The sequence below is a fragment of the Coloeus monedula genome (genome assembly GCF_965178545.1).
Source record: "Coloeus monedula genome assembly, chromosome: 3".
NCBI classification, from domain to species: domain Eukaryota; kingdom Metazoa; phylum Chordata; class Aves; order Passeriformes; family Corvidae; genus Coloeus; species Coloeus monedula.
Window position 1 is genome coordinate 43,721,981 of NC_138783.1, and position 64,949 is coordinate 43,786,929.

Genomic DNA, 64,949 nt, shown 5'->3' on the forward strand with positions numbered 1-64,949 from the left:
AAATATTAACTATTTCTTTGATAATGTTTGATTTTTAAAGAGTAAAGAGCAGTTTCCTCTGTATATATATATCACACTTATTCAGCATGCCGGACCACAGCATATGTTTTGAGGAAGAAAAAGTAGTTTCTTTGATTGCTTATCCAGGAAAATCTTCAACATTAATTGTCATACTCTAAATGTTAAGATGTGAGTTTTGCCAAATCAGTAATAGACTCAGAGGGCACCCATGGAAACATTACACATATGTAGATGTTACATGATTGTTTTATGGCATAGGTATATTTTAAGAACTGTGAGGATGTTGGATGTACTCCAAAGATTTTTCTCTAATTTCTCAGGTTAGCTAAATTTCAAAATTCTGTTTCTGCACTTCCCCATTGTAAATAAAACTTGTGAACTGAAGCTTCAGCACTTTTCTGCTGCAAGGCATTCATAGTGACCTTTTGTTGGTGGATTAAATGGCTGTTGCATATGCAATACAGACACTCTAGCATTAGAGTGGTGTACTTTTCGCAGAACCACTTATCTGCAAATGCTGGAGCTTCTTTCTGTGCTGTGAGAGAAACCTTTTGGCTTGAGGAGTGCCGAAGCTGGCTGGCAAGGCTGCCACAGCTCCCTGTTGCCAGATGCAGTCAGTACTGAGGTGGGCTATTGCCTGTATTCCCAATAGTCCCACAGAGTGTGTGTGTATATATATATATACATAGCTGATCACACAACCAGAGACACAAACATCCTAATCCTGCCTCCTCTTTGACAGTTAAAGGGCTTTTTTTTATTGTGAAATAGTTTTTTTTAATATGGCCATGGAATGAGTACAATTCAGGCACTCAGTCTGTCCAGTAACTGACCCTGGACCCTCAGCCTTCCACTTTACTTTGCATGACCCTACACAAACCAACATCTACATATGCGCACTATGGATCTTCCCAGTAACTGTCCCTGGGTCCTCCTGTCTCCCTCTGACTCATGCTCAGAGACGTAAACTTGCAGATGGGTCTCAGGTTGACTACTGACCTCACAGCCCCTCCAGTGGTTGGTTTGGACCTCTTGGTCCCTCCAGGAGCCAACTGTCAGACCACTCTGGTCTCCCTGGTATCTAGCCGAGACCTATGGCTTCTCCATTTTATGGCTTCCTAGCCTCTTATCCTTCTCACCAACTAATCCATCTTGATATTTGCAGGTGTGCACACACTGATATGCATCCCCTCACAGCACACAGTGTTCTCCAGAAAGGTAGCATCCTCTCTTGATACAAATTTGTTTCATCTGCACGTGCTCAAATCACACCTCTCAAGTGGGCTTTACAAAGTGCGCTAGGAGTTGCCTTTTGCTTACAGCATCAAGTAGTGGTTTCTTTCCTTGTCACTTCATACTCCTTACACATTTCAATTGCTGCAGTTTGGATTCCTCCCCAGACTGTAGTCCCCCTCAGTGTAGTACCTGCTCCTGCAGGGATGCTTTCATGGACTGCAGTCATCTCAAGATGTTTCTGCACCTATGTCTTCTTGTGTGTCATCACTTGTACCCTCACAAATCTCCCAGCAGCTGCTTCTCTTTATTAAATGTATTTCACAGAGATGCTGTATGCTTCTGTAATTGGTTCGGGTTTTGGCATATGGTGGGTTGGTGGTATCTGTTGCCAAGCGAGCTGGAACCAGCTGTGACTGAAGGGCAGACCTTCTCCTACACAGCTCACTCCTGTAGCCCCACTGCTACCAAAACTCTGCCAGCTATGCACACTGTAGCATTTTCTTTCAGTTTGAGGCAACTCACGATCTTTCGAGTTAGGAGCTGTGTTTAGGTAGGAGCATTCTCAGCCTCATCTCAGGTTTCCCCAGCCTTTCACTGCCCTCCAGTGGATAGCGCTGCTTGTCAGCTTTGTCTGCCTTGGCATATAAGGCAGCTTTAAGGTGTTTCCTTTCCTTCCACATGACATCTTTTAGCAAATAAGAAAAGAACAACATGCATGTGAGTGGCAGTGTTCAGATCTGAGCACTGAGAATCCCTAAAGGTCTTTGATTGATTCCTGCAAAATCAGAGAGCTTTTCTTCTGAATTCAGACACATTCTGGGGCATTTTACAAATTATGTGACTTCCCTATGCCATGGGACAGATGGTACAATGAAGTGGAACAGTTGAGTAGGCTGGCATTGTGGTTTCAATCACAAGATCCTCATTCTGCAATCCTGAAGGGAGCATGGGTGGGTCAGTGTGGTTGTTCCCGGTATGCTCTGTCATTCTAGCACAGGCACATGGGTGGATCTCACTCTTTTCTGCTCTCTGAACTCAGAGGCTACAGAAATAGTCCTGCATCCTGGAGCAGAATCATAGGGCTTCCCTCTTCAGGGTCTTTTTTCAGTCCCCTCCAGTTACCCCAGTACCGTTCCATGTCCTTAGTTACAGGACTGGTTAGACAGTACCTCATTGATGATTACACCACTTGTTTTCTGATTTGTTGTTGTTTTCCAATTCTTGCTTCAGTTACCTCTGGATGCTTTTCCATTTCTTGATGATCATTGGCACAGATTGGCTATCTGTGTCCTTGAGCACACCAAAGCCATCCCCCAGCAGGAATGGAGTCCTGGCTGGTGAAGGCCCTAGCACAAGAACACTGACCAGTAACCTATTTACACAGGTACACCTCCTTTTGTCTCCTTTCTTCTCTATTTTTTCACACTCATTCCTCCCAGGTCCAATTTGATCTTTCCCTCCCCTGTCTTTGTTCCTTCCCCTAAACATCCCATAGTAAGTCTTGTACAACCCCAAAATGTTCTTTCCAACTTCCTGTGGTGAGTCCTATGGTCCTGTAAACAGTGTCCTGCCATTGTGTCTCTGCTCCTTTGTGTTCATGGGAATGAGCCTTCAGTCACATAACCTAATCTTTGCCTAGTCCATAAATGCTGTCCTCATTTAGGTTTACTTCTTGAAGTTCTTTGGGGTAAAAAGTCCCTACATGGCTCTGTGACAGTAGTCTTTTAAGTCTAACCCCTTCTGATGATTGCCCTTACTGTGAAAATTTTGTCCACTAATGTCTGCTAATTCCTTTCTACAAACTTGTTGTTCTAAATATCCTCATGTGATGCGTGCTTTTTGAGCAGAGACACAGTCTCTTAAATTTATAAGAAATTTTATTCACTTTTAAAAGGCTTTAAGTTCCCATGGACAGAGGGAAGGCTTCCTGTCCTAAAGGCACTCAGACTACCTCCAGTGTAAACAAGGTGGGGCTTCAACTGGAAGCATAGGGGATGGTGTTCTGGGAGAAAGACCGTGGGGCCTACTTCCAGTTGCAAAACCTAAGACAAGCCTTTACACCAGAAGTAGGAGTGGAGGGCAGCTGTCACTGCTTTTTTGTCTCTGATCTACACCATGCATGCCATGGTCATGAGGAGATGAGGTGGTGTGATACTCCACTGAGTGATACAGTTTGCCTGAGCGGATGGGTAAGCAGGTAATGATGATTCCTGATCTGCAGACACATCCCACAGCGATCAGAGCTTCAGCCCCGCCAGGCCCATACTGGTAATCCCAGAGGAACGGGTCGCTCATTCTGACTGGTTGACGTGCTGGGTCTATGGACAACAGTTTAGCTTCCATGCATTGCAGTTCTTGGGCTTCAGCTCCTACATGGTATCAGATGACTACATGTGGTGTTGCTCCCAAAGGACTATCACTTTAACAATTTAATACCTTTCATATTAAATCATTGATATAAGGTGGCAATGGCTCTGCTAATCACACAGCCTGAGGCCAAATATCTTTGATTTCTTCCATCCCAAAGGCAAGTTAATAATTCCCACCAGGGTTTCTATAACCCTTCATCCCTCCATCCAAGTAATGTACAAGAGAAGAAACATTACCTGTGCTACCAGCTCATACTGGATTAATCTAGTCAGTTCAAACTTGGCAGATGTTATCACAGCTTATTTGTCTGGGGAATTCTTCCACATAGGCTAAACTCAGCAGAATTTACCATACAGGGAAGTTCTTTGTTTAGCATTTGCTAACAGTGCAGGGAGACTTGTTTGCCTGTCCTAAATTATCTCAGCAATTACATTTATGAAGGCAATTAAAAATAATACACCTTTTAAGAAACCATTATAGATTGCATCTGACCAAAAGTGGGAATCTGTGAAAAACAGATGACCGTGATGGTGGGCCATGACTTGTAGGATTCCTTCAGAAATGCAGTGCTTACAGAAAAATGTACCTCTTTGATCAACGTGCCCAAAGGGTCCATGGCACAAATCTCAGACAAAGACCATTCTTTGTTCGTGGAAATCTATATTGTTTCATACACCAGCATTTCCCAAACAGAAAGGAAATGTAGGAGACAGATTTTATCAGAGCAAAAGATGCACAGAATCCTAGAAGGAGTCATTCCAAGTGACAAATGGAAGAGTGAGGTGTGAGAACAAATATTTTACCTGTTTTGTGTAGCAGAATAAATTTCCATTTGGGGTTTGGTTCTTAATCTCACCTAAAGGCAATCTAATCCTGCCTAAAGGCAGGTTCTTGGGCAATTTAGGCGTTATCTCTGAAATGTCAATGAGCATGAATTTACTTTAGTATTTTAGTGGAGCAGGTTGCATGTTCCTGTATTTTCCTGGCACTTTCCTGAGTTAGATGTGTTTCTGTAACTGTAGCTGTCTAAGATGCCATCTTAGATGTCTAAAATGGCAAGATTCTCAGAGCTATATACCTTCTATTGCTCCACGAATACATGGATGTTTGGGAGGGAAATACACTTCTTGTAGTACATCTTATCTAGGCACAGCAAAGATCAAGCTGTGAGTCATTGCTCTAAGTATAATATAATATTACTAACATTTTGAGGGAGGACATAGTTGGCCAAGTGGGGTGAGACAATGATGGGCCTATAGTTCAGTTACACACTGTTAACCAGTGTGTAATACAGATGGCTTAAGAGTTGATGAGATGTGAGGAAAAGTATAAAAATATCTAATGATTGTAAAGCATTTGTTGAGTAAATACCCAGTCCTTGATTTTTAATACTCTGTTAAGTTGGGATTTTTTTTTTCCCAGGCTTATCTTTGACATTATGTTGGAGGTACTTCAGGAAGATCAGGTCTGAACAGTTAGGAGAAGTTTTTCTTGTCCCAGATGGGTGTTTCTCTTCTTCACTGACTGCCTGTGTGAGTTCATTCAGCTGTGGAGTAGTTTCGCTTGCATCATGTCTACAGAGCCATTTTAATGCCTCGCAAAATGAACCTGTATGTAGATCCTGATTTATTTATTTAGATATTTATTTAGATATTTATTTTTCTATAAGTCCATTCATGGATTCTGATCACTCAGTTGGGCAAGTTGTTTTTTTCCTGAGGTTTGTACAATATTTTTCCATACACATATTTATCTCAACAACATAAGGAACACCATCATCAATCAAGGACATCTTCTAAGATGTTGTCATTTAAGAAATATCCTTCCTGCCATCATGTGAAACCTAGCTGGCCTGGTGACATCTTAGAGGAAGGAAAGTCACTGCTCATTAGCAGGGAGTATCCCACCTCCAGTACTACTCTATGAAAAAAAAAAGAGTTTGCAGAAAAAAAATCAATAGTTTGCATCTATTGAAACTTGCTCTGTGAAAAAATGAACAGCTGTATCAGCCTCCAGGCCAATAGCCTAGGCAATTAAAACAGGCATGGATGGCATCTTGCTTCCAGACTGATCCCTCAGTTCTCTTAGGTCCTTGGGTGGCAGCAGAAGGCATAGTTTCTCAGTCATAGGCTGTCTGGGGTTGAGAATCAATTGGTTTCATCTGTGTTTGTCAAAACTTCTATGTCAGCACGTGTTCATATTCTTCAGAGGTGCTGTGATCTATGTAGTCACCCACCCACTTACCAACGTTGGAGAAAAATCCATTTCAGGTCAAAAATGTAATAGGAATTGAGGAATTTTTAGATTGAAACATCTTGGATTTGCAGCTTAGTGCAGTTATCTAGGTGATAATGGAGAAGATTTGGAAGTTTGAGGTTGTTTGGCTCTTTTATTATTTCCCAGAATTTAGGTTTGATTCACCTTCCCTGGGAAGAGTAGATTGAAGCTGCCCATGCAAAAGTGGTAGAAACTGCCTGAAGGAAAGTCAGGTTCGTGTTGCTACTTTAACCACTCTGCTCTAACCATCCTAGCTCCTCAAAACATAGCAGTTTTTGATTGCTTCTTCTGACTGCTAGTCTGAGATTTTTGTGAGAACTGTGTGTTGTCAGGGCCTCTGTACTCACTGGTAAATGAAAAAAACTGAATGACTTGGACATAAAATTCACCCACCATGTTCACTTCAGAATAGACAATATAAATGCAGGTTCTTTAGGTAACATTTATCTTATGACACTGAAAAAGATCACAAATGAAGGTGTAAGTTTTTGCTTTAGGTAGGTATATAACACAGTCTTTCTACAATGACAAGCTTAGCTAGACAGACCATACTGTGGTAGCTTGATAATATTTGGAGACATATTTAGCTCAACTGTAAATGCCCTAGGCAAATTGACTTTGCTCACCTGTTAGGAATTAAATGAGCTGTGTAGCTCATTAGTGTGGGGTTCTTCCAGCCCAGATGTGCAAAGGATAGCAATCTGCTGTGCATCTGATCTTCTAGGTATTATACAATGAACAAAGCCCACTTAAAATTTTTCAGTATTCACATTTGGCAAGTATCAGAGCTACTGATAGCATGTACCTCGAACCTCTGTTTCACATGTGAATACTTCTTGTATATAAGTGCTACTTTTTTCAGAACACTTTTGGAAAGAGTCCCAGGAATCACCTGTAATCATGACCCATGCAGAACTGCAAGAAATTGACTGATTTTAGCCTTACAAGGGTTCATTTATCATTATCATTGTTAACACAGTTTTATTTTAAAACAGATGACCGTGATGGTTACTTAAACCATTGTTACTTAAAGGAGCAACTAGTCAAGTACAAGGTGTGTTCAATTTATTTTAAGAAGAGCTGGTGAAAGTAAAAGGGAGAAATGTACAGGATTCAGGAGGGAACACTCTCAGAGATACATGCAGACACAGAATCACTATGTCCCAGGGACTGACTGGCCAGCCCGCAAGGTCCCTGGAGAGAATGGATTCTTGGAGCAGGTGGCATCTTGCAGCTTCAGCTCAGCATGCGTAGAAAGATAAATCCCTCTGGCAGCTCCTGGCTATGCCTTTTACAGCTTCTGGACTTGCTGGCCAAGTCTTTGCTGGAAGGTTCTGGGGTCATCTGGATCTGTTCCCCAGGGCCAGACACCCATTCATATCCCAGACAAACTCATTTTGGGGCTAGGAGACATGATCTCCCAAGCAGTGCATGCAACCCCTCTTTCAACTTCACCCTGCCCTCGGTCTCACTCATCCCCACTGTGGAGCTGCAAGATCTACCCAAGCCTACAAGGGAAATCTACCAGTCTCACACTGATGACCAAGTAACACGTTGCAGTAACAATACCAGACTCAGGCAATGAGAACTGTCATCACAGCAAATTGCCCCAAAGAGTTACAGAAGAAATGTGGTTTCAGATATGCCTCTAACCAGCCACAGGTACTTAGGCATTTAGCTGCATTTGTGCCCGACATGAATAGAGGAATACAGGCTGTGTGAAAAAAAATGTCACCCATCTCTTCTCCCTGTCCTTTTCACTGTCAAAGTGCCTATTCATATCAGTATCCACTTGCTGCTGACCTTCTGCCAGCAACAACCTACTTCCCAGCTCTCCCAGCCTACTCAGCTGGGTTTTCAGGCTGTCTGCCCATGGCTCCCTCACCCCAGCCCGAACTACAGAAGAAGCTGCTGCAATTCTGTTTACCAGAAGTCCAACGATTTCCTTTTATTTGGCTCTAGTGCCCTTACCAGCCATCTGGGGACTGTTAGTGTTTGTTATCCCATGTGATTCTGAGACTTTAAAAGAAATCTGAGGAATCTATTGCTCAGCAGACTTATCGTAACATTATAGTCAGCTGAAGATCTCAGGAGGGCAAAAAAATTTCTCTGATGCGGGAATCTCTTTTGACACAATTCTTCTGTTACCGTGGGTAAAGGCACTTTCACCAAGGCCAAATACATGCAGTTTGTTCCACTGGGAAATGAAGAGTGTATGTCCCTATCATTTCCAGTATTATGTCCTTTCTCTAGGCTGTTTGTATGGTTCTCTCTGGGGATACCTAGATTGCTAACTGTCCTTTTCCCTTTTGCCACTTTCCCAGCACATCATTACAATCTGGCATTTGTTCCTCTCTATCTGTTGGCCTGCCCAGCTCCCACCCCACCGGGCACCTTCCTTTCCAGGTCCATGCCCCTTTTGCACCTGCCGATCTGGTTCCCCCACACCTCCCCCAGTATTTCCTTTCTGCTCCCAATTTCTTTGGAAAAGTCATGCTTTTAACAGTCTCCCACGATTTTCCATGCCGGCCTGGTGCCCTGCCCCGGCATCCCTCTTCTCCTGGCGCAACCCTACACTTGTTGCCCGCGGGGGGAGCTGGACGCTGGGCACGGGCTGTAGCCCCAGGGCAGCATTCCCTCGGCGCGGGTAGCCGCGCTGCGCTCCGTGGGCTCCCTGCGCTCGGCGCGGCGGAAGAGGGCCCGTCTGGCCGCGCACATGACGGCGCGGTGGGAGGGCGGCCCCGGCGGGCGGCTCGGCCGCGCCACCGCCCAGCGGGCGGCAGAGGCGGCCCCAGCGCGCACCGGCGGCGGCGGCGGCAGGGCCGGGGCAGCGGGAGCAGCCGGGACAGCGGGGGCGCGGAGCCGCGGCCGGAGCCGAGCAGCGCGGTGCTGAAGGGACAGCGCCCGCCCCGCCCCGCCCCGCCCCGCTCGGGCAGCCGGCGGAGACCACGGCGCGGCGCCCCGGGAGCGGGGCGGGGGGAGCCGGCACCCGGGCCCCGCCCGGAGCGGCGGGCGCAGGGGCCCCGTCCTGCCCCCGCGGGAGCGGCGCCGCGGGCCCCGCGCAGCGCCCGCCGCCGCCCGCCCGCCGCGCCGATGCCGGGCGTGGGGGCGATCGGGGCGCGGTGCAGGCACCGGCCGCGCAGGAGCCCCAAGAAAAGCCCCAAGGCGGAGCCGGGCCAGGCCGGGGCCGCCATGGACGCGGCGATTTGGATCTACCAGTTCCGGCTGATCGTGCTGGGCGACTCCACCGTGGGCAAATCCTGCCTCTTGCACCGCTTCACCGAGGGCCGCTTCCCGGGGCCGCTGCATTCCGACCCCACCGTGGGGGTGGACTTCTTCTCCCGGCTGGTGGAGATCGAGCCCGGCAAGAGGGTCAAGCTGCAGCTCTGGGACACGGCGGGGCAGGAGCGGTTCAGGTACAGGACCTGGGATCTTACCCACACCCCCTCCCGCCCGCTCCCCAAACCTGCCGGCTGCCGGGCACACCCTGCTGCCCTCCCGGCCCTGTACCCTCCTCATCCGACACATCTCTGGCCCCAAGGACTTTACCTTGCCCCCCAGCACATTCCCATTCACCCAACTGGTTGCTGTGCCCCAAACAGTCCTCCACCCCATTGCCTGCCAGTGGTCCTAGCCCTGTGGCCCACCATCTCTCTTGCCCCACTGTCCACCAGTTCCTTTCCAAGAGTTTCCTTCCTCACCCTTTCCCCTCAGACACACCAAAGAACAGCTACCCTTCTCCTCCCAGCTCTCACTGTGGGGTAACAAGTGGCCTTGTCCTGTTTCTTCTTCCCTCCCTCATCTTGTCCCTGAAGTCCTGGACCTAACATAGAAATTCCTCCTCCACATTCTTTTCTTTCTTTGCTGCAAGAGCCCTCTGCCTAACTCTGCATTTCTTACTTTGTCATCCCCTCCGAACTCATCCTCCCCTGCAGTATTTCCCTCTGCCATTAACTCTCCCATGCAATCTGGAGACCAGGCCACCTCCCAGCTCTTCCTCCTTCCAGCACAGCAGCACCGTGTGCACCAGTGCAGCCGCGGCAGTGTGGAAGCCATTGGGCAGCCAGCTTCAGTCCCTTATTAGTGTTTTATCTGCCTTCTGCACCTGCTGTGATCTGATGATTGCTTCACTACTACCTCTACCATTTATAATGTAGCTAAACTAGCTCAAATGCTGCACTGAGTATTAAATACTCTCCTTTCTCCCCTTTGTTACAAACAGGTAGCAAAACTACCCTCTTTTCCTTCCCCAGAAGTCTCAGTCATTTCCCAGTTTACAAGCTGGTACTGTCACTCATTCACTCTTGTATCTCCGTTGTGTCTGTAGTACTTGCCACTTCAGGCAACTTCTGTATGGATTTTAGTTTGGACTTGGGGTTCAATAGATGTGAATTCATGGCATGGGCAAATGCGTAGCCCATCTCCATGCACCTGAACCGTGCACCTGTTGTTACTGGAATCCTAGCAGGAGGATTGAAACGGGCCTTTTCACTGGCCAAAATCAATTCCTCTGTACTCCCTGTCTTCCATCGCAACAGTTGTGCAGATTCCCACACCCAGCTGAAGAGGTGGGATTGCATTGTTTTAGTGGGGGACAACAACTTTTTTTTTCTCTATGATAAGCCTTAGAGTGAAACAACAAACAAGGTTCCTGGGCTTGCATGAGTCACAACTTCAGATGTATTTTTGTAGGTAGGCTTCTGAAGGGTTAGCAAAGAAATTAACAATGTTAATGGAAAGCTCTTAGCATTTTTCACCCTCTTTGTGCTCTCCAGACAGAATGCAGAATACTTGTAAATGAGTGACTAAGAGTGTACAGTCTCTTTATTTTGAATGTGCTGACATATAGCCAGGATGGCCAATGACAAGACACTCAACTGAAAGAAATGCAAATGCACAGAATCTTGCATACATTTAAAATCAAATTATAGCCATCCTTTAACCCCAGAGTGCTCAGGGAATATACACTGATGAGTCATGCAGTCAGCTGCTCTTAAATTTACCTCTGTGTTTTTTCTAAGACTCAGAAGATACAACCTGAAGAAAGTCGTTTTAAATATTTGCATTTGTTTTTCTGCTAAGAGTTTCTTGTCAGTTGGTGTACTAAATATCATGGTGTTTAATGTATAGTCTGTTTTACATTTAGTCAAATAAATTATAAATATTTTATTAAGTTACACCACAGGTTTAAATGTTGCACATTCCCTTCTCTGCTAATGGAGAACACTACAGATCACAAGCAAAGACGATCTTAGGGAAGAGCTAATTACTCCAAGAAGTTATCTAATTCTGGGGAACACCAAGCAGTTTGCAGTTCTGATTTCCAATTCTGCTCTGGCTCACTTGCATTGGGATTTTAGAGGAGGTAAAACCTGTCTTTAAAGCTCCCTAGGGAGTTCCCTGGATGCAGGGCAAACTACTGGCTGCATAATAATCCCCTTCTTTTGGTCCCAGGCATTAGGGACATTCCCAGGGGAAAAGTAAGGTGTGACACACCTGCCATTACAATCTCTTAAAAAATGTCATGTACTTTCTTGGAGGAATTATTTGGAAAAAATTCTCACGTCTCTAGTTCATTGATTATTCCATATTTGAACTGGATTTCATGCATTGGCTTAGAAATCATCTTTAACACGCCCTGACAGGGCAGTTATTGAATATATTTATTTTGACATCAGTAAGGCATCACTAAGCAGCATCTCCCATTGTTTGAGGTGCCACATGGACAACAACAACAACATAATCACTAACACCTTTAACACCTTACTAGAACAAGAACCTACAGACGTGCAGTATAGACTCAGGTCTGTAATGCAGATTAACGAAAATGAAGGGTAGACCCTCAGTTTCTTTCTATGTTCAGATCAGTCATTTAGAGAAATCTGCTACTTTGGCTGTGTTTTACATCATCTACTTTGCTATGATTTTTGTTTGCTTGTTTGATTTTCCCGTATTTAAATCCAATAATATATTAAATCATGAAACTGCCAATGCTATAAAATGCTCGGTAGTGGTGCTAAGACTGAGAGCTCATTTAAGTAGAGGCAAAATATTGTGGGGGTGATTCCACTGACCCACTTTTTAGTAGACCAGAATATTAGATACATTCTGCTTCTAGCACGTCTTGAAAATAAAACTCTATCCTATTCTTTTTCAGTAAACAATATGTATTTTCAAAAGTAAGACCATTAAAATGTAGTCTTTAGTCATAGTATAAAAACAACTCTTCAAAATTAGATAAAGCTTCTAGTGAAAGTTTGGTTCATCTGGTAAAGATCAGTAAGATCATAATGAAAAAGAAACACCGTGACTGCCTTAGAGCCTCCCTAAACCATAGTCTGATGTGATTATACAAAGACTTAGAGAATCATAGAACATCCTGAGTTGGAAGGGACCCACAAGGATCATCAAGTCCAACTCCTGGCCCTGCACAGGACAACCCCAAGAATCACACCATGTGCCTGAGAACATAGTCCTAGTGCTTCTTTAACTCTGTCAGGCTTCCCTGGGGAGCCTATTCCAGTGCCCAACCACCCTCTGGGTGAAGAACCTTTTTCTAATACCCAACCTAAACCTCCCCTGACACAGCTTCAGGCCATTCCCTCGGGTCCTGTCACTGGGCACCACAGACGAGATCAGCGCCTGCCCCTCCTCTTCCCCTCACAAGGAAGTTGTAACTGCACTGAGGTCTCTCCTCAGCCTCCTCTTCTCCAGGCTGAACACACCAAGTGACCTCAGCCACTCCTTGTATGGCTTCCCCTCAAGGCCCTTCCCCATCTTCGTTGCCCTCCTTTGGATGCTCTCCAATAGTTTAATGTCTGTCTTCCATTGTGGCACCCAAAACTGCCCCCAGCACTCGAGGTGAGGCCGCTCCAGTGCAGAGCAGGGTGGGACAATCCCCTCCCTTGCCTGGCTGGTGATGCTGTGCCTGGTGCCCCCAGGACAGGGTTGGCCCTCCTGGCTGCCAGGGCACTGCTGACTCATGAAGTGTAAAAGCACTGGGACAGGTTGTGTGGGGCGTGGTGGCATCACCATCCCTGGAGTTATTTAAGACATGTAGGTGTGTCGACTCAAGGAAGTGGTTCAGTGGTGAACTGTGCAGCACTGAATTAACAATCATAGTCAATGATCGTAAAGATTTTTCCCAGCGTAAATGATTCTGTGGTTCTATGATCCTTTTCTCAGATTTTAGAAAACCACATAACATGATACTGTATGCATCGATGTGTCTTTAAAAATTTTGTATTGCTTTTTTTCTTGAGTTACTGTTTTCTAAAGCCTCTCTGTTATATGAATCTCCTTTTTGGTAATGAGAAAACTAGTTTCAAATTATACGTACCAGAAGTACAGAAAAAATGACTGTTGTGCCTCCAATATATTTACCCAGTTTTTGTGATGTACAGTACAAAGTTACAGAATACTTTTTAGTCATCAGCATTAAATAATTAATTAAATAATTAATACATTATGTGTATGCAATACATATACATAATTCAATATAATGACTTAGATCATCAGCTACTGTAAATTAGCACATCTCTGCAGAAGGGACTTAAACAGATGAGGGTACTGACTGCTGTGTATAAGCATCCAAAAACACAGAGGGCTGTTTCAGTACTCCAGTTCATAGATATATGATATAACATCTTCTTATATAGAAATGCTTGGCAGATGAGGCATTGCATTTTCAATACTAACCTACTTTCTTTCCTGGCTAATGCATTTCTTTGTTTTCAAGGTTTGGAGCAGGGGGAGGGTTGTTTCAGTTTTTTGTTTGGGTTTTCTTTTTTATGAAAGTACGTTGTATTAGCTTTCACTTCTCCAAATCAAATCCCATTTTTGTCACCCACATTTGCTCTGACTAGAACTACATAAATTATTTTATGCCTTCATTTGTGTTTGCAGACACTCTAAAGGGAAAAAAATGGTTACGAAAGCCAGAAGCAGATCCTTATGGCACCTATATTTAATACTTCACAAAATGTGATACCCCTTATTTATGGTCTTGAGTAATTTTGGGGAACAGTGTGCCATTTTTCATATCCAGGCTATTTGAATTAATCTGAGGTTAAGATCCTGTTGTCTTCACATTCAGAGAGACACTGCATGAAGTCTATTGCTGGGAACATAGAAAAGATCTTTCTAAGCATTAGGAGAAACAGTCCCTCCCTCTTATCTAAATAAAACCATTTCAAATGCTCTTTGCTGTGGCTAAATGAATTTAGATATGCCAAGAAATCGAAGCCTTATTTATCTCTGCACTTACCTATCTGTAGTAGGACTATTGCTGCTAATTATACCTCTGTGTTCAAATTGTTATCAAAAACTCTGTGAAATGTGATGAGCTGAGAATCAGAGGGAGCTACTGTTATAGAAAGATGTGCTACTGTGAACAGTTCATCCTCCTTCCTAAAGTTTCGAGGCTGCATCCTCTTCATAACCGTGAGATAAAATGGAATTCATTCTTAGCTTACATTATGATTTCAAATAATGACTGTTTAGATATTGTGCATCTCATTTCATTTGCAGAATATTTCTGTATACACTAGCTCTATATTTATGCCAGCAACAAGTGCTTGTGTCCACTCTTTGGTAGGCTGTCACTTCCTTTAAAATGTCTCTTCTCACCTTCTTTCTCCCCTACTGCTCATGATTAGAGAATTTAAATAATTTTTTAGTTCCTGTATCTTTCTCTCTCTCTCCCCTTTTTTTTTTTTTTTTTTAATTTTAGAGCACATGAAAAAATTTTTCAACCAAAATAAGAGTTTCTGTCTTCCAGAATTCCTTCCAGTGAATGTTCTGGAGCTTAGAGGGCTCAAAATTAGAAAGGATCTCTTGCCAGCCCTCATGCTAAAAAAATGTAAATGTATAAAATAGAAAGAGCTTTTGAACCTCTGTGAGAGAGATGCTGGAGGCAGATGTGTCCCTTGCCTGTAATAAGTGTGTGTTTGCCCAGCTCACTCAAAACTTTTGGACAGTTTTTTTCAGGGAGTTTCCTTTCTCTGCCTGTTACCTGTTGACTTCTGCAAGCACAAAAAGTTACGGTTATCTATATAACCTTTCTTTTAAAGAATGTCTCTGCAAGGAATGCAAAAGGATGTGCCTGTATATTGGCAAGTTTAGGCTCCAGGTTTCTTGACATATGTGTACATATTTCAGTTTGAAATAATTGACTATAACAAAGTGAAGTGCATGTTTATATGAAGCTGAAGGACTCAGACTTGACACCAAAAGTATATATCTTTTCTGCTCTGAACATGTCCCACAGTTTGCTAATAAAGACCACTTTGCAGAATAATTCAGCATTCAATATTTGCCCTAGAGGTGTCGGGTTCAGGAATGTTTAGAAAGTGAATTTTGAATGTAAGAAAAAAATAGTAGTCTAGTAGATAAATTAATAAATTTCAGTCAGCTTTTAAAAAGTAAAGTTATTTAATAAAACTTGTAAAAGATAAAAACATATTGTCATATGGAAAAGTAATCACCTTTGAATAAAGTGAAAATGCATTTTAATTTTCCTTTTTCCTTTTATTTCCCCTTCATAGATCAATAACACGCTCTTATTATCGCAATTCTGTGGGTGGCTTACTAGTGTTTGACATCACAAATCGACGATCTTTTGAACATGTGAAGGACTGGCTAGAGGAAGCAAAAATGCACGTGCAGCCCTTTCAGATTGTGTTCCTGTTAGTAGGACACAAATGTGACTTAGTGTCGCAGCGTGAGGTTACAAGAGAAGAAGCTGAAAAACTGTCATCTGACTGTGGTATGAAATACATAGAAACTTCAGCAAAAGATGCCACAAATGTTGAAGAGTCCTTTACAATTCTTACACGAGACATCTATGAACTTGTAAAAAACGGAGAAATCTCAATACAAGATGGATGGGAAGGTGTCAAGAGTGGCTTTGTTCCGAATGTTGTACATTCATCAGAAGAAGCTGTAAAGCCCAGAAGACAGTGCATCTGCTGAGTTTGTAGCATGCCAAAGAGCCCATGGGGTGTTTAGAAGATGATGCCAATCTAAATGACAGAAAAATAATTTTGAAACAATATTAGATCATGACATAGCTGAATCATAGAACAGTAATTTGGTTTTGTATCCTTCTGTCTAGGTTATAATCCATAACACTTTAAGTGCTTTTTTTCTTTACAGCGTACAATAACTTTGTGTGGTCTTCAGGAAAAGAAATTATATATTGCTAAAGGGAAAACTAATTCTATAGCAAGACATTGAGAAAGCGCAATAATCATCGTGACAACATCCTCTCTTGGGCTTTGTATTTTGAATACTGTTTAAAATCAACGTCTCGTTAGGTGAGGATCAGATGAGCTCATTACTATTGTTCATCCTGCCTTAGCTTTGGACAAGAAGACATTATACCTTATACTTCTTTTATGGGATTCTTTACTCAAGTGCAGGGTTGCTAATAACCATTAAAGTTTAGAATGCTGTAGAATTTGGTAATAAAGATAACTAAGGAAAGCAAACTGAAAGATTGCTCCAATAGTAAACACTTTTGATATGACAATGAATACAAGCTTTACTAAAAAAAGAATGTTTAAGAAAAGATGATTTATTTGTATACAAAAATAGGGAATAGAAACAGTGGAATTTATTACTAAATATTTTCTGAATTGCCAATGAAACTAAACATAACATCACATATGATCCAGCTGTTATTTGACTTGTATACAAAACAGTTTTTCCAACCACTGGAGTTAATTTCAGTGACCAGATCCTCAGCTGGGTAATCATTGTCACACTGATGCCTATGGAATTACGTTAATTTACACAAACAAATTCCATATTAGCTTTAAAAAATAAACCTACTTCTACCTAGAAGTGAAAAAAGTTTAAAAGTGCTGCAACCCATGGGAACCCAGGCCTTAAATTTGAATAGAGCAAGGACAGTTTTATTCTTAGCCAGCAAATGTTAAACTGTTATCTAAAAATTGAAGATTTTAAACAAAAACTGTTAGGAATAGAGCATTTGGAGAGAAAAGAATTTCTAAAATAATGCTTGGCTATGGAGAGCAAAGTTAGAGAACTCCTATTCCAAGAAAGAAACCCATAATAGCTTTTAATAACAACAATAGGAGAAATCTGTGATCATGTAGCATTTTACTGATCTTGGAGTCATCTTCCTATTCCTCTGAATATAACACACTCTAGCTTTATGCCAACTAGGTCTAGCACTTAAATACCAAATAAATGTATTTCTATTTTATTGTAGTAGTATAAAAGATGACTTGATCTCCAGAGTTGATAAACATCTACAATTTATCTGGCATACTCATAACCACCAAACATCGAGCCAGTTATCTTCATATAAAGTTGTGTTATCATGTACAATTCTCCTTTTTCAAGACCAGGCAACAAGTCTATCTAATCTAATTTTCTTCTTTAACAAGCATATGTTGGTTTTCTCTCAGGTTACTTTTATGTTCTTTTACAATCCTTTTTCAAATATTTTATAGTATGGAGACAGGTTGCTTGGTTCCACTTACTTTATACATTTAGGGCAACTAAAATCATTAACTTTGAAGGGAAATAAAAGTTTAAGTTTTTCTAAAGCCTAAGACTTACTTGCACTGAGGTACAGTTACACTATCATGGAAGGATACAGAGGCCTTAATATAAACAGGAATCAGCCTTAATTCATTAGCAAATAAAACAGTTAATTCTAGTCTCAGCATGCAACAGAGTAATTGCTGTGAGCCTGATTCTCTATTAAACTACATGTATTGACACCAAATCAACTTTGTTTGGAGGGTATTTTAGGCCCTCTTTATGAAGTAAACATGACTACAGACGCCAAAAAGTAGCGCAGAATCAGGCTGTGTGCATTTGACACTGATTCCCCTATGATAGGAGGCCTGTGTGGTGCATCTCAGAAGATCTTCTCTTCGTTGTTTAAGAGGCCAACAAATAAATGTGACTGGGGAGTCAACAGACCCAAGGTCTACCACTGGTTCGCTGTGTGTTTCTGAGCAAGGCATTTGTGTTTTCTGTGCCTCACCTTCTGTATCTCAAATACAGAGATGATTGTTCTTCCTCAAATTCACAACGACTGCTGAGACCAAATCAGTCTCTATGATCTCCAGTCCTGGACTCTACCCTCTGTGTGCTACCTGGTTTTGAGTGTTTAGCACCATGGGATGTGGATACTGGTTTCTTCTGACATACCCAAATAACAATAATAATAATAATAATAATTTAAAAATTAAAACAGCTTTATAAGTGCCAGGTATTGCTGTGAATCTATAATTCATTGCACATTTCATTACTTTTAGACTAAAATCTTGTATCTTAAATTTTTTTCCTGAATACTCTGGAGCCAATGAGATTTTCATTCTGTATGAAAAAAAAAGGGTTGTACTGGGGGGAAAAGGGCTGGGAGAAGAGGGGAGTGGAGGGGAGGTATGCACAGAGAAATAAACAATCATCAGAACAGAGCCTTAATCTCTGTTGTCAATGTTGTACCTGTGGTGTCACATTTATTACACTCGGAATAGAGCTTTTAACCAGATTCAACTGTGTAAGGAACTGGTATTGTCAATGCAACTAGAAGAGAAGTTCACTGCATTTTAAACTACTGTGCACATAGTTGTCTTATTTGTAATTCCTAAAAATGTAGATTAACATGTACTTTCAAACATTGTCTGTCTTTATGATATATTAAAACACTAATGTACTGCCTCACTACACACTTGCAGTTGATAGAAATGTCTGATAAATAGATAATTTGTTGAAATGCATTGTTTTCTTTTCAGATGCTTTGCAATATGGTATGTAAGTAACAGCTTGAATAAGCTGTAGAACAGGTTATAGTTCAGTGCATGTATATTCGTTTTCCCCCCCAAGGAAGCATGAATATTGATAACAGAACTAAATTCCCAGAAATTACAGACGTTAGATAAATCTTACTTGGTAGTCAAATTAAAAACTATAAAATACTTAATAAGAAAACACAAACCTTGCAAATTAAGGTTTGGTCAATCCCAGTTAGGAAGTGGAAAATGTTGAAAAACCTTGACAAAGGTTTTATTTGGATTCATAGGCCTGGAAAATGAATGGATAAAAAGTATTGTTTTGGACTCCTAAAATGTTTAGACTTACATTGCTTTTATTTGAGTTTTGATAACGAAGAGTAAATATCTTCCTCTACTCATTAAAATACTTTACACATGAATCCTTCAGATATTTTGGCTTGCTTATAACTGGATCTGTCCCATGTAAGAAGCAGAAACTAGCCTCATTCATACGTTAGGAATCAGCCAAGGAAAAGATTTTGAGGTAGCAAATGTTCCTATTGCTCATTTATGCCTTCAATATGGAATAGACTTACTGATCTAACTTCAAACTGGTGACTGTCCTGTGCTCACAGATAATAGTGCAGGCTTGACTGAGGCCCCAGGCCCTGTGCTGAGATCCCTTCTGCCTCAGATGAACACACTGGTACCCAAGTCGCCTGTCTGAAAGCGAAGGTGGGTGGATGCACCATGATCTCAGATATTTCAGTCTCAGCATTTCAGCTCACTTAGGGACTACACGCTTCATTGCCCTCTTTTTACGTAATTAACATCCAGGAAGAGTGCTTTTCCTTCACTGTAGACCCTGGCACAATGTGAGCTCCTCCAAATCTCCACCTTTGCTTTTTATGCAGAGCTGGCACAGCAATTTCAGCAACCTTTATTCAGTCTTGAAGAAAAAGAAGGAAGGCTGAGGGTTTATTCTCTACATGGACATGGAACCTTACCACAAACATGCTGGACTGTTAAGAAATCATTACTTATCAAAAAACAATTGTCAATAGCAAAAATTTGCATTGCTCATTTCTCAGAGTCTGTACATTATCTTCCAAATAAGTGAATGAAATTAAAATTCTAAAAGAGGAATCTGTAAAATTTAACTCTCCCTAAAAGAGCCTAATGGATAGGACTACGCAACAAAATAAACAGATCAAAAAAATAATAAATAAGTCAAGCCTTTGTGCAATGATCCTCTCCTCTAGTACTTAACTGTGTGGTACCACAAACGTTGCCTAATTTCTCTAAGGGCAATAATGGTATAATTGAATGTATTTAAAACTAGAAGAATTCAACCAAAAAGTCATCTGCCTGTCCTCAGAGAAAAAATATTACTATCTCATGAATGCATGTAAACTTACTTCCCAGCTCATTTCTAGTAGTAATTCAATGTCTGGGTCTAGTGCTACATCCCAGGATGCTCTCCTCTGAAAACTGACTACCTACATTTGCTGTTTTACTCATCGACATTTCCCCTTCTGTGAAGTGAATACAGCTGTGGAAAAGCTGAATTTTTCTTTTAAGCATGGCAGAATTGTTTATTGCATGTCAACAAATGCGCAAATCTGATAAAAATAATGCAACCAAAGATGTGCCAGTTGAGCTTAATACAAAGACTACAAAGGCACGGGTTCCTGAATACAATTTACCTTACATAATACTTAATCAGCAGCAGTGTGAAGAAAACGAAGTTGGTTCTGCAAATCTAAAAGCCTTTTCCCAAACAGGACTTTTAATGTGGAAGAGCCGGATATATAGGCAGCAGATTCTAAAGTGCAATCGGTTTTCTTCATGGAGTTGCTGCTCCCACAGGCAACCAGTGGAACAGCAAACGCATGACTAAAATGAGCCCAGGAAAAGAGCTTCATAGCACCAATCCACAAAAATATACACAATGTGGACTTCTTACCCTGGGGAGTCAGGGAACAGTCATTTGGCCACAAATGACACTTGCATTGCTTCTTCTCCCATGAACACCCATCACCCACAGAGGCTAGACAGGAATGGAGAGTAGCAGGCTCTTTATGGAGGAGTTTAAATAAATCTTCATTTAAACTCAAACAGAGGAATTCAAAATCCCAATCCTAAAATTCTAGAGTGGATCACTGTCTTTGAAAGTATTTAATTCATTTACTTCTCAGAGAAAGTAATGTTTACTTCTCAGAGAAAGTAATGCATCCCCTATGCAGGGATGGATGCTCACTGTGTAACCAGCAGAGAGATGACTACTCCCTGACAGCAGTACGGGGAGCCAGCTGACAACACCCTCCAGCAGCCTCACAGGCTACAAGGGCAGCTCAGATTAAGATTAACCTGATCACAAGCTGCTAAAGGCTCACCTTGCAGCTGAAGAGCTTCTACGGAAAGGTAAAAATAGAAGTAGCAAACCCAAAATCTATGCATTGTAAATAAAAGCAATGTCTAGGTAAAGAAACTGACATTTCAGCTACAGTTCAGTTACTGCCATTCCTCACTGCTGTGGCTTCAAATCTGTGCAGTCTATGCAAACGGAGTTTTCCTACTCCATGAAAATTGTGGAAGGACAAACAGCATCCTGTAGCAATAAAGCCAATCACCAGGGAGAAGGCTGCACAAGATAGGGGTGGAAGGAGGACGCAGATAATTTCTTCCATCCCTGCACAACCCTGGGGGAGCAATGAGACTCCGCTTCCAGAGCCCTTAAGACCCTGTAGAAATATCCATCACTGTTGTTGGACTTGTGGGATGAAAGAACACGCCAAGGGCCTGGAGTTGGCACAGAGATGCAGGCTATTGGCTCCCTAGCTCCCGTGCTCCCTAAGGGTAGGTTACCTCTGTGGCAGAGCTGCAGGAACGGTTGGGTATAACTCTATGCTGGCACTATGCCTACATTGCATAAAAGCAAATGTCCACATTGCAGGCTTTTTCCCCTTTCACCTTCTCCCCCATGTGGTTTCTTTACAGGAAGGGACTGTCAGAAGACATATCTGGCACCAAGGTCTGACAGTGAGGAGGGCAATGGTTGAAAATTTTAGTGGTAGTTGCTAAGTATTAAGGTACTAAAACTGAAGGGAGGAATTGTGGAAAATATTCCAGTCATAATCTTAGTAATAAAAACCTTTCAGGGCTGGCACTGCTCTGCAGCACTTTCGAGAATTGTCCATTTTGGTTAAGTTTTCAATGCCAAGGAAATAGTTCAGCTATTTAGTAATAATTTATATTAGTTTGTCATTTAAAAATAATTACTGATTATTATTCAGGGAGAAAAGTCTTCTCTGTGCAGATAGTTTTAGTAATTTTGCTGACATACAGCTTGTGTTATATGTTTTAAAAGAGCAAGCTATGCCAAGACGTAACTTTTAAATACACAAGTCTCAAATCCCATCAAGCAGGCCATTGAAATGGACAGTTCATTTTATTGGGATTTTTCTCTGCCCAATTCTCTGTAGAAAAGAGAGTCTGATTCTCAGAAAAGCTTTTAAAACAAAAGAGAGACAAAGCTTACTGAGCACTAAAAAAAAGATGCACATGTGAACAAGTGTCAGAAAAGTAGAACATGTTTCTTCATGTTGTATCTTCTTTCACTCTACCATGCTTTACAGCCCAACTGTAGCTCCCCAAGAACATAGTGAATGGAACAGTAAATTTCTAGCTGTCCAAAAAACACTAGGAGATCACATGTTATTCCCCGCAGCAATTCTCCACAACTCTGAGCTTGGGTGAAGAACAATGGCTACATTCTGCCTAACACATGCCATGTGCTTCTCTGTGTCCCAGGAGGAATTTGGCCTCAACAAAAATCCTCCCGCAGGTTCTGCCTGCAAACAGTCACTATGCACCACCCCGCACCATCCTCGGTGACACTCAGGATAAAAAGTGTAAGGTTTTCCAGCAAGGAAACTATGATTGAATAGCACTGTGGTCTAAAAAATACATCAGAGAAAAACAAACATCAGGGAGAGAGGTTATTTAAGCTAAAGAACAATGTTGGCATGAGAACAAAGGGGTCATACTGAGATGCACAGGATAGGTGGTTCTGGTGACGCTAAGATAGCAAAGCCTTGGGCCACTGTAAGTGAAAGCAACAGTAATCTTTACTGCCACATGCAGGCAATTTCTCCAGGATGCCATTGTCATTAACTGAAAAGGTGATGCAAAGCCCAGATAGTAAACACCAAAAGTGTTTGCTTTCTTGTTGAAATGGAAACAAACGTAGGAGAAGTTTGGTCACTGACAGTGCTTCTTTTTTCAGCTACAGGTAGATATCTGAGTGTTCTTGCCCTTTTAAAAGGACTGTCTTTGGTGACTCACGGCACAGTTTGTGCGTGAGGTCATTGTGATAGTCCACAGCAGTGATAAACAAGAATTTCCCATTGAAAGAAAAACTGTGAGTTTTAGTATCCCTACTGAATATAACTAGTTTGATGGGAGAAGAGTTTAAAATGGACTAATCAAGCATCACATGCTTTTTCTCCTTCACGGACTAAGTGAAGATTAGAAGAAACTATGTTCATCTTAGTGGTACATGTGTTTCAAGGCATTAGAACAGATCATAGAAATACATATTCCTCTCTGATGCAACTCATTTAAAGCCTGGAATCAGTTCACTCCAACACATCCAGAATATTATCATGGTATTAATTTCACTGATCATCCAAATCGTAATGTGCGGTTCCTTGCAAATCACTTTGAAGCCATGGACATGTCCGGGATTGTCATTCACTCTGCCTTTTACAATCCATGCAAAGGATATAAAACTGTAGGCCAATGTAGTACCAATCAATAATTAATATCTTCATTACCAGCAGAATTTAATAACAATCCATTTGTAATAGAATTAAAGCAAATAAAACAATATTATGTAACACCGAGTACTGTCAAAGCACCCTGAAGTGGTACTAAAATAATATAAAACCTTAAGACTCGTAGATGTCTTTACTTCCCAGAAAATTCATGCACAGATCTTCAGGGAAAAAAAACCCAAAGAATTAAGTCATTGTGTAAACCATGCAAAATGAGATGCACATTATTTTTAATATCAGTAAAAAGTACCAGTGTTTCCTTGTCTCCCTGCTTCTCAAATGTTCAAGTTCTCTTTATTCCTTGGCTAGCCTACTCAGAACTATTGCACAAGACCATATTTGGGCAGGACGCACAAACTCTCATAATCAGTACAGTCACTGATGACCCATTCACGGCAGCAGCATAAATGTTATGTAATGGCTACCATGTGCCTAAGGGGACTTAGAAAACACCAGACCATGAAAGGTACTCAGGTCCTACTGCATCCTGTGTACTCCTACATTTTTGTGGCAATGTTTGGTAAGTTTGGGTGAAAAATGCAAATATAGAGAATTCCGTAATTTTCAAACATAGCATTTTAAAACACTGCCCAACTTCATTCAGCTTCAATGTTGGGTAAGCAAAATTTGCTGTTGCAATAGATTTGTGTTGTGGTTTTGTACTCCAAGCTTGGCATCAAAGGGACCTGAGAGAAGTTCTCTATAGTAGTTCATTTTCTGGCTCTATGTATCAAAAGCAGTTTATAAACATCACTGAATGGTGGCATTAATAGCAAATATATATTTTAAAAGAAACGAATGGAAAATGAAAAGAGCAAAAAATATCAAATAATTGGAAATGCTCATATTTTTAAAGGGTTTGGGAAAAAGAGAATAAATCAGTTCATAGAGTAGTGGCTCATAGAAATGGCTGCCTCCATGTCACATTCTGCAGAATATGTGCTTCAGCTTTTCTGGTACTTACCTACCTGTAACATAATACACAGACTGGGCACTGGAAAGGCTGATGCACAGATACACAGTGCACACATTTTACTGCCCCTACTCCTAACTTCAGCACTGTTGTAGAATATATGTGCAATGGAAAGTGCATAATACAATTAGACCTATATTGCATAATTATATATTGTACGAATGAATACAGTATACTTAGATATTTATAGTACAGAATATATGATAGCAGCAGAGAAAAAAAATCGTAAACTAAGTGGAGCATTTGGAAGCTGGAAAACTTGTCAAAATAGATTATTCAATACCTTCTTTTCACTTCTCAATTGAATGAAGGCCTTAATATGACTATCGTAATTTATTCAGTTAATAAGGCTGCAGGCCACATTTGGTCAGCATTATGGAAACTTCCACAACAGTATACACATTTCTTAAATATTTTGTTACAGCTTTTCTTACACTTCAGGGTCCCTATCCTCTGCAATATGAATTTATCTTCAAATCCTGTGCCCCAGGAGAGGCGAAGGGAGGGCTGCCGTCCCTGGTGGCCAGTGGTGTGGCTGTCCATGCTAATGATTTGTGGCAGGACAGATTGAGCAGGCAGCATCAGCTCTCAGGGCTCTGAGGCTGTACGAAAAACTTGGTGAATTTTTCTTCAAGGTGCAGTTTTAGGCAAAGGCTGAATATTTTAGTAGAAAAGTGAGATTCTGTTTTACATAAATAAACCCTGAAATTTTCTAAATCCTTCTCAAAAGGTGCCTAAATGCAAACTTTTCCTACTAAATATTCCCTTGTCTCACTGCCAAGAGCTGGACTTTGATGAACCTTATGTGTCCGTTCCAGCTCTGAATATGCTGTGATCACAGAATCACAGAATGGGTCAGATTGGAAAGGACCGCAGTGGGTCATCAGGTCCAACCTCCCTGTTCCAGCAGGGCCATCCTAGAGCACTTGGCACAGGATTGTATCCAAACAGCTCTTGAACATCTCCATTGAGAGAGATTCCACAACTTCTCTGGGCAACCTGTTCCAGTGCTTGGTTACCCACACAGCAAAAAAGTTCTTCCCTATGTTCAGGTGGAAGTTCTGTGCCCGTTGCCCCTTGTCCCAATTGCTTGGCACCACTGAGAAGAGCCTGGTCCATCCTCCTGACACCCTTCCTTCAGATACTTACACACTTGCCCATTCTGTAAATAGAACTTGTGACAAGTGGTACGAAGCGTGACGGCTTACCCGGAGATTGGGAGTAGGGCAGCGACTTGACTTCGCAGCACACGGGTTGGTGCGGGAGGCCGTGCGGGGCTGTGCCCGCGGTGCTCTCCGCTCCCTCCGGCCGGGCGTGCGGGGGGCCGGTGCCGCGGCACCCGCGGGGGCAGGACGGTGGGACGGGCCGGGGTTAGTTAGTTACTTAGTTAGAAGTCAACTCATTTCTGTGCTTACAAACCACGGCGCCTCGGCACGGTGAACCCGCGGCTCCGTGCCGAGCCCCGTCCCCGCGGGGCCGTGAGGGCAGCAGCGGCGGGGCCGGGCGCGGCGGCGGGCCGGCAGGGGGCGCTGCAGGCGGGGCCCGCAGCCGCGCTGGGCGGCGGGGCCGCTCCCGGCGCCGCATCATGTGGGCCCGGCCCCTTCCATGGAGCCGCGGCCGCCGAGCGCTGCCCGGGTGGACGCCGCCATGAGGCTCTGAGGGGCGGCTGCGTGCGGAGCACTCGGCCGGTTCCAGCGCTGCCGAGCCCCCGAGCCTCGCCGCGGGACAGGGAAGCCCAACGCTGAGGCCGCCGTCGCCGCTGCTGCTGCTGCTGCTGCTGCCGCCGCCGCCGCCGCCGCGGGTCCGGCCGGGCGGGCGGGCGGCCCGGGGCCATGTAAAGCGGCAGCGGCCGGTGGGAGCCGAACCGAGCTCGAACAGAGAAGCCGCCGCTACCGGCCGCGGAGGCCCCGCAGTGGGGATCATGGCGACGTCTAATCTCTTAAAGGTGAGAGCGGGGCCCGGCCGAGTCCTGCGGGAGGAGGGGGGAGGCGGGGGGCCGGGCGGCCGTGCGGGTGGCCGGACCGGGCAGGGCGGTGGGGACGGGGGCAGGGCCAGGGTCGGGCCGCGGGTGCCGCTGCCCGGAGTTGCCGCTCCCAGGGCCCTCCCGCAGGTGAGCGGCCTTGGGCCGCCGGGCTCGGCTCGGCCCGGCCCGGCCCGGCCGCTGCTGCCTGCTGCCAGCACCGCTCTCCTTCCCCTCGGCTCTCCCTTCCCAAACACGCCTCGTTGGGAAACAGCGTTGCGTCGTGCCGGCAGACAGGGAACGGTGTCTTCTCTTTGTTTATTTAGGAAAACCCGGGTGTACGGAAAATGAGTTTTAAGTTAAACAAAGAGTTGGAAAATGTCTTCGCTGAGGGCAGGTGCTGTTTTTGGGGTGGCCACGGTGTTCCAGTTTTCATGTTAATTGCAGTTCTCCTGCAAAGGAAAACTCCCGGAGGCCTTTCGCTTACGTTAAGCAGCTTTGTTTTTGTAGTCATATGTTTTCAAGCACTTTCCCCGCGTTTGATGGCAGATGTCAGTCACCCCAAGCTGCCGCAGGTTGGAAGAGAAGATTTCAGTGGGACAGTCCAGTGTTTGAGCTCAGGACTGCCTGTCCTGATATTTGCGGTATGTATGAGGAGAAGACTACGTGTGGCCTTTGAGGCCGTGCTAGCACAGGGAAGATGGGCCTACTTGAAACCACTATTATTAATGCCTCCAGTAAGTGTTTCTACAACACAGTTAACTACAGTGGTAAGATAGGCCTAGGGAAGGCTGTCTGCTTAACTTGAGGAATTAGCAGTTGAAGATATGTATAAATATAGGCATAAACTTGTGTTCAGCACTATGTATTATAGTTCAGTGTGGTCCTGAAGAAGTGCTGCTTGCATTTTAGTAACCTGACCTAATTTGGATGTATAGATCTAGCCTGAATCTGCTGGGTTTTTTTATTGCTCTGAGACATTCAGTGTGAAGAAATGAGAAATAATTTATCTGCTCGTTTCTTCCCGATAATCAAAAAAAATCTCCATGTTAAAAAGATGTGCTTAAAAAAATCTTTTCTCGAAATTGAAATGTAATTGAAATTAATTTTAATTAATTCCTGTATATTTTTATGCCAGTAAGAGGTTAGTTAGATATTTAAGCAGAAAATACTCAAAATACTTAAAAATCTAAAATTGAGGAATCCAAGAACATGGGTGAAAAAAATAATGTCCCATGAGAAGAAATGTCCTTTTTGTGGAAAAGCCTGTGTTCAGAGCAGGGCTCAGACAGCTTTATCCACTTGTTAATGTTTTAGACCATCTCGTTGCTGTATGTTTGAGGATTTCTAGAAAGTCCAACACATGCTTTGATGATACACGGGGTGGGATAGCCCACAGTAGATAGGAGAAACATAGGCCTGTAAGATTTGTCAACATTCCACTTCAGCTATTTTGAAAGAGCAATAAGTACATAAAAAGAGTCAAAAGGCCTTGACTTGGTGACATGGCTCTTGCCAACCTGAAGTCTTTGTGTTAACTAGTCATGTTTTTGCCACTGGCGTTTGAGTCACCAATATTCTATATTGACAATAAGATATATATGCACAGCGTGTTTTAGGAAAAATGCTCAGAGATATTCCTTCTAAAATAGGCCTTTCTGGTCACCCAGGTGTTATTAAGCACTGTAACTTACTAATTAGTGAGTTTTTCAATGACAAAATGTACAAGTCCCACATTACAGAAAGAAAGATTATACAGTGATTTGACTTTGTTTATAATGGCAAAAGAAACCAGTGCGAGAATTAGAACTAGGTAAGGTCCTTTGTTCCCCAGTTCCAGTCATCAGAGTGCTGTCAGAGAAGCAAACTGTTGATTCCAGATCAGTGTTGCCTGGCAGTGCCTTGTGCCATCTGAGTCTGTCCAACCTACTTCTGCTTTCATCTTTAAGAGGAAAAAGAGCAATGCCTGGGCACAGTAAAAATCCCAGGATAAGAAAGGAAATGTGTTAAAATCTGCAAGATTTTTCCATATCTTTTCCAAATAAGCCTGCATAATCAAATCTAAGTTGGGTATAGACAGGTCTTAGTTTTGCCAGCATGAACAGGAACTGAGGTTTTTGTTTGTTGTCCCCCATCCTGGTTCAGCTTTCTGCATAGTTGAGAAAATAAAGTGAAATATTGCTTTCTTATTCTGTTAAGAGATACTAGCTGAATCCAAATCTGACTGGCTGTCATAATTTTAAAGGGCATCATTTAAACTCCACTAGTGCATAATTTTCCTAATTGTAAATTCAATTTTTTAGTGAGAAGCATATTCTTGGAGAGCCTTCTTTAAATGCAAGATTAGCATGACCGGTCATGTTGAATCCTGGTGAGACAGAACAAACTGTAATGTGGTGGAAATACTGCAGTACTTAGCAAGAGCCATTACAGGGTCAGCTGGAGCCCACCCTACCTGTAGCAGAGCTGCTCTCCCTCGTTGAGGCAGTGGCTTTCTGGTAGATGACGAAGCCATTTCCAGCAGAGTTCCGTAGAGTTTTTTGTCTCAACACACATGTGACGCTTTCAAGTGGGGTACTTCATTTCAGGGGCCCTGTTGGACTTGTAACTTGTTCTCTTTGCAGTGATGATACAGTCTAAACCAGTTCACCCACGTGATATGAAGACACTTGAGTTTCTTTGCAGTTTCTGGAGCAGAAAGCACTTCAGCTTACTGTAGCACAAAGAAAACCTGTAGCTGTATCCATGCTGGCAGATCTTGACACTATTGTAGAGTCTTACTGGAGCTGCCAGCAAATGCAGGAGTCTATCCTTGCAAGATGAACTCCAGCACGAGCCTGATATTAGGAAAGAAGCAGCAAAGGAAGCAACAGTTTTTCCATGGACTTAAATGAAATGAGAATCATTACTTACCTTTGCATCAGTTTCAACTGCTTGTCACTGACAACTAGAAACATGTTTGAAGTTTTTGAATTTTTCGATTTGAAGTACATGTTTCCAGATCATACTGTATTTTGTCTGTTTCTTCCTGGCTGTTTCCATTTAGGGTATCCTTAAAAAGCTAGGGAGTATTGCATGCTAGTTAGTTACATACAAAAGCTTTTCCTGTGGCTACTTTTCTGCTTTGAGTAGAAACTTGCTACAAGCATTACACTGATTTTTAGAGCTGCTTGTAGCAGAGATTAATCAGACAGTGCTTGTTTCCGTCTAGGACATTATATTTCCTACTTCATCCCTCTGTGAACTGGCTTTAGTATAAATACTGTCTGAAAACAATGAAGTAGTAAAGGTGAAGATATTACTCATATGTAGATCAGATGTACACTAAGACCTAGAGGATGTTGCTTTTCTGCAATATTGTTTAGAGCATCTGGCAGAGATGAGGGCTGAATTTCTATGTGGCATGAAATAAAGAGTATGCAGCAAAGAGAGTTCCAAACAGACATTTCGAGGGTCAAAGGGAGAGCAGCGTGAAGTCTTGGTGTGTTGCCTTCTTGTTATATCTAAGTGCTTATGTATAGAATTGAAGAACAGGGAAAAGTATAATGTGTAAAGTAGTATGTATTTCAAGTAGAGTTTAGTGTTAAAATGTAACTTGAAATCTTTAGGAACAAATGTAATGAAGTGACTTTTAAAACAAAATATTTCATAAGTGGAGTTATTATTCAAAGCATTAAAATTTAAACTCTAGAATGGCTCCTTAGCTTTCTCTTTTCAGAGAAGATAAGTGGAGTAACTTTACTTCATCAAAGGTATGCCTTACTGTCCTGCTTACCTTTCCTTTGGAACTGTGCTCGGAAGCAAGCTAGGAAAGAAAAAATGCCCAGTAAATACTGCTCAGAAATTGCATGTGTGACTTTGGTAACAACTAAGAATTGCCAGTGTTTGACCTCCTCTTCTACTATAAAATCTGTTTTCTCTCGTGCACTAATAGGGATGGAATTAATGAATGTGAATGATACACAGCAGGTGGTATTTATTGCACCCTTTCTTCCTGTAATTACTGTATAAAACTGTATATTATGGAAGCCTAAATCTACCTAGATGATGTTGATGTAATCTTCTTTTATTTCAGTAAAGCTTTCCATACTGTCTGTCAGAATATCCTTCTGGAAAAAATGTCCAGCCCACAGCTGGATAAACACATCATGTGATGGGTGAGCAACTAGTTCATTTTAGGGAACTGAGTGATGTCAGATTGGAGAGTTGTCGCAAGTGGGGTTCCACAGGGCTCCATCTTAGGACCTGTGCTCTTCAACGTCTTCATAAATGACTTGGACACAGGACTGGAAGGGACACTAAGCAGGTGTGCAGATGGTACAAAACTGGGAGGAGCTGCTGACTACTTTGAAGGCAGGGAGGCCGTGCAGAGAGACCTGGACAAATTGGAGGACTGGGCAATCACCAACCAGATGAAGTTCAAGAAGGGAAAGTGCTGAATTCTTCATGTGGGGTGGGGCAACCCTGGGTGTGTGGACAGATGGGGAATGAGATGCTGGAGAGCAGAGCTGTGGAAAGGCACCTGGGGGTCCTGGTCAGTGGCAAGTTGGACATGAGTCAGCAGTGCCCTGGCAGCCAGGAAGGCCAACCCTGTCCTGGGGGCACCAGGCACAGCATCACCAGCCATGCAAGGGAGGGGATTGTCCCACTCTGCTCTGCACTGGAGCGGCCTCACCTCGAGTGCTGGGGGCAGATTTGGGTGCCACAATGTAAGACAGACATTAAACTATTGGAGAGTGTCCAAAGGAGGGCAACGAAGATGGGGAAGGGCCTTGAGGGGAAGCCATACAAGGAGTGGCTGAGGTCACTTGGTGTGTTCAGCCTGGAGAAGAGGAGGCTGAGGAGAGACCTCATTGCAGTTACAACTTCCTTGTGAGGGGAAGAGGAGGGGCAGGCGCTGATCTCGTCTGTGGTGCCCAGTGACAGGACCTGAGGGAATGGCCTGAAGCTGTGTCAGGGGAGGTTTAGGTTGGGTATTAGAAAAAGGTTCTTCACCCAGAGGGTGGTTGGGCACTGGAACAGGCTCCCCAGGGAAGTGGTCACTGCACCAGCCTGACAGAGTTCAAGAAGCATATTTGGACAGTGTTCTCAGGCACATGGTGTGACTCTTGAGGATGGTCCTATGCAGAGCCAGGAACTGGGCTTGATCCTCGTGGGTCCCTTCCAACTCAGGATGTCCTATATTTCTGTGAATTGTTTATTGAACTTAAAGAATAGTTTAGTTGAGTAGGATTTTTCATCCATTAATTTCATTTCATCTTCAGCTTAATTAAAGAAGGAAATGTGGAAAAAAAAATTTACTCCTATGTATAGGAAGCAAAGTTCTAAACTTCTCTAATGGGATTTCAGGACAAGCTTTATGTGAGGAATTCTTTTTAAATAGGCAGATGTTGGTTACAAGTGGACACAGGGTTTTTACAACTGAAGTTGAGTTTTATTTGTGCTTCTTAGGATTAAGTAGGTAATCACAATCTAAATCATATAAACAGTTGTGTTTGCAGTCCTCCTCCTCCCCATGTTTTACAGTGAAACTAATCTTATTCAAAAAGATAGAGCATTCATTTTATCTTCAGCTGTTTTTGGTGAAGGGCTGAATTGCACTTCTCAAGAATTGCAGAAGAGATTTTTTTGCCTGTTCAAAAAAACTTAAGGGGTCTTCTCTGAAGTTTCATTCAAAAGGAAAACTTTTGAGGAAGTTGCTTTTACTTTCTTTATAATGCCTTTTCTGGAACTTCTAACTGTTCAGTAGCTGACATTTTAAATTCATTATCCTTCGAAGAGTGACTTGGAACAGAAGTATCTGCAAGGAGAAGCTAACAATTTTCACAGGACAAGGAAAGATTAGAGTAGTGCATCAAACATTAGGAAATAATTGTAAAGCTAGCTCTATATAGGGGAAGCATTTAGTTGGTGATTTTCAAAGATGATGCATTCAAATTGCTTTTTTTTTTTTTTTTCTTTTTTTTTCAGTTGGAAAGAATAGGTAAAACTCTCTGAATATGCAAACAATTTGTTGTTTTATGTTTTTATGTTGAAAGATTTATAGACTTTATCAACAGGGGCTGATTCTACGAAAGCTGTACTCAGTACCTACCACAATGCTGTGTGGCCTCCAGGTGCTGTGCTGTGGCTGTCAAAGTAGTTACTATGGTGCCTGTTGCATCTTCATAGCTTGAAAAATGAGGTATCTTTGCACTTGAGAACACCAGGGGATATAGTTGCCAAACTGTGCTTATTCTGAATACTAAATAACAGATTTAATTGTAAATTTCCATGTAGAAATTAATCAAAAGGAGGTGATTGAGGGAACGTGGTGTGCTGCTTGTGCTTGTTTATCTGAAGAGATGTTAGTTGCAGAACAGTGCATTTGTTAGAATTTCAAGTAGTTAGACTGTATTAGTTGCTGTATTTAAAGTGAATTGTGTCAAATGTATTATTTCTAGCCAAGACAGTGATCTGTTCAAAAGTAAACAGTTCACTGAACATAACCCTGCAGATAACTCAACCAGTAGTCTTTCTGCTACAGAACTCTCAATCAGTGTATTCTTTTAATTGCAAGGTTTGGGGTTTTTTTTAATGTGCAGCTTTAAGCAAATAGAATCACAACATACATGGTAGAACTGCTGTTTTTCTCTCCAAGTTGTTGTGTTGTTTGGGTTTTTTTAAATAATGGAAGTTAGCCTGTATACTGTGGTGAGATTTTTCAGAATAATCAGAATTATATGGAAGCACTTAATTTCTTTAGCTTTCCTCTTAATTTGTATTGTAAATTTGAAAAATCCACCTTGGATTATGTTTTTCAGCATGGTGTAAATAATTTTTATCTGCATCAGCTGTAGTCTTGGCCTCATGGCCAGTTAACCCACAGGAAGGGAGTCTGCGCTACAGCAGCTCCTACGTTACTCTGCTTCCTTCCTCCCTCTTTGCTGCTGATGCCAAATGCACAGTGAGAGAAAAAAGGTACATGGTAGCATCCACAATACGATTCCTGATTCATGGCTGCCATTTTGGTCAGGATAATTTATTCAAGACAGGTTCACAACTGCCTCCTGACTTCCATTGCGTGTATCTTGGTTGGGACAGTGAAGCTGACCTATGTTGTCTGTGTATAACTCCACTAACAGCTGAAGAACACTTGCTCGAACTTGTTGCATTGTAGCTAATGCAGTGATTAAATGAAGAAGTTGGCAGTCTCTTTGAAACAAATAATAGCCCGTCACTTCTTAAAATAATACTTAGAGTGAAAAGTGTTCAGCTGTGGTGGCATAGCTTAAATGCTAGTTTATGACGGACACCTGAGAAAGTATTTTTCTGTTAACTGTAGAAACTGCAATCCTCAGTGATAACTTAAGATACTGGTTTATTAACAATATTTTTTTGTTGTTCCTTTTAGAATAAAGGTTCTCTTCAGTTTGAAGACAAATGGGATTTCATGCGCCCAATTGTTCTGAAACTTCTTCGTCAGGAGTCTGTCACAAAACAGCAATGGTTTGATCTGTTTTCGTAAGTAATTTTTTTGTATCTTACATCCTTCTACATGATGGGAGTACAGTTACTGAACTATTCCTAATACAGAAGTTAAGTGTGACACAGATTGTGTGGAAACACAGAGCAAAAATACGAGTTAAAGTTTTGTTAAGTGGTAAGCGTGTCAACATCATTGTAAATGTTCAAAAGTAGAACTTCGCTGAGATTCAGGTCTATGCAAGTAGGATGGAGAAAGAACAGCAGAGCTTTTGACTTCAGCTGACCATAGTAAATAAGTTTTGTACCTGCCCGCAAACTTTTTTGTTAGAATTAGAGAGAAAATATTTACTGCTGTGTCAGTAAATTCATTTAAAGGCAGTTTGCTGAATGGTACATTATTCTGATTTGAATGACTGCTAAAATAACTGAAGGAACAGGGTAATGCAGTTTAACTGGTATAATTTGCATAGTTTTGTACCCTGAGAATGAAATGTAATAGTTTTCAGACAATGTTTGCAATAATGTGCTTTCTATAAACCCTGCCATTTTCTTCCTTCCAAAAAGCTAGAAGTTGCTTTTCCAGAAGTTTAGGTGATGATTTTTTTGTGGCATACATTGTGTGATTTTTGCAAACATGATATGGAAGTGAGTTATAAAAGATATATCAAAAGTATATCTAAAATAATCTTTGTCTCAATGGAGTTATTTTCCCTCAAATATAAATTTAATTAATCTCGTAATTTAAATCTGCAGACACTCCTTTTGCTTCTTAAAATCTGTCACAACAGTAGTTTTTTTTCAAATGCAGTCTTGTTGCACACTGTCTTTATTGCTCTTTTTGATGAGGACAGTGTAGTGACTCTTTTTGCACCCAGTTTAATGCACCTGTCAAGCTTTTCTGCCAGCCAAGAGGAAAGGTAATCTAACGTGTAATGGGGTTTAATATCTAATTATGTCTCTGCTGTAGTAGTTGCCAGAAACATGGTATAGTTAAGGTACAAATTGAGTTCTGAGTCATTGCTTTAATTTTTAATAACTAGTTCAGTAATTCTGCATTGGAATTGAAACTTTATATTTATTGCTTTTCTTGTAGCTGAGTTATTGAATAGAACTTAAGTAACTTCACGGCTAAATTAAGGTTATTGAGGGAAAGGATCCCTCTTCCCTAGGTTTATATTTTTGGACAGTGTTCTTTGTTAAGCTTCTTAATAAAAATGCAAAATCTGTAGGTGTCTTCTACATGCCCTTTGAGTATAATTATCCAGTACTGCTTTTTTTCACTGCTGTCAGGAAACAGTGACGTTCTAAATACAGCAACACCTTTTCTGCCTGCAGATGTTGTGTAAGTCTCACCAGTTGGGTTAGACCTCTGTAAGCCTTGGGCCAGCCCCTTTAATCTGTACCAAAGCAACTTGCAAGTTTTGTATTTTCAGTTAAACTAAAAAAGCTGCTTTTGTATTGAAATAAGTGTTTTGATTTAATAGGAACAAAGTAATAGCTTTAGACTATATGGGCGTTTTTCTGCAAAGATGTGGCCTTGTTACTGAAAGGTGGAAGAAGAACCAGAGGATAATAATGAGTGAAAAAAAAAGGCTTGTTGTATGTGATGTATGGTTAGGAGTGTGACTTGCTTTATTTAGTCTTCAGTATGGAAAGAGTAGGAGTTAAGTTACCCTTGCTGGACCGTCAGGTAGGAAAAATTTCATTTGCATGTTGATTAAAACTCAGTAATAGAATTTTGCTTTGCAGTGCTGTTTAGTAACTTTTCTCCAGTAATGTTTCACTTGAAAATGCTACCATTGCCATGAAATGTTTGAGTGATCTTACTAAACTAATTAAATCGTCTTTTAAATTACCTGATCCCTCAGGGTTCAAATTTCTCACGAGGAAGGTCTATTTTCTTTGTAGGATGTTGTAGTGCTTGGATTGTGAAACTGTCAGAAGGCTGCATGTTAATGATAGCATTTTAGAATAGCATGGGCTGAGTAGTAATGCTGCTACTGGCAAGTGATTTCTGTCTTTGTCAAAGAAAAGCTTTAAAAATTATCCTTAATTCAATAATGATTACTGAAGGGGTACTGAAAACAGAATTGTCTTACACATCTTCTTGACCACAGCCTTTTCCTAGATAGGTTGCAGTTACTTGCTTCCAGGACTTTCTTAAAGCTTCAGTCTCCTCCCCAAACATGCTTTTTCCCATGTGTCACTGGGATCTAGTTGTGTGTTGTTAAGAATGGCAGATTAAAAGTGTATTAATTTCTTAGACATGCTGAAATTATGACCTTTTGAATTTGTTAACGCCTCATACATTACGGCATTAAAATTTGAGTAGCTGTTACTAAAAGGTGCATAAATTGTTTTCTAGAGATGTACATGCAGTTTGCTTGTGGGATGATAAAGGTCCAGCAAAAATCCATCAAGCTCTGAAGGAAGACATCCTTGATTTTATTAAACAGGCACAAGCAGTAAGTTCTTAATGTTTCATAACTTCTATTCACATTCCTAGAAAAATAGCCAAATAATTCTGACTTTTGTTGGATCTAAATGCATTGCTTTTTTGTTTGAAATTTTATGATGTTCTGGAGATCCTAATTACCCTGCAAACTTCTATTTACAAAAAGAAGAGCCTTGAGCATTTGCCTGGCTCATTGTTTTCTCACAGTGCTTGAAGCTGGGATGGGCAGTGATTTTTTGTGTTATATTAAAAAAAAATACAAAATGCACCATTATTTTTGTTTATCCAACAGTACTTATGGAATTTTCTTCCACTTGAAAACTTCTAAAGGCAGAAATTTTCCAGTAGTAAGAAATTACTGTCCGAAAAAAAAAAATGTTTGTATAGCTTCAGTGCTATTTTGACATGTTCATGGATGGCTTTAAAATAAGCCGTATGTGCAGTGTACTACAAATACCTGTGCTATCAACTCAGCAAGCTTAGCTGTCCAGTTTTATGGGCTTCCTTCCAAACGAGTGAAACTGTCAGTAGACTCAAAGGACATTCTTGTGTTTGTAACACATACTACAGAAAACATCTTTTGCTATGGGGGATTTAAAAGAGGGAGTTGTTGTGAAATTAAAAAAAAAATTCTAAAGCATCCCATGACAAAGGTTTAGAAAGATTGTGTACTTTTATTTTTTCCTTTCTTTAACGAAGTGATTTATACCACTAAGGCTTTGCTTCAAGGAAAACAGTTTTTTATAGAGGCCTTTGTATAACCAGGCACATAAGTGGTGATTTTTAAGTTCTACAGCTTACCTGCTTACATGCATAAATGCTATGCTGAGCTGAGGCCTTTTGATGCGGTCTGTGTTGGCTGTCATTTGATAGACAGGTTTTTTGGCATTATGATAGCCAGTGTACACTGTAGCTAAGTTTTCAGGCTTTAATGAAATGTGCGTGTTAACTGTCTGGGTCTAATGAAAGGTTAGTAGATGCCATTGAATCAAGACTTGTCACTGTATAGAGTATTACATAGTCATTACAGGTTATGTTAATTTGAATTATTTTATATGGTTGTTACACCACATGCCTTTAGACCAAAGATTTTAATTTTTTACTTGCAGATTACTTAAAAGGAGGAAAAAAAAGGTTAATTTGGAAAATTTGAACTTACTGAGTACTTTTTTGCTGCTATCTTTCTTTGCCCTTTAGAAATGACCCATATGACATGGGTAAATAACTACTTCAAGAAACTAAGTGGCACTTCAGTATGTAGACTTTCTTAGTCTGATATATATGTATATTTGAGTTTTATATGGGGAGTTACTTTCAGCATAAACAAAACCCATAAATTTTGTGCATAAATTGATTTATAAGTTACCTCCTCTGCTTCCCCCACCTGCAGAGAGTGCTGAGTCACCAGGATGATACAGCTCTACTCAAAGCCTACATCGTGGAGTGGCGCAAGTTCTTCACCCAGTGCGACATTCTGCCCAAGCCCTTCTGTCAGTTAGAGATCACTTTGATGGGCAAGCAGGGCAGCAACAAGAAGTCCAACGTGGAAGACAGCATTGTTCGAAAGGTGAGTGAGCAGTACTGCCAGAGAGCTTTGTTGCACAGCTGGCCTCAGTAACAGCACTGAGGGGATTCAAGATGGAATTGCACCAATCCTGTAACCTGATGTATCACTTTGCTTTGGGAGAATGACCCCACAATGTTTTTGTTTTTCCCTCTCCACAATAGTTTGACTTTGTTTCCCCAGTTTGCTTTGGTTATTAGCAGTTTTGTTCATGTGATTAATGCTGGGGAAGGAGGGGGAGCTTTGGGTTTGTTTGGGTTTTGAGGTTGTTTTTTTTTTAATTATGACTTGAACCCTGGAATGGCAAATAGTTGCAAATTCATGTATTTTTTCTATATCTGTGAGTAGTGAGTGTACCTGTACAGATAAATGAATAGTTCTTCTGCTCCTGGTTTATATCCCTGGGCCAGAATCTTAACTTGGGCATATCTCTGCATTTTATAAATGACCAGTTAAATGCATTTTGAGTTAAATATAGCTATTGATCTCCTAATTCCTCCTTTTTTTTTCCAAGCAGTCATAGCAGTGTCAGTCATATCAATGACAAGATGGGACATACAGAATCTTGTGGATATGATCATTTTACTGTTTCATATCAAAGACATAAAGAAGGTTTAGGGCTCTGAGTCTGGAGTGCTCAGTATTGAGTCCAGTGAATAATGGTCCTGTAAATTGCTTTAGTCTTTTATTACAAGAAGAACAAAGCATACCAGCTGTAAAGTGTTGTCCTTTAACATTATTCATTTTCCCTTTTCATTGCAGAAAATACCTGTAGAGAAATGAAATTTCTCTAGCAGTCTTTCATTTGGTACTGAAGATCATTTTAATTGTTCTTCTGTCTCCAGGATGGAAAGAGCAAAATAGCTTGAATTCCTTACTTTGGGCAAAGTTCTATTCTTTGCCCTTCGTTATGTCCCAGGCTTGCTCAGCAAGTGTTTTAAAGGGTTTTAGTACCTTGATACTCCCAGGCAGAGCACAGGAGAAGACAACAAACTTCTCAGGACATTGAACAGCAAACTTTTATGAGAGGGAGAAAGATAAAGATCAATAAAGGTCAATAGTTACCACCTGGGATCCAGCACGATCTTAGCTGCTGTAAGATCCGGGCGCAGTGGGACACCTTTATCTGCTGTGGTCCCTCCACACAGATGGGGCTTCCACTGTGCCAGTAGTTTGGTAGCCACTTTGGGGCTGGCCCAGGGGCTCCAGGCTCCAGTGGGTGGGGTGTGGAGCAGTGCACCACCCCACCCTCACAGAACTTGCCCTACCCACCCTCCCCAAACACACACTTTAGTTGTTTTGAGCTATTAATCATTTCTCCATTCTCCTTCACCCTCCTATTTTGACATCTTGTCCTCTGTACCTCTTGAAGAAAAGGAAAACAGCAGCAGAGAGGAATTGCCAACTCAAATTGCCTTTTTAGTTTTCATTGTTTGTTGGAGAAAGCACATAATCTTAGACTCCCCAAGATTTCGCAAACCTGAGCTCTTGACTCTGCTTTATGCAGAAGGTAGGAAAACTAAGAAATTAAAGAAAAAGAAACAAGATGGAGTGGACAAAGTAGTGAGGAGAATCTAAGAGAAAGAACTGGTTTCTAACAATTCAGATTTTAGTCAGGACTGAAGCAGATGGAGGTATCTTGTCTCTCATATGTGGTCCAGTTAGAACCAGCCTGTGTCTGGAACATGAAAACCCGGAGTCTCCAACCTGTCTCATTATTTCATATTCACTGCTGAAGGTCTTGTTTATAGCATCATTCTCTGTTCTAAGAAGTCCCTTGTGGAAACCCTTCCCTTGCTTGAGAAGTTCTTCATATAGTCACCCAAAGTGACGTGTGTGTTTTCCTTCAAATATCTCTGTAAAACTTCCCTATCCATAATGTGTAGAAGCACTTTGACCATGACAAAGCTGTTAATGTGCATGCCAGGTTGCTTGATATTCTCACTGTTTCTTCTCCAGTTTTCACTCACTTCAGCTCTTCTAAACAGTGCAACATAATGTTTACATCAATAAAGTTAAAATAATGAGAAAAGTAATTGGGGAAGTAATCAAAAAGAGTTTTGCTTCTGTGAATGTTGCGATGTTTTAAACATTCTCTTCCAACACATAAGACTCCAGTGTCAGAAATGGAAATTTAGCTGAGAGACAGTTACGGAAAAATTAGGAATAAAGTATGGTAAACTTAACTCTCTTGAAATCTTGACTTTTATTAGGTGCTAGCTGTGTTAAAATCTAAAATTTACAAAGCAATAATGGAATAAGATCATCTAATCTTTACTATTAACTTTGCCATGCAATGTTGTATTTTTTAGTAAACTTATTCACAGTCATGAGGTAAAGTTTGCATTAGTAAATTTTATTATTCCAACCTGCTTTCCACTGCCAGTGTAGACTGACAAATACCATGCTTAAATTACATTCATAGCAGTTACTGTCAAGTTTGTAGATACTTTTAAGTTTGAGCTTTCTTCTAAAGCAATGAAGTGGCCTTACTTTGGCATAATTTCATTGGGTATTCAGTATCATATAGAAAGAGCCAGATCCAGCATCTGAGGGAAAAAAACCCAAAAAAACTCCAGTAACTTGAAGACTAAAAGCAAACAAGGATTTTTAGCAAATATGTTAGCATGCTGCAAGTATTTACTACTGAGCAGCTAAAGGGGCTTAGGTGGGCACAGGTATGGTGGTCAGGTGTAATGCAGTGCATTTTCAGCAGCATCAGTAGCAATCACCAAAAATAATGAATCACACAATGGAATATAAAGGGACACAGTGAGTGATGAAGATTTTGAGAAGAGCCTCCATAACTAATTTGAAAACTTTGCAGTGCTTAGATGAGATCTGGAGTTTTTTATAAACTACATATGCATTACTTGCATACTGAACTTTCTTGTTGGATTAATGCAATTTAAAGCCATCAGTCGTCTTCTTTACGTAACTATGGTGTTAGTTGAGTTTTTAGTTTTGTCTAAGACTGCACCTGCCAAATGGTGAACTATGTTTAGGTGTTTGCCTCAAAAGTAGCCCCTGATACTGCAACTTCTGACACATTGTGTTGCTGGAAAAGTTACTGGACTGGTTATCAAGAATTGTAGAAATAATACAGAATAATGGAATGAATACATGCATTCAAGACTCATTCCCCAGCTGTTCAGTTACATAAAGTAAATTTAGCATGTGGACTGAATATGATTTCTGTAACAAGTTCAGAGCAAGATCAAGTTCTAATGTAGCTGAACTGCTGTGTATGACCTGAAAATTACATTATTAATTGCTCGATTTCTGTCTCTGAGCTCTTGTATTTTTTTGCACAAACTTAGGTCTGCATGTACCTTTCTGACAGGATTTTGTTTTTCTCTTCCTGATATCCAGCTCATGCTAGATACGTGGAATGAATCCATATTTTCAAATATAAAAAATAGACTTCAGGACAGTGCAATGAAGCTAGTTCATGCTGAAAGACTAGGAGAAGCTTTCGACTCCCAGCTCGTTATTGGAGTTCGAGAATCATATGGTACGTCTTGCACACACCAATCTATTGCCTCCTCACTTGAGTAAATGAATTTTCTTCATAGAAAGTTGGCAGTTGTGGTGGTAGGGTTGGAATTATCTCAGCATTTTGTATTGATTTTTTTGTTGTGCTTGTTGATACATGATACCAGTTAAATTCTGTTTATAATCTTTAGCTTCTAAGTGGTTTACCTGTGTATCAGTTACTGCACAATCAATGTTTTCAAAGAGAAGACTACTTTTTGACCTTTTGGGGTTGCAGCTATAACTTAGTCTGTACTCCTTTACATACTGTTTCTGATTTCTTAGACAGTTCGAAGAAGAAATGCTAAACAGGCTACATTTAAGACTTCCAGTCTTCTTTGTTGCAGAACAGATCTGTGTATCTGAAACTTCTGTGATGTTTCATCATTGCCTGCTGCTTTTGAAAGCTTTCCAGCACGTTGAACTAAACTTGTCGCTAATACTCTCTGAGATGGCTTTTTACAGAAGTCAAGTTCTAACTGTTTTTAAAGCATATTCCATTTAATGACTATTCATTTCTCTGTAACAGTTGAGAGGAAAGTGGAAACTCTTTTTCAAATAGTGCAAAGCGCTGCAATAAGCTCACTGTCTCCATTCTTGTAAAACAGGAAAAAAAGTCTGAAATGGAGACATTGTGATTCCAGGAACAGTGTCTAAGAGAAGCTTTTTGCTCAGTCAGATAGAGAACTTTTCCCTTTATTGGGCACTATTCTGAGCTTTTTATTCCTTCCTTACAATTTTGCAGTTGTATGTGTATTTGTGGTTACCATGTTTGAATGTTGAAGTGCTGGAGCTAAGTATGAAGTTTGTTTCCAGTTTCCCTTAATTGATCTGAATGGTTTTGGGAGCAAAGATTGGCCAAGTTTGGTTACCTTTGTGATTGGAGTCCATTTATTGCGATATTTCAAATTGTTCAATGCAACCTTTTAATACAAGTCTCACTCTCTCATTGAAATTTGCTTATTATTAGCCACATAAATTTCCAAGACTTGAGAGTAAGTTTGGACTTTCTCTTTGCAGTTAACCTTTGTTCTAATCCTGAAGATAAACTTCAGATATATCGGGATAACTTTGAAAAGGCATATTTGGATTCAACAGAGAGATTTTATAGAACACAGGCTCCTTCTTATTTACAACAAAATGGTGTACAGAATTATATGAAATATGTAAGTAAAAATTCTTTTGTACCTTTATACTGAAAGTGTTAGTACTTAAAATGATTGCTGTTCTACTTTTGCACAGGCAGATGCTAAACTAAAAGAAGAAGAGAAAAGAGCACTACGATATTTAGAAACAAGACGCGAATGTAACTCTGTAGAAGCAGTGAGTATAATGTGTAGAAAAATCATGTGTTTCATATTTATATAGTATTGTACTGCAGGGTTTAGTTTTGTGTTACAGTATTATTTGATACCAGTAAATTGAAACTGTTTATTTTGTGGTTTTTAATCATAAACTATTTGTTGCAAAAACATGTATTACTTTCCAGTCTGGTAATCTACAATTTCTGCAAGTGTTTTAACAGTACATGTAGATCAAAAGTTAAAACTGAAGGGCAGGTTTTTATTCAGGTTGGTTTTTGTTCTTTCATTTTGAGTTAGATATGGTGGGTTTTTTTCCTATGCTTAACAGTGGATGAGAATCATGTTTGAAAATAAATGGGCAAGTCTGTTTGGCAAAGGGTTTCTCAATACTCATTGAGAATACCTGAAAGATTTATTGTTCATTGCAATCAAAAGGAGCAATAGAAATTTCATTAAAGCTGTAATGTATTTCCTCTTAGGCTAAAATATGGCCATTTAATATAAAAGATCGGTTTTCTTTTTATTCCTTCCCCTTCTTGCCTCTTCAGCAATTTTTAACACAGTTCAGATTCTAGAGAAAGATTTAACTGCAGTGAATAGTTCATAATTGTCTGTGTTGAAATTAGTTCAGGAAACAGGTTATTTTAAATAAATACCTTTTAAATCTGATAATTTTTTTGCAGTGGATCAAAATGTGCTTTACACCTTTTGTTAAGCTGTGAATCATTCGTTTTGCACAGGTATAAACTGTAGCTGGTATAAAGAGGCTGACAAAAGAGAGATGGTCCTGACGTGTACAGGCTGTTTCTGTTCTAGATCTAATGCCTTGTTCAAGCCATCCAGCCTGGTCCAAATAGGGTATGCTGGAATGAGAACTATTCTTAGCTCTTGGATGTATACTTGGAAATGAAGTAGGGTAGTTACTGTTCCAAAAGTGGTGACTCCCTTGAGAGAAAAGAGCCGACAGAAATACTAAGCTCATTAATGGTTTGGAGGAGACTTTACCACATTTACTAACCTAAACATTTTGAAGAAGTGTGGTTCCTGTATAGATTCTATTCAAACTGCACATACTTTTTTGAATCAGTGAATGAGTTTATTGTTTTATAGAGCTAATTGTTGAGAACAGGTTAAATTTTGTGTCATGGCAAACTCAAGACACATCAGACTTCGGTGTTCAGATGGCTGCTTGAGCTAATCCTGTGTTTAATATATTTCAGCTCATGGAGTGCTGCGTCAATGCCCTGGTGACATCTTTTAAAGAGACTATTTTAGCTGAATGCCAAGGCATGATCAAACGAAATGAAACAGAAAGTAAGTGAAGCTTCAAGAACAGTGCAGGGTGAACCCTGCATGAACAGCATAAAAATAGATTTGTGTGTAGATATATCAAATTACTGTTTTTAATAGATGGTGGTAGTGTTTCATATAAAAATATTATTGCCCATGAGCAGTCCCACAAAAAATTTCCATCATTGGTTCATATTTTTTTCTATCACTTTTGAAATCTATGTCCACAATACTCTTAATTTGAATGAGTGGAGAGTTCTCATCTTGTTTCAAAGAGTATTTAGTGCTCTGTTTTCTTTATTTTTTCCTACACTTACTTTCATCATGTTGATTAACTCTGGTAAATACTACATATGTTTTCACTTTCTATTTGAATACTCCAGATACAAACATTTCTTCTTCATTTCACCCCGCTACCTCTTTACACCTGGAAAAAAAGTGAAGCATCTCCTTATAAAAGCTTTTTTTCTGAAAGGCAGGGAGAAATTTTTCTTACTCTGATTATTGATGTAGGACCAGTAGGTTAAGTTAACAAAATCTCTGCAAGATGTTCATGTGGTTTTGTAGCCAGTATGTCAGTGTGAGTATTGAAAGTTAGCTCTGCATGCCTTTTGAAAGTTTTCAGAAGTTTTTTTTAACTCTGCTGCCAGAAGTTGAGAGTTTAGTGTGATTCAGAAGTGTTGTGTTGGTCCTGTATGATAAAAGAAACTTGATATGTCATTAAAATGTTATAATTCAGGTAGGAAAAATGAAAAAAAAAAAAGCTGAAATCACAGGTTAATTTTTCTTTGAAGTTTTGGTATCCAGCAGCCAGGGAATATTTAGTAATGTCTTATGAGGTTTTCATTTCTATTGAAATGAGAAAACTGTTTTATGACTTAGAATATTATAGAAAACACTCACTTCTAAAGGCAGCATTTAAGAAAATATTTGACCTCAAAACTATGTCATACTGATCTGTTCATCTAGCAGCATGATTTCTGGCAATAGTCCAGAGCTAAATGTAGAAAGCCGTGAAACTTCTTACGAGTATATGTTACAGCCTTTGGGAGAATGCAGGAGGCTTATGTAAATGCAGAGCTTCAGAAGGGTTCATCTACAGGCACCAGAGGATCTTTCTTTAGAAACCTGTTGAAATATTCACACAGCCCTGTCTTGTGGCTGTGTCTGTCCTCTGATAGTGCTTGGTTGCAGAGCACTTCCGTTTAGTCTGTCACATCTGTTTAAAATGCTTCAATGAAGGGTGCAGGTGCAGATGACTGAAATGTAATTAAAGACTGGAGCTATGCATAGTAATATATACATCTGATAGTGTCCCCTGCTCTGCTTTGCTTATGCATGTGACTTTCTGATATTATCTGCCACAAAGAATTCAGTGATGTTGTCTTTATTAAACGCTACTGACAAAGGGCTGTTTTGGTGGGGACTTCTGGCTATGAGCTGGGCACATAGTCTTGTTATATTAAGTAATATTTACATGCTGTGCAAAGACAGGAAGGAATAATGTTTTCCAGCTAAAAACTATCAAAAATGTCATAGCTTGCAAAGACTTTAGAACTGACTTACAGTGGTTTTGTTTGCTTATAGTGTTGGGGAAGGGAGGCCTAAATTTTATTTTTGGAGTGCAACAGAAACAGAAAGTACACTTGGCTTTCCTGAATACAGAATGAAAGCAGACTTTAAGTGCCCCAACAAGTACAGTATGAATTTCTTTGCTCTTCGGTGTCATAATGTATTCTGAGAGAAATTCAAGTGAAATACTCCATTTGCTTTTGTTACTTTGAAATCTGTCTTTGAAGAGTTTATGGTTTTTTGGGTCCTGCAGTCTTAGGGGTGCACCTGGAGTCTTCCTTTGCTACTGATTCTTAAGAGAAACCACTGATTTTTTTCTCGAAGTATTTATGCCATCACTACTGTACAGAAACAGATGTAGAGCCCTTTAACATACCTTTTTGTTTCACTTTTTCTGCCATCTTTTCCTCCCTCTTACTCTTTTAAAAAGATCCAGTAAAAGTTGAGGGAGCTTTTTGGACTTTTTCTATGTAAAATGATGCTGCCATTTCTTACAGTAGATCTAAATTGCACTGAGAATGCCTCCGACTACATGTTGGGGTTTTTTCCTGGTTCCTGAAATCCTGTCATTCAGCCCATTGTGAGTTGTCTCTAGTACCATTGCAAGTTCTTATTCAAGGTTGTTTGTAGTTTCCATTCTCTAATTTGCATTGCTATGTTCTAAAAGGATTTTTTTTTTTTTGTACTTTTCTATTTGCTTCTGCTGCAGCTGTGGAGATACATATGATGGTAGCATATTTCATCCTCAGTGGTGACACGATCTTGGTGTTTGTTGCTGACAAAAGTAATGCAGAGGAGAAAGCAAAGGCGGGGCCGCTGACTTTTCCCCTTTCACAGTAGACATAACATTGAGGAACTAAGTGAATCTATAATTTTTTTTCTATCAAAAAAAGAATCAGAATCCACTTGTTCTACATGAAGCAAAGTCCTTTGCCGTGTTGAGTTCAAATCTCTGTGGTCTCTTTACAACAACCTGGTGACCTTAATCCCAGTGTTCTTCGTGGACAGCTTTGTCAAGATGATTATTGATGTTTCAGTAGCTTTTTTTTTTTTTTTTTAAGCAGTATTGAAATATCTTCACAAAAAGTAGACAAAGCACATCACTTTTTGAAGTTTTTGAACAGTAACTGTGAGAAAAACTAAAACTTCGGGGGAAGAAGAGTTCACTGTTTGCATTAGTCAGTTTTGGTTACTTCAGAACTTTGCAAACTTTTAACTAAAACAAAATGTTGTAAGTGGTATTGAAACATACACAAAGACAGGTTTCTTTGGCTTTAATTTAAAATTTTGAAATGTCTTGAATCCATACAATTTCCTGCATAAGTGCCTGTAGGCTTCCAACTGAGAAACATTCTTGCCAGGGATTTGAAGGCAGTTAGAACTTGGACTTAATCCAAATGGTCATTGGTTTTAGGGAGGTCTTATTCAAGCTTGGGATACTATATGCATTAGCATACTATAGAAGATACTGTATGTGTAAGCAAGTATTAACACTGCAATAAATTTCTCTTTTTGCCTTCAAAAGAATCCTCTTGGGGGACCAGAGTTAAAACAGTACTCAAGATCTCTTTCTTTGTAAGAGACCGATTGGATTATCTATTCTTCAGATATTTAATGTTCCACTTGAGACATGCCCAGGAGAAATGCAGTGTATTTGGTTTTTATACAGGTCTTTGACTGGTGGCTTCATCAGTATTTGTATCTTTCAGAGTTGCATTTAATGTTTTCACTGATGGATAAAGTTCCGAATGGCATAGAGCCTATGCTAAAGGATTTGGAAGAACATATTGTTAGTGCTGGACTTGCAGACATGGTAGCAGCTGCTGAAACTATTACTACTGTAAGTATATTGGGTTTTAGTAAAATAACAACAGGAAAACAACTTTGCAGAAGTTACATATTCTCTATTTGTGGGACAAATGCATGAATGGAAATAATTTTATGAGATTTTGTGTGTAGAGATCAAATTTTGATCCACTGAAAGTTTTAAATGTCTTTAGGATAGCTTTTTATTCTTTGTGTTTTCAATTGTAGCTTTAAAAAGTGAATCTAATTTGCAGTAAAGGTTATAAATTAGGTGCATGGGATGCTTACACAATACAATTGTGTTAGAATCTTAATTTTAAAAGCCTAATTAATTTTTCCAGAATTCTAACTTCCTGATGAAATTTGCTTTCAATTTAAGAGCGGTTGTTCATTGTGGAAATTATAAGGATTTTTTCTCCACTGTATTTTTTCAGCTTTTTATCATCTTTTTTTTTTTTGGGTCTGGGAGGCCTAGGTGTCTGCAGCAATTAGGATGTGGCATGTGTCTTTTATTGGTCCTTCAAAACATCCTTTGAAATAAAATGTTATTGTATAATATTTGAAGTTATAGATTTTTATCTTTTTTTTGTATATTGGAAATACTATCCTGAAAATCTATGTTTAGGCCTACATGCTGTAGAGCTCTTCAGTACAGAGACTAAAGATAAAATGTATGTTCATAGTATGCAGGCTTTTGAGGATACAGCATTTTTGCAGATTAGAGAATTACGTGTATGCTCACACTGAATTCTGTGGAGCCCTTTTTTTTAGTTTGGTTTTTGCCTCTTTAGGATTCTGAGAAATATGTAGAGCAATTGCTCACGCTATTTAATCGGTTTAGCAAGTTGGTTAAAGAAGCTTTTCAAGATGATCCAAGATTTCTTACTGCCAGAGATAAGGTATGTGTTTCTCCTGGTCTTTTGTTCACTATAAGAATTGTTGCAATTTGTATTATGATGTCTCCAAAACCCTGTGCCCATTCACTGTTAAATTTAGAAGCTGCTGTTTCTCTATTAAATATGCAGGCTAAAATATTGATGAAACTTACTATCAACTGAGTAGCTTTTAATTTCTGTCGTAGTCCTGCATAAAGATGCATGCATTCAGCTTTGTAATGTTGTAGAGCACATTAGAAGATAACTTTTGTATTGAGAACCTGAATGTCCGATTCAGCAATAATTTGTGTTTAGAATTTACTATGTATTTGTCTCATGACTTCAGACGTCCAACCTGCTCCATGTAATCCCTTCCTAAGTTGTTGTTTAAAGGAAACTAGTATGGTAGTGGAAAAGAGGAAAACTCAATACATCAATTTACTGGGAAAGTGAGTCATAGAATTTGAACTATCAAACTGAAAATAGAATCTGCAAGCTTTGGGATAATAAAAAAAAATTGAATTAATTTAATGTTACAACAGTGTAGAAAGAGATAATCTTTGCAATTCATATCAGAGAAAAATTGAGTGAAGCACCGATAATCTAATTATTTTTCAGGCATACAAAGCAGTTGTGAATGATGCTACAATATTTAAACTTGAATTGCCATTGAAGCAAAAGGGGTAAGCCATGTAAACTTCGTGCAAATCAAGGTTTTTAAAATGTCTCTTCAAAAAGTAATGCTGTGTTTAAAAGGGCTTTGTGTTATTTGCATTATGGAATTTCAGATTGCTTACTGACTTCTGGTAAGACTCTTTTCGTGTGGAAGTAGATCAGTGAATAGCAGCCTGGTTCAACTTAAATTTATTTGTAGTACTTGGGGATCTGTTCTTTTATACTATGAGTCAGTTTGTTAGCTGAAGTTCATAATGGCTTCCTGGATTATTAATTCCAAAAACCTCAGCTGTATAACTCTGCCACAACTTCAGCAAAGGTCCTGGGGAAAAATGAGGCAGTAATCTTCATGGGAATAACTGTAGCTGATTAAGGTGTAACCATCCACAAGCTGTTTTCCACCTCCTCTTGTTCCAGTTGTGAGTGTGACCTGTCCAGCTGTTGCATTTTTGTTTCAGTGCAGGATTAACCAGGTTAGTTTAAACAGCTTCCAGTAGATTAGGCAGACCTGCGTGACTCAAGAAGAAGGACCATGCTTACAGTGCCTGCTCTGCTAACTCAGCCAAGAGAAGGTAGCAGTCAGTTAATTGATTGTTAACATTTACCATGTGATGTGCCACTTGAGTAGGAATTTGTAAATATTTAGGTGCTTGGGATTGCTTATATATAGTTTGTCACCTGATTTACTATGGAAGCAAAGCTTGTGTAGCTGGGCTGCCAGCTTCCCTTTCCAATTGCTTCTAGTTAGGGGTGGATGGTTATAAATAATCTGTCCAGCATCTTGGTTCGTATTCCGGGTTTGGTCTCGGACTAATGGCAGGTCAATTCCCCTGAATAGGGATTAGTCTTTCTCCTTATATTTATTGGAGGAATGCTGTCACAAAAGACTGGATCCCTGCTTTCTATACTTTGCATAGGTGTAGGTAAGGTAGAGGAGTTTCCTAGGTATCTTCTAATGTTTTGTTTCCCCTGAGACCATCCAAATCGATACGTCATTCAAAACTGTTTCACTCCTAAAGTGAACCCTGCCTAGTGGTTTCTTAGAAACCACTGTGATTGTGATGGTCTTCTGTTCAACATTCTTCTTCCCAAGCACTTTGAAGTTGTCTAGATATGCAGCCTGGTTTGAGCAAAACAAAACTTCATCTTGCTTAGTCTTTTGTAATAGCCAAAAGGCTTGTGATCTGCTTATACTTCTAATGGTCTTCAGAGGGCAGAAGACACCTTGCAAGCTGCTTCATGAATTAAAAAAAAAAGGACCAGTTGTCTGAAGAATGTTAGCTCTGTCTATACTAATTGGTGAAAGGGTGAAATGAGCAAGAAAACTGGATTCCTGAGCTTGCTTTCGGCCCTTGGGAGTAGCAGTCAATTGGTGCCATCTGACTCTAGGGATAGGGATTGGTCCTTGCCATATGGTTTTATTCACCAGTCTAGAACATGACCTGTGCTTGATGATTTTTGAAGAACCACGGTTTGCCTACTGTAGCATCTTGTTCAACTTTAGTCTGCATTTAATCTCCAAGCTGTTAGTCCATCCTTTATAGGTGTGATGAAATAATTTTATCCTGTTACTATGTGGTAGACGTGTTGAGTTTTGCAGTCTGTGAAGTGTGGTGCAGGAGGCTGTTCTTGAGACCTCAGTACAGCATACTGAGGAGATGAGTGAAACATTTCACTGTAGCATTTTTAATTCTTTACTGGAATACTTCTTTCCATGCAATATTTAGTTGTTTCAAACTGCAGTTTCACCTGCATCTTTCATTGTTCCAGTTCTAAAATTATAATTAGTTAAAATAATCAAGCTGTAGAAGCTGTCTAAAAGTGTTTGGCAGTATTTATTCTTTCAAGAAGAAAGGGTGTTATCCCTAATTTTTCATTAGTTTAACAAGGGTATAAATTCACCACCAGGATCTTTGCCAAGGGGATCAGGAGAGAGTGGTCTGTCTTGTTAACGACGTAGTCACTCCAGGATAGCAGGGTTCTGTATGGTTTGAAGATATATTGTTCTTTTTTTATCTAGTGTTGGATTGAAAACGCAACCTGAATCCAAATGCCCTGAGCTTCTTGCTAATTACTGTGACATGTTGCTAAGAAAAACACCACTAAGCAAAAAACTAACCTCTGAAGAAATTGAAGCAAAGCTTAAAGAAGTGGTATGTTTTTGCCTTCTATTTCTCAGTTACTCTGAAGAATGAATTTGTTAGTTTTATTTCCTTATGTGGGTTGAGGCCTTGATCTTCAAAAGCAGTTATGCGAGGTGTAATAGTAGAGAAAAGAGTTTGTTATCAAGTGTGTGTGTGTTTAAATATTGTAAATCATCCAGTGTTTCATGTCTCCTGTGTCAGTTCACAAAATTGGTATACTAAATTAATGCCTATATGAGACTGTAATGTATTACAATAACTAATATTTGTCTAGATAATAGTACAGGAGATTTTTACATACCAGTGTCAATGTGTTTTTTGATTTAAGAGAATTTCTTGATGTTTGACAAATGAAGAAGTTGAAGGTGTGATATTATGAAACATTCATTGCTGATGCCTGTGATGGTATTAACACAGTTGCTCCTAAGGCAATGTCAAGTAGCCTTTTTCTGCTCATAGTCTACAGTGCATTAGATCAGCATTCAAAGACATGTCTGGTTGCCAATGCAAATAAATATATTAAACTCTATTTTTGACAGCTTTTGGTACTTAAATATGTACAGAATAAAGATGTTTTCATGCGATATCACAAAGCTCACTTAACAAGACGTCTGATATTAGATATATCAGCAGATAGTGAAATTGAGGAGAATATGGTGGAATGGCTCAGAGTAAGTAGCATCACATCTTTCTTTGGTTGTGCCTCATGCTTGTGGTTAATTAATATTCCACTCTTGAACATAAATATCTTTCTCGCTTAGGTGAGTTTTATCTTTAATAGCGGGCCACTCAGGGCATCTTGTTCTTCCCTTCTATCACAGTACTTTGTGAAAGTAAAACAGTTTAACTCTTCTCTGATAATGGCAGTGATAGATTTAAAAATGTTTCACATACAATTATCTAAAGGCATCATAGATTCCATATGCAAATAAGCAAAATGCAGTGTACTTGTTTAGATATGTAAATAATTTGAGATCCATTCTAATTTTGAATTTTTATGTAGATTAGAGTATTATTTGCATGCCTTAAACATTCCTTCAAATCTCAGAACTTATGGATTCCTTAATGCATGCATACATTCTTCAGAACTTGAATTTCTTTAAAAGGATCATCATATTCCCTTAAGGGATAACTACTTATGAGCCATGCTAAAAACCCTTTATATTGCATTGCAGATTCACTATTACTGTAAGGTGATTATACCTGTATACTTTTTTATGCTCTTAATTTATTCAAGCTTATTATTTTAAAAATAAACCTTTTTGTTCATAGTTTTCTATGTCATATTTACTGTTCTGTTTGTTTATGTAGGAAGTGGGAATGCCAGCAGACTATGTAAACAAGCTGGCTAGAATGTTCCAGGATATCAAAGTGTCTGAAGACTTGAATCAGGCCTTCAAGGAAATGCACAAAAATAATAAACTTGCTTTACCAGGTATTTTTTTTCAAATTATTTGCTCTTTTTAATTTCTTTGGGTGAAAAATTACGTTAAATTTTAAGTTAAAAATTATGTCAACTGCAGGTTGAACACAGTCTCCATGGCATTGTTGCCCCTAGACTGGAAGTGTCTGTAGACTCTGCTTTCTCCTGCAGTTGATACTAGAGCTATATCACTCTCTGAGTTGTGGGTTTTCCTTACGAGCAATCTTACCGATACAGATTCCCTACTCTTTTAGACCAATTGCAAGCAGGGGCTTGAATTGGCATCAGCCAGGTGTGAATGCCTGAACGATCTCCTCCTTTCATGCCCTCATCATTCTTCAAGTGCTCCATGCTGTGCTCCTCCTTTATCTGCCAGCAGGAGAACTGGATGTGTGCTATGAAGAGCTTAAATCACATTCTGAAATTGTTTCACTGATGAGAGGGGCTGAGGAGCATCAAGTATTGGACCTGCCATGCTGAAAACCCTTGAGTAGTGCTTATAAGCATCAGCTGTAAAGCTGCACCAGTGTTTAAGGAGCTCTTCAGTAGCAAGCAAAAAAAACAGGTTTCAATCAGTGCTGCTGGCAGAAAGCCAGCGCTGCATAGAGTACCTTAATGTTTAAGTAGGTAGACACCCTGCAACTTTCTGAAAATTCAGTCCTCCATAACTGTGTTCAGAGTAGGAAAAAAACCCAAAGCATTTTGGTTTATCTATCTGTTATGCCTAGATTCATATAATCCAATATCATCTTACAGCTGACTCTGTGAATATTAAAATTTTAAATGCTGGCGCCTGGTCCCGAAGTTCTGAAAAAGTGTTTGTCTCACTGCCCACGGAATTAGAAGATCTCATCCCAGAGGTCGAGGAATTTTATAAAAAGAATCACAGTGGTAGAAAACTCCACTGGCACCACCTCATGTCCAATGGAATTGTAAGTGTGCAGTTTTCAGCGTATCAGTCTCGATGACTGTATTCTCTGTATTTATAACAGTAAGAAAGCTTGTGATCCAGACAGGCTTATAAGCAAAATTTTCATCCTCTTCACAGATAACCTTTAAGAACGAGGTTGGCCAGTATGACTTGGAGGTAACAACATTTCAACTGGCTGTGCTGTTTGCGTGGAACCAAAGACCCAGAGAGAAGATCAGCTTTGAAAATCTTAAACTGGCAACTGAACTCCCTGATGCAGAACTTAGGAGGACTTTATGGGTATATCCCTTTCTCTTGGAACAGATTGCTTCTTGATTTCTGTACTCTGAAATACAGGATTAGTATTTTTAAAGCACTGTCTGATAACACTTTGAAACTGAAATGCGAATGCCTTTCTTGGTAATTAATCAGTTGTAATGCTGGCTCCTTGCACTACTGCTGAGCACACACAGTATTTACATTAACACGTTCTCTCAACCCAGTATTACTTCACAAACTTTGGGAAACTACAAGAATTTATTTGACCATAAAAAGCTGCCTAAAGCACAGAGTTACGATTGTATTTTGTCTAGTGGGTCTGGTCTAATTCTAGGAAATTAGTGACACCTGATAAATATATGTTACTTAAAAATAACTTCAGTGTTTGCTTTAGCAGACTTCTAATTATTTAGCTCACGAATAAAGAGAGAAACCATGTAAGTCAGACTTAACACCACTTCTGTAGCCGTGAGTTCATGTGTTTTATTGCTTTGTATGATTTTGTTTATGCTAACCCATTTCAGAAGGAGATTTGGTAAACTGTGTCCCCCCTCTGATTTTACCAGTTCCAAACAAGGCTGTGTGGTTCCCTCACTACAGTCTGCACTGAATTATGGTCTTAGAAAGTAGTTGTTTCCATTTAGAAAGTCTGGTGTTTTATTTTCATTCTTTCTCCCCCTCCCCTTTTCTCTGTAGTCTCTTGTAGCATTTCCAAAGCTGAAACGTCAGGTTTTATTATATGAACCTCAAGTCAATTCACCCAAAGACTTTACAGAAGGAACCCTCTTCTCGGTGAACCAGGAGTTCAGTTTAATGTAAGATGATGTTTGAAAAGTAAAATAACAATGTACTGTTTTATAACTAAAGGAATTCACTTTAACTTAACCTGTATTCTTGAAAGTTCTCAAAATTCAGCTAGATACATGCTTTGCTGCCCTGTCCTCATTTAGTTTTGGCAATAGTCATGCTTCAAGTAGGTGATTGGACTTGATGACCTACAGCAGCTCCTTCAAACAAATATTTCTATAATTCTAATCCCTGTGAAATTAAATTTCTTACACACCTAAGGATGAGGTGCAAAATTGGAGGCTTTGCCATGTTCCAGTTAGCAATAAGTCCATAAAATTTCATGGAAGACAGCCTGTGATCAGAGCACTAGTGTTGTATTGATTATTACGCGCACGCAGAATTTCAAAAACGGAGTGATAAGTTAAAAAGAAGTGAAACTGCTTTAATAATATGATGTGCTGTCAAGAGCCAGGATTTTTAGTGTGGCTCTCACCAGCGAGGAGTGTCTTTATTTCTGTGAGAATTGCAGGACTCTTTTACTGGTGCTTTGAAATCCTTTGAGCACAAGATAATACAAAGAGAGAATATCCAAGTGGTACATACTATGTTCAGCGTGTTTTACTTGCGCTTCTGCCTGCCTCTGTTGTCAGTGACTATGATGAGAACTGGCTCCTTGCTAGTAACCTCAGATTCTGTGCCTCATTCTCAGTAGCAGCTGGACATCTGGATCTGTGGAGAAAGAGATAAGTGACAAATCTGCTTTCCTGGGGCTTAGTTTCTTGTCCAGGGCCATAGTGCTTATTCCTGTCGTCAGGATTTTGAGCTCTGAGAAATGATGAGAGGACATGACAGAAGACACAGGCTGTAGAGATAGTTCGTGGGTGACCACTGGAGAATGCCATCAGCTTTCTTGGTTGCAATAGCTGGGTTTTGTCCCAGATGGTTCTTTGATGGAATATTAACTAGTCAAATTTCCTGAACTTTGTTGTAAAAACTTCCTTCAAAGAGCCCCACATTCATATAATTGAATTGAAATCTATTTTTCTGAAATTTTATTGTTTCAGCTGCTGGATTTACTTGTAATGCTTGCTAGCATTATTTAGGTTTCATTGTGTGGAGACATTGGCATTGAGTTCTGATCTGTCAGACAACTCTCTCACTGCTGCAATGCTGATAACCTATAAGTATCTGATCTATCATGGTACTCCTTGCTGCTGTACTTTAAGTTTACCAGGAATTCTGTAATTGAAAGTGTTTGTTTTTTTTTTTTGCTTACTTTCATGCAATACAACTTTTTTCAGAAAAAACGCTAAAGTTCAGAAAAGGGGCAAGATAAATTTGATTGGTCGATTACAACTTACTACAGAGAGGATGCGGGAAGAGGAGAATGAAGGAATAGTCCAGCTAAGAATATTGCGAACCCAGGCAAGTAACCTGCCAGAGGAATACAAAATTCCCCTATTTCTTTTGTTGCATTATCATTACTGTAATTTGTTGTATTATCATTACATGCTGTCCACAGTTGGATGTTGATGTATGAAATGGGTGCTTTGGAATCCCATTGGAAGTCACTTCTGCTATATGACTCTAGATCCTTGTGAATACCTGATTTTGGATGTGTGTTCATGCACTTCTAGTTGTCAGCCTCCTGTTCTGAAGTACCAGGTCACCATCTTCAAAGAGGACAAAGCAGATATTGAGCAACAGTGTGGTTGTGGGTGACAGCACCAGACTGATAAAGTTGAGTGACACTGGCCACCACCATGTACAAACAGCGTTGCTGATCTTGGTATCTCTAGTCTCAATGAAGAGAATAATCTTGGAGGTGGGATCACACCGTGGTAACAGCACTACGACTTTGGAGAGGCCTTCTCCTTAGAGGAAAAGTTGAAAGGTGCATCTTAGCTATAGAAACTGCAGCTTCCTGCTCTGTGGTTGATAGTTCTTCAGTCAGCTACTCATGTCAAATCTTTTGAGCTGACAGTTTTAGAAAAGCCTGATTTTTTTTCTGGCATCAGGAATCATTACCTACAATGGAGCCTCAAAAATCCCATTTTACCTTCAAGTTTCAGGTCTGTTCTGTCAGTCAGGTTGGATTGCAGGCCATGCACACTGTGAATTGTACCACCTCATGTAACATTATGATGTGACCATTCTGGGAGCAGCAGGATTAATGCCTGGTTGTACTTCTGAAATGAGTGAGATGTTCACAAGGTATATCATAAGTCACCTAGGAAACTGCAACTTCTGCTCAGGGAGTGAATGAACATTTGGTTTTAGTGAGTAATTCACACTCTAGGTATAGGATTTAGCTCCTCCTTTGACTGGAATTTTCTTATATCTCTTGCATCTTGACAGTGCTTCATTCTTTTCCTTTATCAACTTCTTTATAAAAGCAGTTCTGTATATACATAGGCTAAAAAATGCAGCATATTTCTATTTTCTAGGGAAAAATATAGATTTTCTTGCTGTCTTCCCTTACCAGGAGCCTCCTATTAATGCTGTGTTCATTTGTCACTTCACCCAGACATTTAAAAATATTTTTCTTTTCTTCTTGTCCCCCACCAGGAGGCTATCATCCAAATAATGAAAATGAGGAAGAAAATTACTAATGCCCAGCTTCAGACTGAACTGGTAGAAATATTGAAAAACATGTTCTTGCCACAAAAGAAAATGATAAAAGAGCAAATTGAATGGCTTATAGAGCACAAGTATATCAGAAGAGATGAGTCAGATATCAACACCTTTATATACATGGCATAATTGGAGGACTCTGCGGGATGCTGAGAACATAAATGGAAGGGTGCTTGGACAGACAGCTCAACAGTTTGTGCTGCAGAAGGACTTGTTTTGACTTTCGTTACATATTAAAATCCCTGCCTTACCTTACAGAGGACTATATTTTGCCAATCTCATTCAGCTAGCATGATGGCATTCCCTTCATGTTGCACACTTTTAACAGCATGCTGTTTTGTGGGAAACTTGCATTCATGAAGAGCCCATTGTGAACTTTTTAAAGTAGATTTGATTTACACCCACCAGGAAGAATACAGATTTGGTTTTTAGATGACCAGTACTTGCACAAGGAAAAAATACTCAAAATATTCATGCACTGAGGAACTGCTATTAGTTTTGTTTTGGGTTTGTTTTTTGTTTTGTTTGGTTTTGGGTTTTGGGTTTGGTTGTTTTTTTTTTTTTTTTTTTTAATGCAATTAGGACTAGAAGTAGCACTTTCACTTTTGTGTTTTGGATCAACAGAGTAATGTACTGTCCATCTCGGATCCTTTTCATGTAATAACATTCAAGAGACACAGACACATGCATCGCGACTGATATGTATTTGTTACAGTTAAAACCTGTTGGCTAGAGTAGTGCTTCAATCTAGTAACTGGATTTTAATAATTGACACATTAAGTGACACAGAAGTAATTCCAAGTCATCGGTGATATTTTTCCCTAAGCAAGAGATTATTGTTTTTTAAATTGTTTCCTCTAAACAAGTCGATATGTTGTTACCTTATATGGACAGATGATTTGCTACAACCCTTTTTGACAAGGTAAAGGTTTCTTGAAAGATACTTCACTATAAAAGCAGTTTTCATGGGCGGGCCTGCTATATGAACAGAAATATTAAGTGTATTTCCTTTTACATTTAATATTTATATTCCAAATATTTCAGTATGACTACATATATCAGGATGCATTAAAGAGTAATTTATGCTCAACTCCCCCAGAAAGAGAATAACACTTGAATATCCCAGTACTATTTCCTCAGTGGTAACTTTTGTATACATGCAAGGTTAATCCAATTGGACTAGTCAACATCTTTATATGAAAACCAAACCCTCTGCTTTTTATTTTGTAACTGGTAGGGTAGGAAATACACTTCTAATGAAAATGATACAACGCTAAGGAAAAATACTGTGTTTAGTGGATGCAGAGAGAGTGCCAAACACACATCAGGAATCTCAACTTCTTAAAGTTACCTCTTCCATTCTCAATCATCTGAAGTAGTCATTTGGCACTACCCTACTCTCTGCTATTGTGAAATGTCCCAGCATGTACTGGAGCGATACCATGAGTCATAGGAGCAGAGTGCCTGTCTTAGGACAAAGGTAAGTTGCGCTTTACTCAGTTCTGTATGAATATTTCTTCTATAAATCGCAAGTGTGTGAAGTTATTTTTTAATTAATGAGTTGAACTACATCTAAAGGCCTCATCTTTGGTGAGAAATGGGGAAGAGGATACCATTAACTTTAGTCAAAAAAGAAAGCTTTCCAGTAAGTAAGAGGAGGAGTTTTACTTTCACATGGTTACAGTAAAGTATGCCATAAGAGTGGTTGAAAAGCAAACTCTCCAAGAATGGCTGCTTGCACCCTTAAGCAGGCTGCGTGCTCTGTTACTAATGTAAATGCCAGTGTGACTGCCTGCGCACAGTGTGTACTTGGACATCTGTTTAAGTAAGAAATTTTTGGTAGTGAGGGTTTCATGACTAAGAGATTGCAAGAAATCAAGGCCTGGCCAATAACAATTGAAATTCTACAGCTTGTGTTACATGCTTTTATTGATACTCAAAAGTAGATGCTGTTTAAAAATATTGCATCTTTTATGTTGGCCCTGTGGTGTTGCAATTCAGAATCAAAAGCAAGTGGTGCTCTGTGTAGTTAACCAATGAAACTATTTGAACATCAGAAAACAAAATTCTAATAAAAAACTTTGTGCTGCAAGACTTTCAGTCTTTGTAACTTTAAAGTAATAAATGCTTACTTGGGATAACTGGGGAGAACATTACAGTCTGAGCACACTCTTCAACATGAAAAATTCCAACCCTTAACCAGAGAAAGAGGTGTGAAATGGTCACACGAAAGAGCTGGCAAGGGTATAATGCTAATTTTGAAGCCATTGGTTTAGATTCGAGAGGGAAGTTTAAGAGACTGCATCTCAGATACAACTTAGGAAGTTGGAAGCTGGAGTGCATGCAGAAAGCAAAAGGTTGCTAAAAGCTAAGGAGCTACATGTTCCTTCAACTAATAAATACAATACAACCTAATTGTTACCTATATATTTTTCAAAACCTGGCATGGAAATAGAATTGGTAATGTGCCTATGACTTGGTCATTTTTCTTTAAATATATACCAGAAATGGATGTTGGGTTTTTTATGAAATCTGAGACAGACACCAGCAAATTTGTTAAAGATGCAGAATCACGTTTAGCATCCTTCATCAGGTCACTTCACCAATATGCACTTAAAACTAGTATCACCTGGGGCAAAGGGAGATACCTGGGGTAAGCTGTCTTTTGGGGAGGGTAGAGTTCAGATCTAAATGAAAACTATTCCTCACTTGCAATATGGCAACAATGCACTTTTAAGGCTGCAATTTTTAGCTATGAATATATATGTCCAAAGACCTAGCTTAAGGAGGTGCTGCATCTGAAAAACACGTTGCCACACACACTGCCACGGTGAATAGCTAAGGAACGAAATCTGATGTAGAAAGGGTGGGGGGGAATTCATCCTTAATGGGTTTAATTAAGAAATACTGTTAAATCTTTCTCTGTCCCAACAACTTGATGAGAATCTCTTTCAATTCTGAAGTCTTCCATTTTCCTCTCTCCACAGTTGGTGTCCCTAGCTTCTATTTTTACTCATTTATCTTTCATTTGTTACGACTGTAATGCAGTTACATTTCCAAATGACAATGTGACTTTCTCATTTTTCACCTTTTTAAAATTAATATAAATGTTATGAATGTTCACATCTTGCATTTATCTGCATTGGGATGCCATTGTCCTGTAAAGTGCAAATTTTAAAAATACAATTGGCAAAAAGATTTGATAGTTTTACAGAAAGATTTGCTATCTCAAACTGTTTTCTATTTTCATCTAAATGACTGGGATGCTATCTTTGTAATTCTTTAAGGTCATATTTGTGAAATAAACAATACATGAAAGCTTTTCTGTCATATACACTATATGTAGTCTGGAGTGTTGAGCGAACTCAAGTTCCTGAGTTGTAATAACTATCTCCATATGGTATTTACAATTTTGAATGTGTGCCACTACCAAGATAATAATGCTGTACAATTTTGAATGGTGGTAGTTTCTGTATGGCAGTCCAGCTGAACTATTTTGATGTACTGCTTAATTTTTGAATTTTATTTTTTAAGTTGTATAATTTATTTTCTTGCAAAATAAAAATGTAATTTAAAAGACTACTCATTTAGCAAGGTATTTTGGTGTCTCACCCTATGAAATTTTAAAGTTGAATTCAGGTGCTGCTTCTAAAAAATGCCAAAGTATTAAATTTGCCTGACTTCAAATCCCAACATCTGTTATGATCAGAATACTTTAAAAAAGAAGTGGATATTTCCAATTCTTTCCTTGTTAAAAATTTTTAAGTACTTAAAGTTATATATGTAGAGCTGTTTAGTTTTCTGAATTCTATTTAAAGATGAGCTGTAGTCTTTCAGTGTATCAAAGCCTGCCATGCCAAAAGTGGCTGGGAATTGCCTTAGTTTATGGCATTTTTTAAAAGGGTTATGTCTCTCTGCAACTTACTGGGATGCAGTTGGATTCCTGAATATTTTGGTTGATTTGTCACTGAAATTTACCAGTGTTGCCATGAGATAGTTGGGACCTTCAGGTAGCTGATCCTGCAGTAAACAGTGATGTGGAACAGTCACTTGCCTGAAGGAGTGCTTTTAATGTAATGGCTTTTCTTCTCTGATTGTCCTTGCTTTTTAACGTGAATCTCTTTGTACATTTCAGCTCCTTTCCTTAAGTGCATCAGCTAACATCAGTGTTCTGTGCTTTCTGGTACATGCAGAGTTTAGAACTACTTGTATGGAATAAACAGCTGTTTTTGAGTGACTGTTCAGTACTGCACGTGGCAGTTGGCCACCTGGCAGTTCTTGCAGGCAGAGTTTTGATGGCAGGTTGCCATTATTCCCAAACTTTTTTTCCCTCTGTTAGGGCAATACATAGTCTTTCATGGAAAGAAGAACAGTGGTTTTCCAGGTGAAGTTGTTCTTTAGAAGCCAGTTGTCGCAGGAGTTCCTTGCTTGAATCAACTCCTACCACTGTAAATTGATCATGGTTTAGGTAGAATCATTGACCTAAATACAGAAGGCTAAACCTGGTTCATTCTTCTGATAGAGTGAGAATGTGGCTTTACTTTCTTCTTTGCTTTGCCTGTCAACATAGAATCATAAATTATTTAGGCTGAAAAAGACCCTTAAGTCCAACCATTAACGCAGCGCTGCCAAGTGCACCACTAAACTGTGTCCCTGAGTGCCACATCTACACATCCTTTAAGTACATCCAGGGATGGTGGCTCACTCACTTCCCCGGGCAGCCTGTTCTACTGCTTGACAACCCTTCCCATGAAAAAATTTTTCTTAATATCCAATCTCAACCTTCCCTGGCTCAACTCAAGGCCATTTTTTTATTATTTGGTAGAAGAGACCAACCCCACCGCCCTTGGCTACAACCTCCTTCCAGGAAGAGTGGTAAGGTTCCCCCTGAACCTCCTTTTCTCCAGACTAAATACCTCCAGTTCCCTCAGCTGCTCCTCACAGGACTTGGGCTCTTGATCCTCTCCCTGGACATCTCAACATCTCTAGGTAGACTTGGTGCCTTGCATTTGTTCCTCATTTATTTTAGTGATGGAGATCCACTATGGAAATTCAGTTGGATACTGTACTTCAGCTCCTGCATACAACCTGAAACACCCATAAGAAAGAACAGCTGGAGGCACAAATGGCAGCTGCTGCTTCCCTCTGCGAATCCGGGACACACCAAAGTAAGTGCTTTCCCTGCTTTTCCCTGGTGAGCTAAGGAAGAGAGCACAGTGTGACTGTTTTTAATAGTTTGTGACTGAACACCTAAAGTTGGTGACTTTGAAGTAAGTACATTATAGTTGTTCTTGGTGAGAAGAGATGCTGAAAAAATTAAAGAAGGGAATGCAATGGAGGTTTCTTCCTGTTTTTAAGACCATAATACTATGTCTCATATTACATACATACAGTTCAGGATTTGCCATCTACTGCAGTCACTGACTTCTACTACTGAAGACATTAAGGAAATTAGCACACCTCCTGCATTTCTTGGAGCAGGCACTTGGAACTTATCTCAAGCTGAGGTAAATATGTGGGATTTATTGTTCCAAGCAGTTATGCTAGATGGCAATAAGCCTGCTGTCCCAGATGGAATTCAGCCATTGCTTCAGAAGGAATAGAGGTGTGAAGTGGAACTCTGGACAAGATGTGTCACTTAGCCCTACACCCAGCTTTGGTGGCAGGGGACTGGTAGGTTGCCACACACCAAATGCTATGCAGGAAACCAAAGTGCCATGGATCTGGGGAAGCTAGGGCTTCAGCTGGGAGAGGAGAATTCAAACATGTGCGACTGGGCTTTACAAAAGCAGAAATGCAGAGAGTAAGGATTACTTTTCGCAGAATCATGTAACAAAAGCACTAGGGCTACTTGACAAGACCAGCAGAAGATTGGTTTAAGATGCTATAAGAGGACGTGTTTCTGGGGGCTGCAGCTCCCCGCTAGCAGCAAGTTCAAAAAGGGCTAGACAAATTCATGGGTTAAAGATAATAGCCAAGCATGAAGGTTCTAACTTCACTCAGCAGTGAAGGTGGGAAAGCACCTTGCTCTTCTGCTCGGCCTCAGGCAGGGGCTGTGGCAGGCGCTCCTCTCCTACAGTCTCTATGGAAATCTCTAATTCTTCTAAATAGGAAATATCCTGAAAAATCTTAAAAGCCCTCCTCAAGGAAAAGGGCTAAAGGGGGGGGTTGGGGGGGGGAAGGGAACCAATTACTAAGAGCAATAGCAGATACAGGGAGAAGGAGGAAGATGTATGAAGATCACTGGACCAGGGCCAAAGATGTAAAATGTAGGGTAGCACCCAGCAGAGCAGCCTTGTCAGTGCTCACCATCTCCTGAAACTGCAAGCAGTCCCTGGCTGCTGCCTCGTGAGGAGGGACACAGATCCCTCAGGCAAAAAGGTTTCTTCCCTACTGCTGCTCCAGCTTTCTCCTGCTGGTGGTGTGGCTGGCACGGCATCAGGCAGGGAGGGTGTAAATAAGCTGATGTGGGGAAAGAGCAGCCCAAAGGACTGGGACAGGGACTGAACCACAGTGGCTTTTACCACAGTGGTACTCGTGCACATAAGATAGCTGCTGTGACAGGTTTTTGTTTGACGTATTAAAGGTATTTTTTTCTGGTTGGTGGTTTTTTGGTTGGTTTGTTTGTTTGTTTATATTGCATTAGAGGATTTGTATCCTGAAATCTATTTCCTAGCTCTGGGGAGGGACTCTTTCTTTTCTTCTCTTAGTTTCTCCATGCACTGCAGTTCTTACACAGCTGCAGGCTAACTTTTAAACTTGAATTTCAAGAATATCAGTCATCTTGTTGGAGATAAGTTGCAAAGCAATTAAATAAATTTGTTATAGTGCTATGCTGTATCTTCAACATTCCCATAGAGTTAATACTTACCTTGCTGAAAACTGGTGAATTACCCCATCACCTTGCTTACTCTTTAGGCCAGCGATGTGATACTCTGTGCTACTACAACAGTCATATTTCAGCAGTGTCCTGCTGAACCAAAAGGCCGTGAAGGAGTTAAAGACCCATGAACCAGTTAGCCCAAGGGGACACAGGTTATGTTACAGCACCTGTGCTTGGCCTTCTGGACTATCCTGTGCTGCACCTATTCCCTGGCCACAGAAAACACTTGGCCAGCTAATTGTGACAATGGAGCCTGTAGGAGCTTCCTCCTGGCATTGGCAATTACACCACCTCATGTTGTCTTTATCTCAAAGCAGCAGGTTTTCATGTGAAGAAGCTTTTGTTTGGCAATAGGAATAGTGACCAGAATTGTTTTCTACTCGGAAGAGCTCTAAAGACAAAAAACTTTGGGGAACCTCTTCATGGGCAAGATCTGCACCAAGGGCTGTGTTTGATGCTGCACAGCTCTGGGTTGCCAGCATCTGAAGGGATGTAAGATTATCCTTACAGTTCTCTTTTTCCTTGTCTGTGAGGTCTGATAAAGGGACGATTAATCAATATGTGTGGGAGTCCAAGTGCCTTTCTGCCTGAGATGGATGTTAGTGACAGTGCATTAGCAGGCTATAACCCTAAAAAAGAGCTTTATACTGCAGGAGTAAAGGCAAAGTTAAATAAGAGCTTTCTGGGTTTTTGTTCTGCATGTTTTTGGCATTACTCATTTCTGAAAAATATCCTCATCCAACCTGGATGTTTTTCCTATATGGTACATACATATTTTCAGAGTAAAACCTTCAGTTCTTCCTGAGACAGTATTTGTCAGTTCCTATGTTATCTCTGGTTTGTTATTGACAACTCTGGCTTTAAATCAAAGATCTAGACTAGAGCACCTTAAAACATCAGCTACCAAGAGTCAAG

General features: G+C 40.1%; 2 protein-coding genes across 3 annotated transcripts; both read left to right on the forward strand.

Annotated features, from left to right (window-relative positions):
• Nucleotides 1–8,997: 8,997 nt before the first annotated feature.
• Nucleotides 8,998–15,876, forward strand: RAB39A (RAB39A, member RAS oncogene family; the record flags this gene model as incomplete). The annotated part of the gene is made up of 2 exons (XM_082279220.1): nt 8,998–9,320; nt 15,450–15,876. 2 exons carry the CDS (start codon nt 8,998–9,000, stop codon nt 15,874–15,876), a joined length of 750 nt encoding a protein of 249 aa, XP_082135346.1.
• Nucleotides 15,877–26,041: 10,165 nt separating this feature from the next.
• CUL5 (cullin 5) lies at nt 26,042–60,733 on the forward strand. 2 transcript variants are annotated; one of them, XM_082278340.1, is made up of 19 exons: nt 26,042–26,415; nt 33,824–33,933; nt 36,263–36,362; nt 37,743–37,919; nt 41,289–41,430; nt 42,471–42,616; nt 42,693–42,773; nt 43,975–44,068; nt 47,326–47,456; nt 48,214–48,321; nt 48,916–48,980; nt 50,993–51,125; nt 51,656–51,787; nt 52,428–52,551; nt 53,296–53,471; nt 53,588–53,749; nt 54,425–54,543; nt 55,819–55,942; nt 57,086–60,733. In XM_082278340.1, exons 1-19 carry the CDS (start codon nt 26,392–26,394, stop codon nt 57,278–57,280), a joined length of 2,343 nt encoding a protein of 780 aa, XP_082134466.1. In that variant the 5' UTR covers nt 26,042–26,391; the 3' UTR covers nt 57,281–60,733. The 2 variants fall into 2 exon arrangements, with proteins under 2 accessions (XP_082134466.1, XP_082134465.1); XM_082278339.1 differs by lacking the exon at nt 26,042–26,415 and adding an exon at nt 26,937–27,074.
• The last annotated feature ends 4,216 nt before the right edge of the window (nt 60,734–64,949 follow it).

Excerpts from the sequence above, each read along its gene's own strand:
- CUL5 (XM_082278339.1), top strand. The coding sequence starts at position 26,973 with ATGGCAGATGTCAGTCACCCCAAGCTGCCGCAGGTTGGAAGAGAAGAT. Across the intron at positions 42,617-42,692 it reads TACAGAATTATATGAAATAT|GCAGATGCTAAACTAAAAGA; the intron begins GTAAGTAAAAAT and ends ACTTTTGCACAG. Across the intron at positions 53,750-54,424 it reads AACTTAGGAGGACTTTATGG|TCTCTTGTAGCATTTCCAAA; the intron begins GTATATCCCTTT and ends TTTTCTCTGTAG.